Genomic DNA, 53,839 nt, shown 5'->3' on the forward strand with positions numbered 1-53,839 from the left:
TTTAACTATACAGATAAAGCTATACGTATAAACTTGTTATGTCTTCAAATTGGTTATTTATATACCATGTTTATTAAATGTTATAAATTAAATTCATTTTCCCTTTCTAATTCCTGAAAATGTCCATGTCCTACCGCCGGGACTACGCTCATATGAAAAAACCCCCAAAATGGTACCACATGAGGGACATTCCAAACTCTTTTTTTTTAACAACAATTTGTTACATATTTTTTTTTTATAGATTTCAGTATAAAGACAATATACGTATAGTGTCTTGAAATATGAAAATTATTTGTATTCGGCACAAAACGGGAATATGCTCGGTACAACCTCGCATTTCAACCGTTTCTAAGCCTCATACAAATAAATTTCATATTTCAAGACACTATACGTATATTGTCTAAATACAAATTTTAACTTCGTTACTTTTGCGAGATGCAACACATTCACATGCTACTTTTTACGGCAGTCTATGGTCTCATTGCAGATTTTATTTTTACTTTGTACATTTGCATGTTTCAAATCTCCATTTTTTTGCGGATACTCCTCTTTTGTACAGACTAAATGTTAGTCAAAATAGATTTGTTCACAAAATCCTATAAAATCATGTCTTTTCCAAATAATTTGTTTCGACAAGGACGTCAGTATTCTTAAATTCAATTTTACGTGACTATTTACTCTTCATGATCCGCGCAAATATGACGTTAACCCTTGTATTAGTGTATTTGTTTTATCTACTACACATGCTTTACGGTCCGTTTAACTTTAAGCCGGAAGTCTTGGAGGCACCGTATAGTCTGAATTATATAAGAGGGACGAAAGATACCAAAGGGACAGTCAAACTCGTAAATCCAAAACAAACTGACAACGCCATGGCTAAAAATGAAAAAGACAAACAGAAAAACAATAGTACACATGACACAACATATTAAACTAAAGAATAAATAACACGAACCCCACCAAAAACTAGGGGTGATCTCAGGTTAGAGAATAGAAACGAGTAAACTGCTTCGCTGAGCGCAGCATACGCCCACAGAGGTCAACTCCTGAACAGTTGGTGCAAAAATAGACACGATATTCAAGCTTGATACAGGTCTGAATTTGGATTGTAATTAAAAATTTGACATATTATAGGTATCTGAATAAATGTAGTAAAACAACTTGAAATTTATATCATATGAATTGAATTTATATTCAATTAAAGATTTCTGAGTAAATATGTTGTCAGACTATAAATAACTACAAAAGAGGGACGAAAGACACCAAAGGGACAGTCAAACTCGTTAATCTAAAACAAACTGACAACGCCATGGCTAAAAATGAAAAAGACAAACAGAAAAACAATAGTACACATGAAAAAACATAGAAAACTAAAGAATAAACAACACGAACCCCACCAAAAACTAGGGGTGATCTCAGGTGCTCCGGAAGTGTAAGCAGATCCTGCTCCACATGTGGCACCCGTCGTGTTGCTTATGTGATTACAAATCCGGTAAATAGTCTAATTCGGTAGGTCAAATTCATGAAAGGGAAGGGGATTGTAGTTACGACGTAAGGAACATATCCGATATCATTTGTGAAACCGTTATTCCATAACAGTCAACCGTTAAGTTGATAGAAAGGAATTCGAAAAGCAAAACAAAAACCAAATTTCCCCTCCGAAAAAAATATCTAAATGATCAAATAAAAAGGGCAATTGAATTTAAAGAAAACGTAAACTTTTTTGCATTTGCAAATCATTATTTATTCATTCCTTTTGTTCTCATTTTGAGAAAATACAATTACATTTTTTATATATGAATATGTGTGTAATACATTATCATATCTTTCATTTACAATCCATTTAAAAGGTTATTGTTCCCAATGTACCGTCTAGTTACTAAACATTTAATAAAACACGCGCGATTTGTCTATTTATTTAAAATTTTACCCTTAAATAAACAAACAGGATCTTTCTTATATTGTACCGAAAGTTTTTAAAAGAAGTATATTATGTGTAGTTACATATGTAAACAGGCTTGTTATTCTATTTATGAACATTTCATTCTAGTTGCATTTCCATATTATATGCTAGCGATACATGTAACAAGTTTTAGCATTTTGAGGAGCTTACTTCTTAACCTTTGAGTGTACATGATTGAGGAACAAAATCGCCGACAGAAGCAACACTATGTCTAGATTAATTAAACATTCTTCAACAATAGATAGATGGCAACGTTATATTTCAAACTAATAAATATCTAAATTCGTAAAAGTTAGGAACCATTCAAAGAGAAAAATAAATATGTCATATTAACCAAAACTTGGCTTTGGCTAGGTCTGTAGTATCCTCTCTTTTTATTCACGTTTATTCACACTATACAGAGGTTTTATAACGATAGACCTGCACCATGCAGTTTATTATTCGACACAATTGTAAATGTGAAAATTATATATAAAAAAGCCATTAACTAATCCAGTGTGTTGGAGGTAATTCTATCTTATGCTTCTGGTCAGGTTTGGTAAACAAAAGAAATGGGGGGAATTATATTGAAAAGCATGAATCAAATGTAACATGTTGTTTAAATAATTGTGATCTTTGATTCATATGAAACACAATATAAGGTGAAATAAAGGGTTAGAGGTAAGAAATACAAGCGTCAACTAATAATAAGAGCTATGATATAATGTTTTGTAAACTGTAGTCTAACGTGAAATAGTCCTTTCTAGTCTAGATTAAATAATTAAAGCTTGAGTGTTTACGACAACGTTTTCTTCATTTTGATATCTACAAAACGTATTACACAGAATATTTATCGTATATATAAGGATTGAATGGCATATAACATAATACAACTGACTATCAACAATACATTCCATGTCATATAAAAAAGAAGATGTGGTATGATTGCCAAAGAGACAACTCTCCACAAGAGACCATATGACCAGGAAATTAACAACTGTGTGTCACCGTAGGGATTTCAACAATGAGCAAAGCCCATACCGCTATAAAAGGCTCCGAAATGACAATAACTAGTAACTAGTAAGTAGACTATTTTACTGTTTTGTACGAGAAAATTAAAACGTGTCTACTCAATAGTCATTTATATTTCTTGAATTGTAATTGTGCAGTAAATCAAGAAGACTATAAAATTATAAAAACCTCCGAAGGGGGGGGGGGGGTTGGGGGGGGTTGGGGGGTTGGCTGCTGGTCTACAAAACGTCTCATAAGTGAAACTAATATCTGCAAGATTAAAAGGTCAAAAACAGGGCACGAAATCCTGAAAAGTTTGTTTTCCAAAAACAGATACTATGATATTTTCCAGGGTTAACCAAATGAAAAGAAATGATTGTATATGTTAGTAACTAAACTTTAATTAGAATAAATATCCAAATATCGACGATTTTTTGATAATTATTAAACACATTATTTCCTATTATTGTGTTTTTATAATAGTAAAAACTTTTATACAGGTGTAACATATTTCAAAAATGAATACGAAAACAAAATATGAAACCTTTTCAACAAAACCCGATTTTGAAATATTATATCCTAGCCTAACAATAGTGTCGTGACTAAAATATCGACCACGTACACATTGTGTGCCTTTTGTGATTTTTGTTAAAGGTCCTCGCATGAATAAACATAAATGCCTCAGTTATATTGCACCTTAAGTATTTAAAAGAAGTAATGGGTTACGTAGACATTTCAGAAAACTTTACATGATTTCAATCGAAATATTTGCTGTACACTTAAAATATTATTTTTCATTTCTGCGAGTTATAACGAATTCATAACAGCTGTCGATGGTCTTATTTTATAAAAGATTTACCCTGCTCTGCGGAATGTTTGAAATCTCGCGCGGTACATACTAAATGATAAATAGATTGACAGACCTTTTCCCCTCAAAATAAGGTATTGCTATCTATATTGTAATGCCAACTATCCATGGTCCTTGCAAAGTAGGCATATAATAGGGATATAATTGAAAACATCCACTTCTTTTGAACTTTGGAATCATTCCACATATCCTTATTTTCATATATATATTCTTTTGTTTTAGATTTATTTGTAACTGTTTCTGTTTTTTTTTATCTCATCATTCCGTTTCAATTTCGTACTTTAGTTGGCGTACTAAATTATAATCCTAGTACCTTTGATAACTATTATTTGGCCTTTTTAACATTTTCACTGATTAGTCTTTTGTAGACGAAACGCGCGTCTGAAGACTTTAGACTATACCATACAGCCTAAAAAACTTCAAGACATTTCTCTGCATTTACATTAATTTGTTAAAACCATTGAAGGTCTGTGAATGCGTTACATTCCTATGTATACGTATTCAAGACTTGAGGGGAAAAGAGGGTGTCGTTGTGGAACTGATTTTTCGACATAGATAGACATACACTGAGAATGCAACAATAAATCATGTTTTTTTTTTCTACATAGAACCTTAAAAACTAAGAAATTATAAAATGTTTTCTATAAAAAGAGAACAATCGACGATCAGCAAAAGAATTCTGACTGACCGAATGATGTTATGAAACTTAAAGGAGTGTTTAATAGGAAAGTTTTCATAAACCTGACCTTTTACTTTTAGAAACAAAAAATACATATCTCATTTAAATATAGATGACATTCAATTGTTAAATATTAAGAAGTTACTTGTTAAATACAAACTATTGTCTGAAGACAGAAACAAAATGTGCTTACCTCAAACTGACTTAAATATCTGTCAAATATCAATATGCGAGTTATTCACTATCAAACCGTTCACTTATATCCCATCTTAAAATTTAAACTTCAGACTACATAACGTGTAGTTACTGAGTAAAGATAAAACACACGCTATTTGTCTTTTTATTTAAAAGATATCCGCTTGAACAAACATACAATGTCCTTGGTTATATTTTACCTAAGGTATTTAAAAAAGAAAATTTAATATGGTTACAGGTGTAAACAGTCTTTGTACGTATTTATCCGAATTGTGCGCACTGTCAAAATATAAAATAATTAAACTACTGAATTCATATGAAAATCAAACACGGAATTTTTTTGTTATCAATTTACAAAATTAAAACCTTTAGACATGAAACGACTGTAAATCAACTGCTATATTCCTTATTTATGAAAGACTTTTCCTTGTTTAGAAAATGGTTTATTAAACCTGGTTTATTACCTTGCTTAACCTTTAATTTGTATGACAGTTGCATATAATTCAACTATATTGACAACAATCTGTGAGCAAAACATACAAACATAATATGGAAAATGTAAAAAAAATAGTTATAGCAGTCGACATTTTGTAACAGTGAAACATATCAAAAACTGGCCGCCCGTCGGACCACAGAAAACAACCGCTTTGTAGGAGTGGCTGGTTCGTCAGAATTTAAGTCACTTCGAGTTACTTCCCTTATTATATATGTATTTGTGGACATTTGAAAATATATATTACCTTAATCGAAATGTATGTGAAATTTTGTTTTTTTATATTATATGTATCATAAAATACAGGTACAATTTTTATTTCATCTTATTTCATTTTTTTTTTTTTGCAGGAATAATTGATAAACATATCATACAGTAATGGTATTTTTTATTTATCAAGTTGTTCACCTTAAAACGTTTTCAATATGTCTCAAGAGTTATGACTACTTATGTGTAGCATGTGTGTTAATGTTAATGTCCGTCACAACATGATACGCTTGATTATTTAAACAGACTCGACAAGTAAACCGTTATCAGTCAGATGCATTTGTCCTGATTGCCAGGATTACCTTCTTTGTTAATATAACACTTATATGCTCTAATCAGTGATTGTAGGTGACAACGCTGGTTTTATGATGATGCATTCATTTGATTGCTATTAGATAAATACACAAATTCCATTTATTATCTAGGTTTTTCGGCGTAGCCGGTTTTAAAAGAATACAGGACAATTTATTTAAATACAAATCATCAGGTACTTATTTATTCGGTAAGCTGTTTAAAAAGGTTACATCACAAAAATAATGAATTCCTATGAAAATTAAAAACAGAAAGTCTCAAATCAAATGGCTATATTAAAGACTGAAACACATCAAACGAACGGATAATAATCACGCTTCATTCTGTATGTTGTGTCCGAAGTCAGAAGGCAGTAATTAGACATTACCGTTTGTTGCTGTTATACATATTTGGTATTCATTCTGTATGTTGTGTCCGAAGTCAGAAGGCAGTAATTAGAAATTACCGTTTGTTGCTGTTATACATATTTGGTATTCATTCTGTATGTTGTGTCCGAAGTCAGAAGGCAGTAATTAGAAATTACCGTTTGTTGCTGTTATACATATTTGGTATTCATTCTGTATGTTGTGTCCGAAGTCAGAAGGCAGTAATTAGAAATTACCGTTTGTTGCTGTTATACATATTTGGTATTCATTCTGTATGTTGTGTCCGAAGTCAAAAGGCAGTAATTAGAAATAACCGTTTGTTGCTGTTATACATATTTGGTATTCATTCTGTATGTTGTGTCCGAAGTCAGAAGGCAGTAATTAGAAATTACCGTTTGTTGCTGTTATACATATTTGGTATTCATTCTGTATGTTGTGTCCGAAGTCAGAAGGCAGTAATTATAAATTACCGTTTGTTGCTGTTATACATATTTGGTATTCATTCTGTATGTTGTGTCCGAAGTCAAAAGGCAGTAATTAGAAATTACCGTTTGTTGCTGTTATACATATTTGGTATTCATTCTGTATGTTGTGTCCGAAGTCAGAAGGCAGTAATTAGAAATTACCGTTTGTTGCTGTTATACATATTTGGTATTCATTCTGTATGTTGTGTCCGAAGTCAGAAGGCAGTAATTAGAAATTACCGTTTGTTGCTGTTATACATATTTGGTATTCATTCTGTATGTTGTGTACGAAGTCAGAAGGCAGTAATTAGGAATTACCGTTTGTTGCTGTTATACATATTTGGTATTCATTCTGTATGTTGTGTCCGAAGTCAGAAGGCAGTAATTAGAAATTACCGTTTGTTGCTGTTATACATATTTGGTATTCATTCTGTATGTTGTGTCCGAAGTCAAAAGGCAGTAATTAGAAATTACCGTTTGTTGCTGTTATACATATTTGGTATTCATTCTGTATGTTGTGTCCGAAGTCAGAAGGCAGTAATTAGAAATTACCGTTTGTTGCTGTTATACATATTTGGTATTCATTATGTATGTTGTGTCCGAAGTCAGAAGGCAGTAATTATAAATTACCGTTTGTTGCTGTTATACATATTTGGTATTCATTCTGTATGTTGTGTCCGAAGTCAAAAGGCAGTAATTAGAAATTACCGTTTGTTGCTGTTATACATATTTGGTATTCATTCTGTATGTTGTGTCCGAAGTCAGAAGGCAGTAATTAGAAATTACCGTTTGTTGCTGTTATACATATTTGGTATTCATTCTGTATGTTGTGTACGAAGTCAGAAGGCAGTAATTAGGAATTACCGTTTGTTGCTCTTATACATATTTGGTATTCATTCTGTATGTTGTGTCCGAAGTCAGAAGGCAGTAATTAGAAATTACCGTTTGTTGCTGTTATACATATTTGGTATTCATTCTGTATGTTGTGTACGAAGTCAGAAGGCAGTAATTAGGAATTACCGTTTGTTGCTGTTATACATATTTGGTATTCATTCTGTATGTTGTGTACGAAGTCAGAAGGCAGTAATTAGAAATTACCGTTTGTTGCTGTTATACATATTTGGTATTCATTCTGTATGTTGTGTCCGAAGTCAGAAGGCAGTATTTAGAAATTACCGTTTGTTGCTGTTATACATATTTGGTATTCATTCTGTATGGTGTGTCCGAAGTCAGAAGGCAGTAATTAGAAATTACCGTTTGTTGCTGTTATACATATTTGGTATTCATTCTGTATGTTGTGTCCGAAGTCAGAAGGCAGTAATTAGAAATTACCGTTTGTTGCTGTTATACATATTTGGTATTCATTCTGTATGGTGTGTCCGAAGTCAGAAGGCAGTATTTAGAAATTACCGTTTGTTGCTGTTATACATATTTGGTATTCATTCTGTATGTTGTGTCCGAAGTCAGAAGGCAGTAATTAGAAATTATCGTTTGTTGCTGTTATACATATTTGGTATTCTTTCATTGTTTGTTCATACACTAAGCCGTAACTTTTATCGTTTGCATTGTTTTACATGATTCTTTTCTGAGCCTTGTATAGCTGACTATACGGGATGGGTATGTTCTCATTCTTCAAGGCCGTACGGTTACCTTTAGTTGTTACTTCATGTGTCAATTAGTCTCTTGTGAAGAAATGTCTTGTAGCCTTTATATACCACATCTTCTTTTTTGTATATGCAGTATTTCAGGAATCTAATGCTTTAATCATCTAATAGCAGTTCACGTTTGTATACATCGTTTTTCTTTATATTTGTGGCAAAACCAAAATCTTTTTTTTTTTTTAAACGTAATAAATATCTTTATTTCAAATTTGCTGTTACAATTTACCAAGTTTACAGCTTGTAACTTAGTATTCCTCTTGTTAGTTTACCTAATAGTTTAGGGAAACACTATTTGGTAAGATATAACTTATTCATAATATTAGTATCTATAGTTATAATTGATTTCACAAATATATTAAATAAATATTGTGAATACACATACAGATCTTTGTTAAAATATTTCTTGTCTTTTTTTTTTATATCTTAAATTTTCCGGAATTATTTCCGTTATCGATTTTATCGAATGATCCGTGTTCCATTGAAAGAAATTGGGCTTAGAAAAAGTTCGGCAAGCATGTGCGTTATCGCATTACCGAGTGTGTCTAATATTCTTGTATACATAATTTCGAACATCCGGGTATTGGACTACAGAGTTACTTCCCTTTACATTGTTGTTACTATGAGCGGTGAAGCGATCCGCCATCGTTATTGCAAGTTTCGATACATACACAACGTTTATTGCACCTTTCTGTAAAAATAAAGAACTGACAACATGCCCAAAACATGCTGTGCAGTTGGTTGTCAAAACCACAATATGATGTTAAAGTCTTTATCGTTCCATAAATTTCCTAAAGACCAAGAACGCTTTAATCTGTGGTTGACTGCATTGAAAAGAGACCGACCAGACGGCACACCTTGGATTCCTACTAAGAACTCAGTAGTGTGTAATGCACATTTTATTTCTGGTATGTTTATTTGTTTATTTTATTTATGAATTCTGAATTTTGTCTTTTTTTTTTTCGTACCAAGGATGTATATATCAGTTGTACATGTATGATGTATGTCCTTGATTATTTATATTTATTTGCTTCTGTTCATTGATGTTCAAAGTCTCATTCACAGATATTATATTCTGTTAGACATTTGAGACAGAGTTGTTGTATTCCATATATATTTAAAATATAAGTAAACTAAACTGAAGGTAATTGTCATGATTCTCCTGACCTACATGTATATTTTTAAATTAAGTTTTTTCATTTACAAACACCTTTTTTTCTAAGCAGCCTTTTTTCTATGTTTTTAGAATACATTACTTGACAAATATTTTGTTTTTTTGCACTTGTAGGAAAACCATCAAGTGATCAAACTCACCCAGATTATGTTCCAACATTGTTTAACTACAACACTAATGTAAGCTCAAAGAAACAGCAACAGCAGAAACTTCAGAGGCATGCTAATGCATTGAAAAGGAAGCATGAAACAACGCCTATAGTAAATCAGGTGTCAGAGTGCAAGAAACTAATGCTATCTCCAAAACAGCTATTTCCAGGAAATGAGGAAAACATACAGCCGATGTATATAGCAGAACCAATTTCTTCTTATATAAATAGGCACGGCTTTAACAAACCAACAGAACAACCTGAGCGTGAAATGTTCTTCAAAGAAATTAGCAATTTACGTGATGAAAAGGATAATATTTTGATTGAGAACCAAAGTTTACATGATCAACTAGTGAAATCGCAGTTAAACTCAGCTTGTGTTGAAAACAATGACCAGAAATGTAAATATTTTACTGGACTCTCTTGGACTGTGTTTATGAGTGTAAATACCTACTTGTCTCAATTCTTGACAAGGACTCCTCTTACTGACACTTTTTCACTAAGAGATCAAATGTTTACAACTTTAATAAAGCTACGGTTAGACATACCATTTGAATTCATAGCTCATCACAGAGGTATTGCATTATCAACAATAAACGATATTTTCTGGCGCTGGATTAATCTAATGTATGCAAAGATGGACTTCCTTATTCACTGGCCAGATCGAGAAACAATTCAACAGACTACTCCGGGTATTTTTAAGGCTAAATTCCCAAGACTCACATCAATTGTGGATTGTTTTGAAATTTTTATTGAACGCCCCAAAAACCTACAGGCAAGAGCTAAAGTGTATTCAAATTACAAAAAACATAGCACTGTCAAGTTTTTCATTGCATGCAACCCATTAGGAGTTGTTACTTTCCTATCAAATGCATGGGGTGGTAGAGTGTCGGATAATAAACTTGTGCGCTCTTGTGGTTTTATTGATCGTAAATACCATCACCCAGGTGATCAAATTCTGGCAGATAGGGGCTTCCTTCTTCAAGATGACTTTGCAACAGAGTGCTCAGCTGAACTACTTATACCAGCCTTTACGAAAGGAAAAAAACAATTACCTGCCAAAGATGTTGAAACTTCACGAAAGCTAGCAAGTGTGAGGATTCACATTGAAAGAGTTATTGGAGTAATGAAGAATCGTTATACCATTTTGAAAGGGACTTTGAATATTGTTTTAGTGAAATCTTTGAATGATGAAGTTGAAGAATCTTGTTTTACGTCAATTGACAAAATTGTCAAAGTGTGTGCATCCCTAACTAATCTTGGTGATGGAATTGTATATTCAGAAAACTGAAATATTTTACTCTGAACTGAAGATGTTTTAATGTAATACATTGTTTAGTACAATTAAAACACAATTATGTATTTATCTTATCTCATCAATACGTTGATTTTGCATATAATTATCTAGATCTACATAAATTAAAAACTAATTCAACACAGTAATTTATTGAAAACTGGCTACTTATAATTATTGTCCAGTGGCAAATATTTTATGCATGCTAAGGAGAATAAAAGAAAAGTCTAAAATATCACAGTCTGTATAATGTATACAATGTAAAGTTATATAACAACAAACAATTGAGATATTAAAACAAGGAAATAGTTCAGAACTATATGCATCATCTATTTGGAATATAACACAAATTTTACACATATATATATAAATTCATGTACAAAGGCAGGTTCCTACTGTTTTTTACAATATGAGCAGTACCAGGTAAACTTTGGTACTCTTTTCATCTTAATGCAATCCAGATGAAACCACTTATATTTACAGTTCTGGTTGTCACAACCTATCATGTTGCCATCTTCAGGCGTCTGACATATACAAAATAATTCATCATTTGATATAGGCTTTTCCGTTGGTGATGAAATCTTTCTTGTAAGAAGTTCAGGCACAACTGCATTAATAAAAAAATTATGTGATTTCTCTAGCATTGTTTTGATGAATTCATCATCTTTGGTAACATTGCTGACAACAGTGAATTTTTCACCCCATACCACAAAAAAGGATGTGTTCATGTTGTGCACATACATTTGCAGTTGAACCTGGCTATAATACTGATGAGTTTTTTTCAGTTCATGGTCCGTTGTAAGACAGGTATTGGGGTCTGCAAGAAACTCAGGAAGTAGACTTGATCTATATTTGTATGGACATTTCACTTCCAATACACTACTTCCATGGCAGTCACATGTTGCTATTCCATCTGCACTGACACCAATATATGGATAATTCAAATCAATCAAAAAACCTGCTTTCTTTACACAAAAGTTTTGATGGTCAGTACACATTACCTGTTGAAATTCTTTAATGGCACTTATCTCGTGTTCACGTCCCCAGATAACTGCTGGTACATTTAGTGGTTTTGGTGCTGGGTCACAGATTTTCTTCAACAGAGATGTTGAGGGATTTTCAAGGGTTGTATGTAATACATTGTGCACTGTTGATGATGTAATTCGGCCTACACGTTGGTCATACCATGTCATAGAGCTGCTCTGGGCTGTTGTGCAGTCATATATATACCTTGACACTTCATATGATATTGTCATAGAGTCAGCAATACCTTTGCATTTATCATATAATTCATCTATGCTAAGCTTAATATTATCAGGATGATACCAGTCTTTGAGTGCTGCTGGAATTTTGGGGGTATTAACTGTTGGTGTTGTCCAATGAAAGTCAGTTGAATACCCATTAAATGTGCATAGAACAATTGGTTTTGTTGTACATCCTTTTAGTGAATCTAATAGTTGCTGCTTTTGATTATCATTTGCTGGGGTAAATTTCTGGGTACGATTTCTTTTACGAGACTTGGCTTTCAAAACAGTACTTGCTTTGTAAAACTTTATTTTAGAAATTGGGTCTGGTAAAACTTTCTTTACAAAATCAGCATTCCATTTACATGGTTCTTCAGTGCATGCTTTCCTTGTGTAACCAAGTCTGCCTGCTGCTTCAATTTTAAACAGGAGTGCTGCAACATGGGAACATACCTCTGATAACCTGATAAAAAAACATTAAAATAAATATTTATAGAAATTATTCAATATTCTTGTAAAACTATATTGTTTTTAAAATTTTTAATTATTTTGAAGTTCATTTTTTCATAATTGCACATTTATACATAAAAGGTAGAAAGATTAACGAAACAGAGCCTACAAATGCAGACAATAAATTGTTATTTAAATAATATTGTTAATGTTAAGATAAAAGATTGATGTCTTGATTCTTGAAATACTTCTCGCTGGACTGACACATGTATGTGTATATTAACCCATCATCATCAGTTATTAGGTATTTGATTTTCAAATAAATGTGCAATGAGCTATAAGGAAAGAATAAAGCCAGTTAATATAGCATAAGTAAATGCTTACCCAGCCATGCAGTCACAGTGGGCTGCAACAACAGTTCCACTAGAATTTACTGCAACCCATGGGCGATGTGGATCTTCATTAACTCTCTGAGATGGTTTAACGTCAGCTTTCAGGATAAATGGGGCCCCTTTTTCTGTTAGGTAGTGAAATACAGTTTGAACCCATCCAGAAATAAAGAAATTGTGTGCTTCTAGGCTTTTGAAAGCTTTCATGCTTTCCCTTGTGTAAACACCTGTAATTACAAAAACTTTATAAGTATTGTGTTCATTTATGTGTGTGTACACTTGGATCAATAACTAGTATAAAACACTCACTAAAAGTCTGGAGATTAAAATTGAACTAAACAGTTATTTGAGATATGTATGACCTGCAAGTACTTTAAAAAATTTGACTCTTTCAGATTTTTTTTTGAAAGCCACTTGTGACTTACAGTTTCCTTTTCCAGAATTATACCTATAGTTTCAGTCGTCCATTTATACATCTCGAGTTATACATATGCAGGGGAAAATAAGTTTGTCTTATTTTATTGCCTTCATACTTTTTTTAGGGAAATTTAATATAATAAGATAAATCTTTTTAATTATCTGATCAATACTTTTTTATTACTAAACCTAAATTAAGAATTTTGCCAATTACTGAATTAGATTCAATAAACAACTAAGACAGGTGACTGATTTACACAGGATGTCTAGATCTGTATTGACATATCTATTTCACATGGCAAGGTAAATTCAAGACACACACAGATTAAACAAGACAGAACAACAGGGGATATGTCTGTAATGTTAAAAATAACTTCATCAATTACCTGTTAGGAAATTTTAACAGAAAACAGATGCCCCCCCCCTCCCCTATTATTATTTGAACTTGGTCTAATAAAGAGTTATTATTATCATACAAGTACACTTAGTAAAGAGTCATTATAAATTATTTATGATAATGAGAACTAACTAATTGAAACGTACACATTAATTTGAAGGTCCGTAAATTTTGGAAGACTATTGATTTTTTTTCTATTTAAAAAATTACTTTCAAAAAATATTTGGTAATTAACAGTTTAGTTTTATTAAAGAATAAATAATCTTAAAAGTATGATTTAGATTTAAGGTTGTTATGTTTTCTCTCTTCATGAGACAAACTATACAAATCCCTGCTACACCCAAATCATTTTTTTTCAAATCACGCTTGACAAGTGTCTTACGAAATTAAAAAAAACTGTATATTACAAAACAAGACAAAGACAAATTTTGAATTAAGAAAAAGGATTTGTTTAGGTACATGCATTTTGTTTAATCTAATCAAAATTCACGGCAAAAAAAGATATAAAAAAATAATTTGACAATATATTTTCATTTATTTTTAAATTTCAATTCGGTATTTCTTGATTTAAATGGGAAAAAAATAAAATAAGTTAATGTTTTGGTATATAAACTAAAATATAAACATTTATAATGTTCAGTAACTATATATGTATAAATTAAGCTAACGGGGGGAAAAAGCGGAAGAAAAGCAAAATCTTCAAATTGAATGCAAATACCTGGGCTGTCAATAAGGTATGAATACACATCACCCCATTGCACATCTGGCCATTTACAGGGATTATTCTGCCAAACGCCAGCGGGTAACTTGTAAGGACACTCTTTACAACTAATTAAATCCAATTTGCACTGATAACGACTTAATGCTTCACCATTTAAACTCTCTTGATAATTGTACGACATTGTAACACATGATTAATAATTAGACTAATCTCACACTTGCTAATTAACCTTGTTTATATAGATATCTTACCTATGATGTCCCATTACTTATAATGGTATCTATGGTAAAGCTTCACCCCTCAAAGATGGCGGATTCGATAACTAACCGGTAGTGACATCACGACGAAATTAAGTTATTACATAATTTCGAACATCCGGGTATTGGACTACAGAGTTACTTCCCTTTACATTGTTGTTACTATGAGCGGTGAAGCGATCCGCCATTGTTATTGCAAGTTTCGATACATACACAACGTTTATTGCACCTTTCTGTAAAAATAAAGAACTGACAACATGCCCAAAACATGCTGTGCAGTTGGTTGTCAAAACCACAATATGATGTTAAAGTCTTTATCGTTCCATAAATTTCCTAAAGACCAAGAACGCTTTAATCTGTGGTTGACTGCATTGAAAAGAGACCGACCAGACGGCACACCTTGGATTCCTACTAAGAACTCAGTAGTGTGTAATGCACATTTTATTTCTGGTATGTTTATTTGTTTATTTTATTTATGAATTCTGAATTTTGTCTTCTTTTTTTTCGTACCAAGGATGTATATATCAGTTCTACATGTATGATGTATGTCCTTGATTATTTATATTTATTTGCTTCTGTTCATTGATGTTCAAAGTCTCATTCACAGATATTATATTCTGTCAGACATTTGAGACAGAGTTGTTGTATTCCATATATATTTAAAATATAAGTAAACTAAACTGAAGGTAATTGTCATGATTCTCCTGACCTACATGTATATTTTTAAATTAAGTTTTTTCATTTACAAACACCTTTTTTTCTAAGCAGCCTTTTTTCTATGTTTTTAGAATACATTACTTGACAAATATTTTGTTTTTTTGCACTTGTAGGAAAACCATCAAGTGATCAAACTCACCCAGATTATGTTCCAACATTGTTTAACTACAACACTAATGTAAGCTCAAAGAAACAGCAACAGCAGAAACTTCAGAGGCATGCTAATGCATTGAAAAGGAAGCATGAAACAACGCCTATAGTAAATCAGGTGTCAGAGTGCAAGAAACTAATGCTATCTCCAAAACAGCTATTTCCAGGAAATGAGGAAAACATACAGCCGATGTATATAGCAGAACCAATTTCTTCTTATATAAATAGGCACGGCTTTAACAAACCAACAGAACAACCTGAGCGTGAAATGTTCTTCAAAGAAATTAGCAATTTACGTGATGAAAAGGATAATATTTTGATTGAGAACCAAAGTTTACATGATCAACTAGTGAAATCGCAGTTAAACTCAGCTTGTGTTGAAAACAATGACCAGAAATGTAAATATTTTACTGGACTCTCTTGGACTGTGTTAATGAGTGTAAATACCTACTTGTCTCAATTCTTGACAAGGACTCCTCTTACTGACACTTTTTCACTAAGAGATCAAATGTTTACAACTTTAATAAAGCTACGGTTAGACATACCATTTGAATTCATAGCTCATCACAGAGGTATTGCATTATCAACAATAAACAATATTTTCTGGCGCTGGATTAATCTAATGTATGCAAAGATGGACTTCCTTATTCACTGGCCAGATCGAGAAACAATTCAACAGACTACTCCGGGTATTTTTAAGGCTAAATTCCCAAGACTCACATCAATTGTGGATTGTTTTGAAATTTTTATTGAACGCCCCAAAAACCTACAGGCAAGAGCTAAAGTGTATTCAAATTACAAAAAACATAGCACTGTCAAGTTTTTCATTGCATGCAACCCATTAGGAGTTGTTACTTTCCTATCAAATGCATGGGGTGGTAGAGTGTCGGATAATGAACTTGTGCGCTCTTGTGGTTTTATTGATCGTAAATACCATCACCCAGGTGATCAAATTCTGGCAGATAGGGGCTTCCTTCTTCAAGATGACTTTGCAACAGAGTGCTCAGCTGAACTACTTATACCAGCCTTTACGAAAGGAAAAAAACAATTACCTGCCAAAGATGTTGAAACTTCACGAAAGCTAGCAAGTGTGAGGATTCACATTGAAAGAGTTATTGGAGTAATGAAGAATCGTTATACCATTTTGAAAGGGACTTTGAATATTGTTTTAGTGAAATCTTTGAATGATGAAGTTGAAGAATCTTGTTTTACGTCAATTGACAAAATTGTCAGAGTGTGTGCATCCCTAACTAATCTTGGTGATGGAATTGTATATTCAGAAAACTGAAATATTTTACTCTGAACTGAAGATGTTTTAATGTAATACATTTTTTAGTACAATTAAAACACAATTATGTATTTATCTTATCTCATCAATACGTTGATTTTGCATATAATTATCTAGATCTACATAAATTAAAAACTAATTCAACAAAGTAATTTATTGAAAACTGGCTACTTATAATTATTGTCCAGTGGCAAATATTTTATGCATGCTAAGGAGAATAAAAGAAAAGTCTAAAATATCACAGTCTGTATAATGTATACAATGTAAAGTTATATAACAACAAACAATTGAGATATTAAAACAAGGAAATAGTTCAGAACTATATGCATCATCTATTTGGAATATAACACAAATTTTACACATATATATATAAATTCATGTACAAAGGCAGGTTCCTACTGTTTTTTACAATATGAGCAGTACCAGGTAAACTTTGGTACTCTTTTCATCTTAATGCAATCCAGATGAAACCACTTATATTTACAGTTCTGGTTGTCACAACCTATCATGTTGCCATCTTCAGGCGTCTGACATATACAAAATAATTCATCATTTGATATAGGCTTTTCCGTTGGTGATGAAATCTTTCTTGTAAGAAGTTCAGGCACAACTGCATTAATAAAAAAATTATGTGATTTCTCTAGCATTGTTTTGATGAATTCATCATCTTTGGTAACATTGCTGACAACAGTGAATTTTTCACCCCATACCACAAAAAAGGATGTGTTCATGTTGTGCACATACATTTGCAGTTGAACCTGGCTATAATACTGATGAGTGTTTTTCAGTTCATGGTCCGTTGTAAGACAGGTATTGGGGTCTGCAATAAACTCAGGAAGTAGACTTGATCTATATTTGTATGGACATTTCACTTCCAATACACTACTTCCATGGCAGTCACATGTTGCTATTCCATCTGCACTGACACCAATATATGGATAATTCAAATCAATCAAAAAACCTGCTTTCTTTACACAAAAGTTTTGATGGTCAGTACACATTACCTGTTGAAATTCTTTAATGGCACTTATCTCGTGTTCACGTCCCCAGATAACTGCTGGTACATTTAGTGGTTTTGGTGCTGGGTCACAGATTTTCTTCAACAGAGATGTTGAGGGATTTTCAAGGGTTGTATGTAATACATTGTGCACTGTTGATGATGTAATTCGGCCTACACGTTGGTCATACCATGTCATAGAGCTGCTCTGGGCTGTTGTGCAGTCATATATATACCTTGACACTTCATATGATATTGTCATAGAGTCAGCAATACCTTTGCATTTATCATATAATTCATCTATGCTAAGCTTAATATTATCAGGATGATACCAGTCTTTGAGTGCTGCTGGAATTTTGGGGGTATTAACTGTTGGTGTTGTCCAATGAAAGTCAGTTGAATACCCATTAAATGTGCATAGAACAATTGGTTTTGTTGTACATCCTTTTAGTGAATCTAATAGTTGCTGCTTTTGATTATCATTTGCTGGGGTAAATTTCCGGGTACGATTTCTTTTACGAGACTTGGCTTTCAAAACAGTACTTGCTTTGTAAAACTTTATTTTAGAAATTGGGTCTGGTAAAACTTTCTTTACAAAATCAGCATTCCATTTACATGGTTCTTCAGTGCATGCTTTCCTTGTGTAACCAAGTCTGCCTGCTGCTTCAATTTTAAATAGGAGTGCTGCAACATGGGAACATACCTCTGATAACCTGATAAAAAAACAACATTAAAATAAATATTTATAGAAATTATTCAATATTCTTGTAAAACTATATTGTTTTTAAAATTTTTAATTATTTTGAAGTTCATTTTTTCATAATTGCACATTTATACATAAAAGGTAGAAAGATTAACGAAACAGAGCCTACAAATGCAGACAATACATTGTTATTTAAATAATATTGTTAATGTTAAAATAAAAGATTGATGTCTTGATTCTTGAAATACTTCTCGCTGGACTGACACATGTATGTGTATATTAACCCATCATCATCAGTTATTAGGTATTTGATTTTCAAATAAATGTGCAATGAGCTATAAGGAAAGAATAAAGCCAGTTAATATAGCATAAGTAAATGCTTACCCAGCCATGCAGTCACAGTGGGCTGCAACAACAGTTTCACTAGAATTTACTGCAACCCATGGGCGATGTGGATCTTCATTAACTCTCTGAGATGGTTTAACGTCAGCTTTCAGGATAAATGGGGTCCCTTTTTCTGTTAGGTAGTGAAATACAGTTTGAACCTATCCAGAAATAAAGAAATTGTGTGCTTTTAGGCTTTTGAAAGCTCTCATGCTTTCCCTTGTGTAAACACCTGTAATTACAAAAACTTTATAAGTAGTGTGTTCATTTATGTGTGTGTACACCTGGATCAATAACTAGTATAAAACACTCACTAAAAGTCTGGAGATTAAAATTGAACTAAACAGTTATTTGAGATATGTATGACCTGCAAGTACTTTAAAAAATTTGACTCTTTCAGATTTTTTTTTGAAAGCCACTTGTGACTTACAGTTTCCTTTTCCAGAATTATACCTATAGTTTCAGTCGTCCATTTATACATCTCGAGTTATACATATGCAGGGGAAAATAAGTTTGTCTTATTTTATTGCCTTCATACTTTTTTTAGGGAAATTTAATATAATAAGATAAATCTTTTTAATTATCTGATCAATACTTTTTTATTACTAAACCTAAATTAAGAATTTTGCCAATTACTGAATTAGATTCAATAAACAACTAAGACAGGTGACTGATTTACACAGGATGTCTAGATCTGTATTGACATATCTATTTCACATGGCAAGGTAAATTCAAGACACACACAGATTAAACAAGACAGAACAACAGGGGATATGCCTGTAATGTTAAAAATAACTTCATCAATTACCTGTTAGGAAATTTTAACAGAAAACAGATGCCCCCTCCCCTATTATTATTTGAACTTGGTCTAATAAAGAGTTATTATTATCATACAAGTACACTTAGTAAAGAGTCATTATAAATTATTTATGATAATGAGAACTAACTAATTGAAACGTACACATTAATTTGAAGGTCCGTAAATTTTGGAAGACTATTGATTTTTTTTCTATTTAAAAAATTACTTTCAAAAAATATTTGGTAATTAACAGTTTAGTTTTATTAAAGAATAAATAATCTTAAAAGTATGATTTAGATTTAAGGTTGTTATGTTTTCTCTCTTCATGAGACAAACTATACAAATCCCTGCTACACCCAAATCATTTTTTTTCAAATCACGCTTGACAAGTGTCTTACGAAATTAAAAAAAACTGTCTATTACAAAACAAGACAAAGACAAATTTTGAATTAAGAAAAAGGATTTGTTTAGGTACATGCATTTTGTTTAATCTAATCAAAATTCACGGCAAAAAAAGATATAAAAAAATAATTTGACAATATATTTTCATTTATTTTTAAATTTCAATTCGGTATTTCTTGATTTAAATGGGAAAAAAATAAAATAAGTTAATGTTTTGGTATATAAACTAAAATATAAACATTTATAATGTTCAGTAACTATATATGTATAAATTAAGCTAACGGGGGGAAAAAGCGGAAGAAAAGCAAAATCTTCAAATTGAATGCAAATACCTGGGCTGTCAATAAGGTATGAATACACATCACCCCATTGCACATCTGGCCATTTACAGGGATTATTCTGCCAAACGCCAGCGGGTAACTTGTAAGGACACTCTTTACAACTAATTAAATCCAATTTGCACTGATAACGACTTAATGCTTCACCATTTAAACTCTCTTGATAATTGTACGACATTGTAACACCTGATTAATAATTGACTAATCTCACACTTGCTAATTAACCTTGTTTATATAGATATCTTACCTATGATGCCCCATTACTTATAATGGTATCTATGGTAAAGCTTCACTCCTCAAAGATGGCGGATTCGGTAACTAACCGGTAGTGACATCACGACGAAATTAAGTATAAACAGGATTTAACTTATAAAGTTTGGTAAGTATACCATTTTTGTTTAAATTTCTACTAATCTATTGTATGTCGTCGTGTATATGTATTACACAAGTTATAAATCATTCATTTTAGCGTGCACAATTCACAATTTGTCTACACTATGAATAAATTATTAAATAATCGTGATTACACATGTTTTTTCTTTTATGTTTATGAATAAAACAATAATATGTACCATTGCGTTGCTTATGCATGGTTGAACATTATTACAAACATATTTGTAACACATGCCGACATGCATGATTTAACCTGTGAATAAACATGACCATATATGGCATGTAAACAATTAACAATTGTGTTTACGTTTTGTACTTTTATAATGAAACATTCAGACATTTAAAACTGATTTAATTCTGATTTTTTTGATAATCTTCAATAAATTTATTTGTTTTAAGAATTGTCTTACTATTATTTTTGTTATTAAAATTGTTCATTTCAATAATATCTGAAATTTCTTTTTGGAAAATTTTCAAAATGTTTATTTTTTTGGTTTTCTTTTCTGAGACATAATATGCTTTATATAATGAAAAGGATATTATTGTTAAGATGTAGTTAATCTCAAAGTATGCTGTGTCTTCAATTTTGTACCCTATTACTAGATTTTCAAGACTTAAAATGTTTTTGTCTATACCTAGGGAGTTCATTAATTTCATTGCTATTTTTAGGAAGTCTGTATTAAATAAGCAGTTGACAAAAAAGTGTTCATAGTTGTCTTTTTCTTTACAATGCTTACATAAGTTGTCTTCAGTAATTTTCCACTTTTTTAATAGTTCATTACATGGCAGAATATAGTGAATAAGTTTCCATCTAAATATTTTCAATCTGTTGTCAGTGAGATATTGAAAAATAAAAACAAAGTTATTTTTGAACTTGTTATTTAAATTTTTGTCAAGTAATTTTTCCCATAAAAGAAAACCGTTTGGTTTTTCATGATTTTCTTTTAGTTTGAATATTTTATAGAGTTCTCTAGTGCTTGTTAATGGAGTTATTGTTGTATACCTAATATTTAAGTCGTTAACAACTTTAACTTTAGTTTTGATGGATTCTTCAGTACAAAGAATTAATTTCCACTTCTTTGGTATAGCTTGTTTTAACATATATATTTGGTTTATCCAATTTTGTTTATATTTAAGCTTAGATAAGATTGTAGTTTCAGAGATTTTACCTTGTTCATCAATGATATCATTTATATTAATTATATCGCTTTTTATCCAATCGTCAAAGTTTAGACATTTTCTGTTAAACCTAATATTATCATTACCCCACAAAACTTGTTTTCTGATTTCAAAAAATCTTTTGGGATCTTTTGTGTTCCCTCCTTTTTCACTAATCCAATCTTTAATTAGTTGCTTGTAGAAGTCTGGTATATTTTGTAACTTATTTTTATCAATGTCTTTAATACTCTTTAAATTCATTTTGAATACAAGAAGATTTTTTCCTAATTTGTTGAAATAAAATTTTGGAATGATTGTCCAATTATCATTTTTATCTTCGTTTAATTTTAGAATCCAATTGATATGCAATGATTTTATGTAAACATCAATGTCTGTCATTTTAAGCCCACCTTCCAAAAAATCTTTTGTAAGTGTGGATCTTTTTATTTTGTCTTTTTTGCCTTTCCATATAAAATTATGTATCAAAGTTTTAAAATTTTGCAACATTTCTTTAGGAATTAAAGTGTTTGATGCAATATATGTTAGGTTTGGCAAAACAAGTGATTTGATGATTACTATCTTTCCTATAATAGTAAGATTTCTTTTACTCCAATCCGCTATTATTTTTTTACATTTTAAAAGCTGTTGATCAAAGTTTATTTTTTTACATTCTTAGATATAGGAAGATGTGGTGTGAGTGCCAATGAGACAACTCTCCATCCAAATAACAATTTAAAAATTAAACCATTATAGGTTAAAGTACGGCCTTCAACACGGAGCCTTTGTTTATTATGCCCAAAATAAATTCCAAGACTTTTAATAGGTGTAGTACACCAATTTATATCTTCACATTTATCACGACAGTGTTTCAATTGGCCTAGCCATATCCCTTCAGTTTTTGTTTTATTTAATTTTAAACCTGAGAAAGTACCAAATATTTCTATTAAGTTAATTGCAAGAGTAACATCTTTTTTTGATTGAAGAAATAAAGTGGTATCATCTGCTAGTTGACAAATTTTCAGAGTATTACTTTTACCATCTAGTTTTATTTCTAGCCCTTTTAAGTTTTTATTTTCCCTTATCTTAATTGCCATTACTTCTACTGCTAGAACAAAAAGTAACGATGATAGCGAACATCCTTGTCGGATTCCACGAGAAGCACTGAATCGAGTAGAAACCCACCCGTTATTAATAATGCATCCTTTAATATCTGAGTACATTGTCTGAACCCACCTAATAAAATTATTTTTAAAGCCAAATTTCTTTAAAGTCTCAAACATGAAGTTCCATTCTAATGAATCAAATGCTTTTGTAAAGTCAAGGAATAAGATTGCTCCATCTATTTTAAAAGTTTCAGAGTAATCTATAACATCTTGTATTTGTCGAATATTAAAACCAATATACCTATTTTTAACATATCCTTTTTGGTCAGTGTGTATAATTTTGGGTAGCAGGGGTTTTAATCTTTGTGCTAATGCATAAGCGAGTAATTTTGCATCATAATTTAAAAGAGTTATAGGTCTATAATTATCTAATGAAAGAGGGTTATATTTTTTTTATAAATTAAGGATATTAAACCTACTTTCTGAGTGTTTGATAACTTTCCCTTTTCATAACAATAATTAAAAGTGGCGACTATAAAAGTATTTAATTCTTCCCAAAATGCTCTGTAGAATTCAACATTTAATCCATCAAGCCCAGGAGCTTTATTAAGTTTCATTTTAAAAATTGCATCAGTACATTCATCAACAGTTATTTCCCCTTCACAAGTATTACTTTCAGAGTCATTTAATTTTTTATATTCTTTTAGAGATTCTAAATATTTTTTTGTTTCTTCAAGCTCAGGATTTTTTGTAGAGTACAAATTTTTATAATAATTTGCTTCTAATTCTAATATTTTGTCTTGATCTCTTGTAACTTGACCCTTGTCATCATATAATTGGGTTATTGTTTTTCTACTCTGTCTAGATTTTTCCATCCCTAGAAAATATGCTGAATTTTTTTCTCCCTCTTCAACCCATTTTACCCTTGCCCTTATTCGATTACCTTTTATTTTCTCATTATAGAGTTTTCCTATTTCATTTTCTATATTTTCTACTTTCTGTACTAAATTGCTTTTGTTTTTATCATTGCATGATGATTTGTCTATAATTATATTTAATTCCGTTAACATTTTTTCCAACTTGCTGATTTGGTCTTTTTTATTCTTAGCTTTTATTTTACAATAGTTGATTGTCTGGTCTCTAACTTCAATTTTGAAATTGTCCCATAGAATGTCAAGTTCAGTTTTAGTTTTTGCCTTGTTTTTATAATTTTTTATTATCTTATTAGTTATTTTAATGTAGTCTGCATTTTGAAGTACACTACTGTTAAGTTTCCAGTATCCCCTTCCTTTTTGTCCTCTACTTAAATTTATTTTTAAAGAAACACAGTTGTGATCTGTGTATTGTAGTACTATTGGTCTTATATCACACGAAACACAGTTTTTGAATACCTCAGGAGCAATTAAAAAATAGTCTATTCTTGTCGACTCAGATCATCTTTTCTACTCCATGTATATTGAACTTTGTTTGGGTTTCTATTTCTCCACACATCACTTAGTTTAAGGGACTTTCTAAGTTTATTTAAGTTGTGAGCAGTTTTTTTATTTTTTTGGTGCTTAGATTTGCTTTTTGAATCAATATGGGATAATATTTCATTATAATCTCCTCCTAGGATAAGTTGACCCAAACTTTTTTCTTCTATTACAGCATGAACAGTTTTAAAAAAAATATTTCTGCTTTTTGGATTATTTGGCGCATAAATGTTAGCTATTGTTATAATAGTGTCATCTATTTCAATATTAATAAGCAATAGCCTTCCCTCATTATCTTTATAGTCATCTATAATTTTAAAGTTTAGTTTTTTTTTCAGCCATATGGCAATTCCCCTTGAATTGCTTGAACCATTACTTAGTAAGAGTTTACCTTCAAATTAAGTATTTAAATGGTTTGTCAAGTTATCTGTAAAATGTGTTTCTTGCATAAGAAGAATGTCACATTTTTGGGTTTTTGACCATTCAATCAATCTTTTTCTTTTATCAGGTTGCTGTAATCCTTTACAATTTACTGTACAGATATGAAGATGTTTGTTTAATACCATAGTTGGTGAGTATTTTTAATATTTATTTGTAACATCCATTATGCTTCAGTAAACTTAGGTAAATCCCCTTTGTATTGTTAATAATTAGGTTACATTTTAGTTGACCTTCACTGAGACTATAAATAGACATTTTTCCAGGTGTTTTATTTTTAACACTATTCCTGTTTTTAAAGGGACTTTTATTTATTAATGGACTTGTTCTTTGTATTATAAATAGGATCAAGATACTTATAATTATTTTACATTTGTAACTGAAGGTGTTAATTGTGTTATCATTACAAGTTTTACACCTATCAACTTTGTAAATAATTTTTATTGAAGACATACAACTACAAGTTGCATTCAAAAATGAGAAAAATGTGTTGTTTTCTTTTACCTCAAAGGTCATTATTTGGGTCATCCTTGTGACTTCAAAAACAGTCAATGACATGTACATCATAACTTGAGTACACTCAGTGTCTGCTGGAATCAAATAAATATAAACACATATGCACTTCAACTCGAAATACATATTCAATACATATTTAAAAAGAAACATTTGTATATACTCATGCTTGCATATACACATACATGTATAACAAATAAAAACAATTTTGTTATATAAAGTAGTAAGATTGAGAATCAGTTTTGTTAAATTTTTTGTATTTATAGTACTGGTATGTTGGTTTAAATCTTTCATTATAACCACATTTGCATTTACAAAATTTAACTTTTGGGTTTTGAATATTTCTAGGTTTGAATAATTGACAAATAAAATATATTGTAAAATTGTTTTCTTGAAGATTTTAATTTTTTGCTTTATTGCCAAAATGTGTTTGATTAAACAATTCTTATCTTTATTTTTAGGATAAGAAGATGGTGACCGATTTTGACTGGTCTTCACTGAACATTTGAAACAAAAACAAAAAGTTGAAACTTCATAAGAAATGGATAAAATATGAACAGCTCAATATGTACAGACAGAACAAATATAATTATGTACAACTGCATTTTTTTTATTTTTTTTTTATAATATATAATAAAATGGATTTAATACGATATAACAGTTTTCACTAGTATTTACTGCTGATTACACTTAGATTACATTTTTTTTTCGAGGTTCTTGATCGTTTTGTACTGTTATTTGTTGCACCATCATGCAGTTTTTCTGTAGGAGTAACTGGTGACTTTTCAAGTCCACTGGTAGTTGTTGGTTTCACTGGGGTACCATGATTTTGGCGTTGAGACGAAGATAGAGTTGTGAATTTGGTGATTTGTTGTTGATCGGAGTTTTTGTTTGGAATCCCATTAGCTTTGTTCGCTGTGTTTGCAGGTTTGATATTTTCTCTGCGAGCAGGTATGACTTTTGGTATAGCTGCTTTGGGAATATCATTGTGCAGTTCACTATTGTTAGTGACAATTCCTGTTAGAATTGATTGAGATTGCTGCAGCTCTGCTTCAATAGATGTTGTTGCTATTGCTTCAACTATGTCGACTGGTGATTGTGTAGCCTCCGAATCTTCATTTTCCTCTATCTGAGGTTGTGCATAAGCTTCACAATGATCATTTTGATGTTCGTCATGTGCGCTAGAGTTTTGTTGTTCATGATCATGATTCGAAGATAAATCACTCGTACATTCATTCTGTCTGTGGCCTGATTCTCCACAGCTTCTACATTTCCAATCATTTTGGCAGTCTCTGGTTTTGTGACCAGTTTCCATGCATTTATTACACTTGATATTGTCATTCTGTTGACCTTTATAAAGTACTGTGGCTCTGTATTTCCCTATGTGTATAGATTTGGGAATTGCCTTATCCAATGGGCCTTCACAGATGACAATTCGATCTCCTGTCAGACAGTCGGTGATTTGATATTCAAATCTAAATCTTTCCCTGAAGTGTTTAATAATTGTGCAGTTGTACCCCTCTAGCGCTCTCAAAATTTGTCCATCATCCGCTGAGAGTGGTACATCTTTCACACGTATTTTAACATCTGTTGAATTTTCTTCAAACCGAACACGGGGATTTCTAGAATATATGAATATAGATTTCCCCCGAAGCTCAAGCCCGTCAGAAAGTAAACATTCTGTTTCTTTTTCTGTATCCAGGTATATACGCCATAGACCTCTAATCCTTTGAAGACCCTTGATTGATCTTCTAGGTATTACTGCACCTATGGCTTTGTACATTTCATCAATTGTCAGATACAAACTTTTTAAATGTGGTTTTGGTATGTCTCCAAATACATCAGATTCTTCAATGAATACTGGCTTAACTGAGGGTATAGAATCATCAGATTGGTCAAATTTAGGTCCGTTTTTGAAAGCTTCGGCATACGACGCCATATTGGTGTTTTCTTGAATGTCAGATTTGGTCATAATTTACTCACCAATAGTGATATTTCAAGATAAATTCTCGAAAAGTTGGTGATAAATCACTAAGGGAGTGTTTTTGTTCCTATTTGAATACTTATTGTAACCAGTAAGAATGTCTAAATAAACTAAATACACAATTTCTCTTGAGCTATCTGCAGACCCGTTACCTTGGTTAGGGGCCGTAACTCAGCAAAACCAAAATCTGTAAAAAAAAAAAGAAGTTTGACTTAAATAGGAAAATGTATGTGTATTAGACAAGTCATTATTGTTCGATAGTTAAGTGTAAGGAGTCAAATAATCATCCACGGTATTGGACAGACCATCACAAACATGTTATTTTTTTAAAACATCTAAAGATATGTTTAAACTTTAAATCATACACGTGAAGCATGTGAAAATATATAGAGGGACACAATATACCAGAGGGACAGTCAAACTCTTAGATTGAAAATATACTGACAACGCCATGGCTAGAACTAAAAAGACGTTGAGACAAATAATAGTACAGAAGACGCAACATAGATAAATAAAGACTAAACAACATGAACCCCACCGAAAACTGAGGGTGATCTCAGGTTCTCCGGAAAGGTGATAAGATCCTGCTTGTAAGAGTATATGTCAATATTACAAGTGTCACAATTCTGTTAACTTTATGTTTTTATTCGCCAGACTTAAACGAACATAAATTATTTATACAATAAAACTCAACACATGTATCAGAAATGAGCTCTCCTTGTGAGGGTAGCATTCTATTTTATTAACGAATGTATAATAAATTTATCAAATCAAACAGTTCGTTTCAAAAGCCATTTCAGCACACTACTGCTTATTCTCATTATTTCAGCACACTACTGCTTATTCTCATTATTGAGACCTTAAAACACAGTCATACTGGCACAGTCACAGTCAGCCATTTCAGCACACTACTGCTTATTCTCATTATTGAGACCTTAAAACACAGTCATACTGGCACAGTCACAGTCAGCCATTTCAGCACACTACTGCTTATTCTCATTATTGAGACCTTAAAACACAGTCATACTGGCACAGTCACAGTCAGATATTTCAGCACACTACTGCTTATTCTCATTATTGAGACCTTAAAACACAGTCATACTGGCACAGTCACAGTCAGACATTTCAGCACACTACTGCTTATTCTCATTATTGAGACACTAAAAAACACAGTCATACTGGCACAGTCACAGTCAGACATTTCAGCACACTACTGCTTATTCTCATTATTGAGACCTTAAAACACAGTCATACTGGCACAGTCACAGTCAGATATTTCAGCACACTACTGCTTATTCTCATTATTGAGACCTTAAAACACAGTCATACTGGCACAGTCACAGTCAGACATTTCAGCACACTACTGCTTATTCTCATTATTGAGACACTAAAAACAGTCATACTGGCACAGTCACAGTCAGACATTTCAGCACACTACTGCTTATTCTCATTATTGAGACCTTAAAACACAGTCATACTGGCACAGTCACAGTCAGACATTTCAGCACACTACGGCTTATTCTCATTATTGAGACCTTAAAACACAGTCATACTGGCACAGTCACAGTCAGACATTTCAGCACACTACGGCTTATTCTCATTATTGAGACCTTAAAACACAGTCATACTGGCACAGTCACAGTCAGCCATCCATAATAAATGCAAAATATATACACCTATACACCAATCTACAAAACAAGAAATACAAGTTAAATAAATCATAGTAACTAACGTACTACTTTCCAAATGAAAATATATAGTCTTGTTGATAGTGGTTTGGGGGGGGGGGTGGTAAAACATGCATTGAAGTAGTACTGCGTATGCTAACCAGCGTAAAGCTGAACTTCGAATAATGACATTACAAATTCAATTTAATTTCTATCAAACAACAAGCACGAGAAACACGGGCCAAACTCAAACGATACCTAGAATATCTGTTTTGAAGTCGCAATGCAACAAAATATTGTCCAATGGAATAAATTGTAAACATTACAGGTATTCTAAAAACACGTGTTGATGTGAACAATAAACAAACACACGTGTTTTATCAAAACAAATACATGTGCTCCCGTACTATTATTAAATATATTTATGTTCTAATTCGCCAGACTTAAACGAACATAAATTATTTCTACAATAAAACTCAACACATGTATCAGAAATTAGCTCTCCGTGTGAGGGTAGTATACTATCGAAAGTGTCAAAGAAAGAAAAAAGGGGGGGGTCATATGCCAAGGTTTTTAGAAACTGTTAATTTTTCTGATATGTTTTCCTGAACATACCCATCTTTTGCAGTTTCAGAAGCCCATCCTCTATGTTTCTTGAATAACCTGTCATTTACACCAGCCGAGGCTGCAGTCGTCGCACCACCTGCTCTCAAACTGTGTAGACCAAAATTAGATTTTTCTAGACCTAATGATCCAAGAGCGTCTAACAACAACTCTCTCGCCCTTGTATAAGATAGAGGAGCATTTCCCCTTAAAACATAAGTGTTTGTTTTCTTACGAAAAAATACTGCTCTAAAAATGAATTCATTAGAATCGATTGCTATGTTAGCTTGTAATAAATATGTGTGTAACATAGATACCGGACATATTATAGAACTAGTCTTCGCTATCAGTACTCTACTTCCTTCTCTTTGTTGGTCAGTCTTACTTTTTCGATACATAAAGACACATAAGTAGAATAAAACTGTATATCTGATCTTTTCAAATTAACAAGTTCGGAAAATCTTAAAAAACCTGCATAACTTGTAAGACAAATACAAGTGATTCTTCTTTGATTTAAATTGCTGAATTTGTTACCGTATTTTTGTACAATCTGGAACAGAATTTCAGGTGTAAAAAGTAAAATCACAAAAATACTGAACTCAGAGGATAATCAATACGGAAAGTCCATAATCACATGGCAAAATCAAATAACAAAACGCATCAAAAACGAATAGACAAGAACTGTTATATTCCTGACTTGGTACAGACATTTTCAAATGTAGACAATGGTGGATTAAACCTGGTTCTATAGCGCTAACCCTCTCTTTTTAATAACAGTCTCATAAAATTCCGTTATATTTACCTAATGCGTTAAATAAACAGTCACAATAGGCTCCTCCTTTTTTACAATTGAGTGCCCGATTGACCTAAAAACTCCCTCTTTAATAGATGTACACAAAAGGAATTACAAGGATCGGCAAAACCGGCTAGTTTATGTGACCAACTAATTGCATAGAAAGCTCCTTCAACAATAGATGCGGATTTGTGTTTTTTTACATAAATGAGTCAGGTATAACGAAAAAACGTAGTCTGATGCTGGTAAAGAGTTAAGATTAAACGAATTACACCATCTACAGAAATTATTAAAGGCGTACCTGTACTTTTTTCGCGTATTTTCAGCTCTGGATTGTAAAAAAATCTCAGGAAGACACTTTGCCAAATTTTGTAAGTGCTGGTGTTGTGTAAGAGTGTCCGATGACCACCTACCAACGCTCAAAATATCTGAACAATGTAAAAATTCAAACAAATAGTAAATAAAAAAAGTACATGGCAAATGCATTTCATATATACTCATTTCTGACCTTGCCCTGTACTTTAGCCTTGTCAAATTTCTAAACAAAAAGACCTCGCTATCATTCTATAGCCTTGTCAACGTGTTTCATGTGTATATCACAGAAAAAAACAAAAACAGTTATTTACATATAGTACTTAGCCTAACTGCTAAAATATCAGAATAAAATTTCTTTGAGACAAAAATTGAATTCTTGTTGTTCCCTTGAAGGAATATGCATTGCTCACTTGAAAATTCAATGACTTCCAATACATAATGACGAAATTCCATGTTTTTTTTCTAAATAATAAAGTCCAAAACAATGAGGACGGCCATTTTGGTACTATCAGGGTACATTCTGCTTTACAGAGTATTAAATGGTTTATACTTTTAGAAACTAAATCAATTAGAGGTACTATCCAATTATTTTCATTTTTCCAATTTTGTGTAAAAGCATAAATAGCTTCGTTCCAAGGATTCCAAAATTTTGATTTAAATCGCCTTAATATTGTATTAGCAAAATTGGCAAATCTATCAACGGTATAAGGACCCAATAGATTATCCATGAATTCGAAAAACTCTGGAGAGGTTTTCCAGTCATCTATATCGATAATTTTAGACAAAAAAATCAGCTCTACAATTTTCTGATCTAGGTACTCATATTGGTTGTACAATGACTCGTTCATTCGAATAAAGTTTAAAAATGTCATATGCGAAACACTGTAAATGCATTTTAGTGATACCTCTATTGATTATTTTTACACAGTTTGACTATCTGTGTGCCATTTAACAGTACTATTTTTTTTAAACAGATTTAAATGAATACAAAGCTAATTGAATAGCCCTTAGTTCTCGCCAAGTTGAACTCATTTTTTTCTCATATTCGCTCCATGTGGAATGAAAAACTGTTTCATTCACTTCTACAGTAAAAGCACCTGCGGCTACATTACTAGCATCTGAATACACCTCTATGTTTGGTAAGGTGTCATTCACAAATTTCTTCTGATTAAGATTTGTCAAACTGTCTAAACAAAATCTCAACTCTGCTAATACACATTCAGTATAAGCAAAATCTAAAATAATATCCCATGACTTTCTGTTCTCAATTGCAAAATATAAATGCCTCGTCATCAGGCTCGTGACATTTCCCATAACTGGGGAAATAGAAATAATTCTACCTGTGAACTGTGCTAACTGTCGAGCACTTATAATCGATTTTGTTTTCAAAATATCGTCCAGCGATTCTTTTGCATCATTTAATCTACGTTCGGACACTGATAAACTAAAGTTATCCGAATCCCAAATTAATCCGAGCCATTTCAAGCGTTGAACTGGATCAAAGATATATTTTTGTTCATTTATCAAAAATCCAGCTAATGCTAATGAGGACTTTATGAATTCAGATATATTTTGACATTCTGAATAACCTTCTGACATACCTAAACCATCATCTAGATAAAGCACTATATCTACACCATTTTCACGCCAGTATTAAACCATTGGTCGTAAACATATTGTTAAAATGTAAGGCGCTGAACTTAAACCAAAAGCAAAAACTGAAAAACAATAAAACTTTCCGTTCCAAGAGAAACCTAAATATGTATGTTGCTCTTTGCAGATATCCAAATGAAAATATCCAGATCTTAAATCAAATTTTATCAGGTATATATCTTTCCAATCTTCGAATTTTATTTTATTTTTCAAGACGGATACATTTCATTCAGATAGATCTAATATGGTCTTTTTTCCCTGACTTTTGAATGGCAACACTCAATGGATTTACTACAAAAGGCTGGAATGGTACTTCGTGTACGCATCCGTTTTTCGAAAGTTCGAGAACAGCTTCGTTTACAAAATCAGTATTATCAACTGAAGATTTATTAATGCGGAATTTCATAGGGGGTGGTAAACTCACAAACGGAATCATATACCCTGATTTTATGGTATCAATAATAAATTTTCTTGCTCCAATACGCTCCCAAAATGCTACATTTTTCGATAAACTACTTTTGACGCCTTTGGCCAATTATGAAAAATCAACTTTATCAAAATACTTAACATGTTCTAAAAGTATATTCATCTGTCCATGCAACAAATATTCATCTACTAAATTAAGATACTTATCTTTTATCCATTGTGGCTGGTGCTATTTTGTCACTCTCGTACTCACGAACTGTGATCCAACCAGCAGGAGATTTATCGGCTATTCTGATGAGCTTATTTCGTTTGTTCATGTTGTTTAACTTTAAGATAAGACCGGAAATTAAATTGATAAAGACGAAATCTTCCTGCAAAAGACGTGTTTGCAGCTTATGTAGGTCAGAAAGGACTTCGGAATTGAAAGTAAATTGGATTTGGTTACCTTCACTCTTTAGTTTCACCGAAGCTTCCTTCTTCAATTTGGTTGCTAGAGAGTCGTTCCCCGACACTAACTCGTTCTTTAGTGCTTATATGTGGCTGTGGTGCTCTTTGTTGGGTTGCTGTCGACGGTACTGGTACTGGCAAACTAGAAAGTGCAGCTTCTCTGTTAAGAACGGAAGGAGTTGAGGACTCGTGAAGTAACAATTCGTCTTCGTCTTCGGAACGGTGGTCTGTCATTGTGTTAATACAGGCAATGCAGTAGTACGGCGTATGGTAATTAGCGTAAGGCAGAACTTCGAATAATGACATTATAAATTCAATTTAATTTATATCAAACAACAAGCACGAGAAACACGGGCCAAAATCATACGATACCTAAAATACCTGTTTTTATGTCAGAATACGACAAAATATTGTCCAATGGAATATATTGTAAACCTTACAGGTATTCTTAACACACGTGTTGATGTAAACAATAAACAAACACTCGTGTTTTACCAAAACAAATACATGTGCTCCCATACTATTATTAAATATATTTATTAAAAGAACGCTAAAATATCCCATTTTCCGTTTAAACTTTATATTTGACACATACTATCACTTATTACATTGATTATTGTATATTAATTCGGTTAATCTAAAAACGATTGGGCATTAAATATTTCTGTTTCATCTTTTTAATGTGACTATTACACTTTGAAAATTGTCTAGATCACTATCAATGTATTCTTAGTTGTGTTCTCTTTGAACACATGTTGAATTGTAATACAATCTTTATTTCAATGAATTTAAATGTTGTTGCTAAACATGAATTTGCTCCGAACGGGCCGGGACAGACAAATAGGAAAGTTGAATGAACAGACTGCCATTAAACTGAAAGTTGTCTTAAGTTTCATAGGATACTTTTACATTGGTTGTAATGAATTACATTGATCATTGATATCCCGGTTAAAAAATTAAACAAATCACATTTGAAATAAACGTGATTTTCCCCCTCTCTGACATCATACAACAATATTCGTTGTCAAGACGTTGTCGATGTCTTCGCATCAAAACAAAATGTGCGTAAAAGAATATAGTTCCGTACTTGGTCTACTTTAATACCCTGAAAACGTTTTTTGCAAATATAAAAAAAATAAAAATTTATCAAAGAATTCAAATATTGAAAAATATTCAACTCGTGACGGAACAACACTGACTAGTAACTCATGCGCTACGCGGATTCGTAAATTAATGTGTAGCTTGTTCACTCGTTGAATATTTTTCTATATTTGAATTCTTCGATTAGTTATTTTTTTACTGATTATTCTAAGGTTGCAAATGTTGGTCCAATCACACAGTCAATGACAGTTACTATGGTAACTGCAGCCAATTAAAGACACATCATATTTTCAACCTTGAAAGTTATTATCAGTATCTGTTTTAGTTTTCATTTATTGAAGTATATGAAATTTACCGTTGTTCAACATCATCGTATAAAATTATGAAAAAAAGATGGTTTGAAAAATATTCATCATTTTTTGGAAATTCTGAATAAAGGAGAGAGGTATTTTAAATAAAACGATCATTTAAAATATATCTATAGTTGTGATGTATATAATACAACTAAAACTGACATTATAGTTTTTATCTTATTTACCTTTGGGAGAGTCGAGGCCGCACCAAAGCTATTTTCAACACTCTCAATGAGTCCATCTCGTTTCCCATTGGTTCATCATCATTTATCTGACACGTGTTATTCCATGCTATAGAATAATTAGACTTACATACTTGAATTATTGCGCAAAGTTGTGCACACAATGACCACATCGGCATATAAACCTCAGACAACACGTGACATTTATATATCTTATCTTTTTGTTTTTTGATAACAACTATTTCACATAATATCCACACTACCAGGGAAACTATTAAAAATGACAAACGGAACATGATGTTTGAATTGAAAAACAATAAAAGTAGCATTATCTCTGTCTTTGAGCGGACCGTTTAAATACTGTAAAATAGCACTTACCAACTCTGCTGGCGTATTTTGTTATGAGTCTGATTGATGATATTAGTTATCATTGATTCTTTTCTAATCATGTTTTAATCAAATGTTCATCTTCAAATATTAAAAATTATATATTTTTTAAGGATGATTTTTATTTTGCAATTACGAAGAGTACTTTGATACAATTGTATGTTTTGAAATTCATACTTCAAAAAATGTTCTGTTGGGAAATCCACCGTGGCCTTAATTAGGTTACAGTTCCAACCTTAGTTAAAATTGAAACAGACGGACTTTATGACAAACGGTATTTCAATAACAAGCTCGAGGTGTCATAGACTTCCGTGCTTATACACATTATGAAAGCATTGCGTTTTGGGACAATTGGTGAAATTTCATTACCGTTCAAACAATTATAGAGCAAACCAATTATCCAATTGCATAACGTTGTCAACCTGTTTCTTTTATATTTCAATCTTGACTTGCGTTTGCAATATTTTTTGTTAAATTTGTTAAAATGAAGCAAAGGAGTTTACCATGAAATAAAGGAATTACCAAGTAAAAAATTATGATACTGTTACCATATTTTGTCAAAAAGAATTTTACTTTCAAAATCTAATAAATATATCAAAATTCACGCAAAGTCGAAAACTTTTGACATATTTTTCCATTTTTATTTTGAACGTATTTTTAATAAACGTATTCAATTCATATAGAACAAATGTAAAACGATTATCGTTTATCAAATCTACCAACAGGATTTGTAAAAGAGGGACGAAAGATACTAAAGGGACAGTCAAACTCATAAATCTAAAACAAACTGACAAGGCCAAGGCTAAAAATGATAAAAAGCAAACAGAAAAACAATAGTACACATGAAAAAACATATTAAAACAAAGAATAAACAACATGAACCCCACCAAAACCTAAGGCTGATCTCATGTGCTCAGGAATGGTTAGCAGATCCTGTTTCATATACATGTTGTATGGCACCCGTCGTCTTGCTTATGTGATAACAAATCCGGTAAATAGTCTAATTCGGTAGGTCACATTCATGAAAGGGGAGGGGATTGTAGTTACGACGTTAGGAACATATCCGATATCATTTGTGAAACGGTTATTCCATAACGGTCAACTTATGTGAATCGAGAACATACGTTAGCCTATAAATACAAAAATGAAATTCACCAAGAACGTAATCGACGTTTGACTTGTATTGGGGTGTTTCTCCGTCCTGAATGTTTCTCCGTTTATTTGTATTTTAGTCCTGACATGTAATGTTGTCATTTTAGTGATACATTTACATTTACAAAATCATATTCGACCATATTCTTTTCTTAAAATGTCTTTAACCTAGTAAGGAAAATATCAATAGTTATTTTATAGTTCTTTCTTTGTGTGTTGCATTGCCTTTTGGTTTTTTGTTGCACTTTAGGATTTTCTTACCCTAGGCATATATTATCTAACTGTATTTTGCACAACTTTTTGAAATTTTGAATCCTCAATTCTCTTCAGCTTTGTACTTGCTTAGAGTTATAAATATTTTGAAATGAGCGTCACTGATGAGTCTTATGTAGACGAAACGCACTTCTGGCGTACTAAATTATAATCCTGGCAACTGTTTAGTGTTTAGTTGTTTTTCCCTCGATTTTCTCTCGAGTTGTCTCTTTATATGAAGTTTTTACTGGAAACATAATATTTGATGGTCTCAATAAAGACAGTTGTTATATATTTCCTTCCAAATGTTTACAGAACTTTGATCAATTCTCCTGGTCGCAATTTAATAGAATATAACTAATTGTCATTGGTATGGGCATAAAAATAAATTGCGACTTGTCTCATTGGCAATCATACCACATGTTCTTATATCTATAAAAACAAAAATAAAAATTAACTGTTTTCAATATTTTGAACTGTTAAAAAAACTAAGGATTTATCTACTCTAGAAAAACATTTCTTTATTTGTATTTTGCAAGTCTTTCGACAATTTAAGTATCTTAACCGTTCCATACGGGGTATATATCTCCTAATTAATACGATAATCCCGTGCATTTCCTATCATGATTTTCTTAATTTGCTGCTCACAAGGATTAAATCAAGTGTTCCAGATGGTGAGGTTGAAATCATCTCTTGTTTAATTTTAGGGACGCCATCACGAGTTGGTTGACCGTTATGGAATAACTGTTTCAAAAATGATATCGGAAATGTTCCTTACGTCGTAACTACAATCTCCTTCCCTTTCATGAATGTGACCTATAGAATAAGACTATTTTACCTTTTTGTAATACCATAAGCAACACGACGGGTGCCACATGTGGGGCAGGATCTGCTTACCATTCCAGGGTACCTGAGATCACCAGATTTGGTGGGTTTCGTGTTGTTCAATCTTTAACATTCTATGTTGTGTTATGTGTACTATTGTTTGTCTGTTTGTCTTTTTCATATTTAGCTATGGCGTTGTCAGTTTATTTTCGATTGAAGAGTTTGACTGTCCCTTTGGTATCTTTCTTCCCTGTTTTCCAACTGTGTATTGTATTTTCCCTCTTCGCCCTATTCTAGCGTCAAAGATTTCTTTGTAGACAAAAGACGAATCTTTGTAAAAAAAAGCGATTAGTGCAATTTTAAGCAAAACGTTAGAAGTGATGTCATACATGTGTACGCAAACAGAGATAAAATAAAAAGTAGGGAAAGTTAAAAACGAAAGTATTGATATGTTTATCATGTAAGAGATGTTTCGAATGAAACTATTATGTAGTTAAAAGTCAAAACTTCGATAGAACATGTCAAAAAAGCCAATGATAAAATATCAATACTACATAAAAACTTATTTTAGAATTCATCCTTGTTAGCTTCGGACATTAATTTTCAATACTAAAAAATAAGATGAGGACTGTTGATATATTTTGACGTTGATCAACATCTAAAAAAATATAGTTGAAGCAGTATCTGCTTACCCTCCTGGAACACCCAAGATCACCCCATTTCCTGGTGAGGTTCGTGCTGCTTTTAGTGTGTATCCCGGATTTTGTTTTTCGCTATAGATTAATGAATTTCCTACAGCGGTAAATTACTGTTGCCTTTATAAGTCTTTATTTTTTATGTTGAGTCCTGAGTTCTCATGTTATAATTAACACTTGATGAGACTGTTATTAAAGTGAGAGGGTTAGCGCTATAGAACCAGGTTTAATCTACCATTTTCTACATTTGAAAATGCCTGTACTAAGTCAGGAATATGACAGTTTTTGTCCATTCGTTTTTGATGCGTTTTGTTTTTTGATTTTGCCATGTGATTATGGACTTTCCAAATTGATTTTCCTCTGAGTTCAATATTTTTGTGATTTTACTTTTTCATTAAAGCGGGAGGTTTATAATGCCACAAAACCAGGTTCAACCCACCGTTTTTTCATAAAATAAACTGTACGAAATCAGGAAAATTGCCATTGTTACATTTCGGTAAGGTGGAAGTCAGTAGGTTCATCGTTTACACTCGTTAATTTTACTATTTGTCCTTCCAGTAATGTGTTACAGTGTTACACAGTGTAACTATGACCTGTCCATCATCACCTGGACCAATGAACTGACCATATAGCTCCATGTTAGATGTGTCTATGGTTTCGCCGACGTGAACAAACATTTGTCTTAGTCGAGCAGCTACAGCTGTTAAATAAAGAATGTTAAATGTTACTTTATTGAATATTAAATTATAATGTTCACATACATCTCGCATGCCAAACATAAATACAGTGAAACCTGTTTAAACCGAACCTCTCCATGACTTAAGCTTTTGTTTGGTTGTTGCCAATGTCTGGTTTAATCAGGTTCGCAACGCATACACTTTGGTATGGTGGTGCTTAAGAACATTTTTGGTTTATACAGGTTATCGGTTTTTGCAGGATACGGTTTAGTCAGGTCTCACTATACATGTGTATTATGTCTGCAAATACAGTTGACAGCAAAACATTACACAATCCTTGATGAATTGAGAATGGAATTGGGGAATGTGTCAAAATGACAGCAACCTGACCATAGAACAGACAACAGCCGACAGCCTACAATGGGACTTCAATACAGCGAGAAACTCCCATACCCAGAGGTGTCTTGCAGTCGGCACCTATACAAATATGTATACTAGTTCAGTAATAGAGGACGTCATGCTGAACTTCGAATTATACTCATAAAAATCATACAAGACTAACAGAGGCCAGAGGCTCCTCACTTGGGACATGCGCGTAATGTGGGGGTGTTAAACATGTTTTTGATATATCCCCTCCTCCTGTACCTCCATCCAATACAGTAAACATAAATGCACATTGATACGCATAGTGAAACGCAGTTAAAGAGAAGTCCAAGTCCGAAGTCAGAAAAGAAAATAAACAAAATTAAAAACCAATTGTTCAGAGAACAATTGAAGGTCTTTCCATATCAAAGAAATTTTGATAAGAAGATAGTTGTTCATACTGATACGATAAATAATGGTTTAATCATATTTTTAAGTGATATAAAGGAGATAATATGCTACTTCCGGTGAAAGGAATGTCACCTCCGGTCTAATATGATAGCTTCTTTCACACTGATTCCAAAAATATATAGTTTCTATATACTTTTGTATTTAGAATGGGAGATACATGGTCACTTCCGGTTTGTTGGAAGTCATTTTTAGTCTTCAGTAATCAGTTTATGTATCTATATGACAAAATATATGGATTCTGAGTACTTTTATTCGAAAAAATTGCAAAAAAGGTTACTTCCGGTTTTCTCAAGGTCACTTCCGGTAGTCATTTTTCAAGGTCATTTGTCATCCAAACTTTTGCGCAAGGTCAATTGCCATTAAAATGGATTTAGTTGAAGTTATAATCAAATAACCTCATATCAAGACATTTCAGGGGCACTAACTCCTATTAAATGCTATTTAATTGTATCAGACCAAATGTAAAATATCTTCATAACTATATAGCAATCATTTTGCACTTGTTCTTTAATATATAGATATAGGAAGATGTGGTGTGAGTGCCAATGAGACAACTCTCCATCCAAATAACAATTTAAAAATTAAACCATTATAGGTTAAAGTACGGCCTTCAACACGGAGCCTTGGCTCACACCGAACAACAAGCTATAAAGGGCCCCAAAATTACTAGTGTAAAACCATTCAAACGGGAAAACCAACGGTCTAATCTATATAAACAAAACGAGAAACGAGAAACACGTATATATTACATAAACAAACGACAACTACTGTACATCAGATTCCTGACTTAGGACAGGTGCAAACATTTGCAGCGGGATTAAACGTTTTAATGGGCCCAAACCTTTTCAAGGGTTGGAGAAAATGCAAAAAATTGGAAAATTCCGAATTTAGAACTTGACCTTGACCTTTGACCTTGACCCCATTTTCTAATAAAGGGCCTAGGGATCTCAAATAAATACATTCCAGGGTTATACGGTTGACGGTTTATTAGTTAATAACACATATTGAGAAAATTATTTTGTAAAGGTAGATAACTCCTATAAAATTTCATCGAACCGCTTCGATCCAAATAAGCCAAATTTTCCTTAGGATGTAACGAACAATTTGTAAAAAGAATTTTGTCGCTATCTTTTTTTGTTACGAAGGAGATGCACTCTGATGATAAACAGTGAATAGGGAGATAACTCTTACAAAGAAAAGTGTTCGGCTTAGTAGGGTGAAATGTAAAAGCGCATAAACTGTACGATACAATATGAGAAATATCTAAGCGACATATTGCGAAACAAACATTTGTCGCAATATCAAAATTAGGCGGAAGAAAAAAAAAAAAAAAAAAAAATAATAATAATCAGAAGAAATACAATAGGTCTTTCCACAGAAAGGTGGAAAGACCTAATAAACAAAATGATAAAAATACACAATCCCTTTCGTTAGGGATTTAGTACTATGCAAAAACAACTGGTTTTAGAATAAATGTGTGTTTAGTTCTGATATACCTTATAAGTGAATCAATATTGAAGCCAACAGATGCAATCTTGAGAGAGGAAATAATTCAGTTTCGAGAAATAAAACAACTGACTTAAGTTGTTTGGCATATCTGTCATTAAAAAAACGCTAGCTATCTTTTTTCTAATAAAGCGCATCCGTATCGTATCCTCTAAATCAATGTTTGTCAACAAAACAGCAGAAACACTTTTAAAAGTAAACAAGACGGAATGGAGTCGATTTGGATTATTGTTCTACTAATAAATTAAAGAATAAATAAAACGGGTCGACAATACCCCAAACGATCTAAAATAACAGGTCAACAGACATCCTTTCTCAGCACAGAGATATTGAAACATGTGCTCTAGTTGACCGAATCAACTCTTTTGTGTGAATGTTTAATGTATTGGCCTAACTATAGAACGACATGTTGACATTTAGAAGGGGCATAACCGTTACTGTCAACAACAAAAGTTATTAACAATTATTCTCTTTAATCTAGGTTTGAGGTGGGCTTTTGAACAGACCAACTTATAAAAAAGATGATTACCAATGAGAAAACTATCCACAAAACACCAAAATGACACAGACATTAATAACTACGGGTCACCGTAGTCAACCTTTGGGATTTCTTAAACAAGAAGACCCCTGTGAGTGAATCAATGTTTAAGCCGAAATATGCAATGTTTAATGACCTGTCAGCCATATCGTAACTATATCCCTTAAAATTAGTTCGTTAACAGATTTTGTTAGATTTTGTGCTTTTAAGGAATATTACTATAAAAAATGGATGTGAAATACCTGAACGTATAAGACATGTAAGATGTATGAATTTTGAATTATTATTACGAGTGATGTTCTTGTACTGACGTATTGACTAGTTTGTGATTTCAAAAACCCTGGTGTATTATTTTTCAGTAACACATACATTTCTCTCGCTAAAAATCTACGTTGTTTCATACCCGAGCAAATCTGACAATTTGAGATATAAAGACACAATAAGATGATATAAAGAAAACTTCACCATCTAAAAATTAAGACTTAACGATGGGATATGACAAAGTTATCTTTTTTATTATAAATGTCGGTATTCAGCCTCCCGTTAATGATATACATATCAAGATCGAGGAAATGACAGTGTTCATTGACATTTGTGAGTTTTAGCTTTATTTAGAATAAAATCAACAGGATAAATTTCTATAGTTTATACATTGAAGTCGTCATAATCGAGACCCAATATATCATCCAAATATATAAAAATATTGTCCAATTTTAGTATCAGATAATTTTTCAATGGGTTTTTGCTAATGTTAGTCATAAGATGTAACTCATAACCAATACAGAAAAAGGTCAACAATCAGTTGGGCACAGTAAGTCTTCATCGCAATTCCAATTACCTGACAATATACGGAATCGCAAAACAAGCAACAAATGTCATATGATAATAATTGAAGGACATTAATAGTATTAAAACATATCCACATGGATCTGTTGTGACAGTTTGTTGTTACTAAAAATGACCTAAAAGGGTTTGAAAATATGTCTCCGCATTCTGACTTTTTAAATTCTTATTTAATTAGGTGAATGTAAATAAGGCAGAGTGATATATACGGTGTAAAAATCAAAACTTTGAATAGATTTAAAATTGCCTTATATATGATCAATATATCTAATACTTCCAACAAATTTTTGACACTCCAACAAAAAAATAATTCTGCTATTTTCAAAAGCCTTACTTAAACAATTTATCGTTAAGTTTTTATTGTATAAAGTTAACTAGTAAATAGAATTGACAATTTAGTACTGAAACAATGGCTTGAATTCATATTTGAAAGGTGTTTTGTGTCGCTTCGGAAGCCTGCACATAGTTGGAACTTGTTTTTCGTTGAGTTTCAACCTATCAAAAAATGATTAAGGGTATTTATTTATTCAATAAATCAAAAAACTTATTTTTCGTTATAACATTAAACTATTGTTGAAATTATTGATGGCATATGTGACAACGTGAACTGCTGACGCTTCACAATTCTGTAAGCGCAGTATTAAGAGTTTCTGTTCTGTACCTTCAGCATGTTTAGTATGTAGTTTTCCTTAATAATAAAAAAATCTGTTAAAAATGTTGGTTTAAAACATACTCTCATTAAGTGACCCAAGATGGATTCGGCTATCATCTTAAGTAGGTACCCAACACTTTCACTAAAATAAATTTGGCTCGTTTAATTTTCATAAAATTTTGACAAAGTATTTACTTTGACCATTTTACAAAAATATAAAAATTTCTAAAATTTTGAACCAACCGTTTTGTCAGAAAAATTACACTGGTTATATAGTAGTTTGACAAACACCAATTTTGATCATTGAGAAGCTTATTATTCCCTTTACAACACAACGTAATTAAAACGTTCTGCTGATTTTACAGAGTTATCTCCCTATAGTGTTAGGTACCACCTTAAGTTTCATGTGGGTGATACGCTTTAAAGTACTCAGTGAGTACATCCTCATATTGTTGTTCTATTTGTTTTTCTTTGATCGTTGTTGTTTCAGAAAAATCATAAAACGTGAATAAGACTTAAGATATTTTTTTCAGTTGCAATGACAATTATCAAAATATGTACACCTCTCTTATAACAACTAGTCATTATTGTCCTTACCAGAGGATAAATTCCGATTTGTACTAACGACTTTCTGTATTGTGTACACTTGTCCGACCCACCAAAAAGGTTCACGTTCCTCCTTTGTATGAAACATGATAAAAAAATCTTTAAATCCGTCAACTCCTGCTCCTGCATTGCATATGTATTCACCTGAACAGTGGTAGGGAGTGCTCTGGCCAGTTTCTTTGTCTTGAGACATAAGATAGCCTTCTCCTTTATTAATATATTCAAAACATAGACATGTAATTACACTGCGTTTATTAATACCGCTGAAAATCAATTGTATAACTATTTTTTGAAAGTGCTTAATCGTACGTATTAAAGTTCACATACTTTGTTGTTTGAACAAGGTATTGCAAGCTTGTGATATTATCATATCAGTATCATTTTAATATCGTAAAAATGGTGTATGATTTGATGTTTGTACGGAAAGATATACAAACCTTATCAATAATTAACAAAGGTTTATACTATGATACGCCTTCCGTGCGTTTCGTCTATACAAGTTAAAGATTCATCAGTGACGCTTAGATCAAAATAACTTGAAAACAAAACAAGTATATTAATACAGATGAGGAGCATTGAGGACAAAGAAATCCAAAAAGTTGTTCCATGGCTAAGGTAATCGATGCCTGGGATAAGAACATCCTTAGAATTTCGTACTTAGCAACAGTAAATTTATACAAATAATTATTTAATTGATATGCATATCAACATCGAAGTGCTTACTTCTTGGCTGATGATGCCCTCGGTGATGAAACGCGCACAAGCAGTAGTAAATTTATGCAGGCATTTGTGAAAGTACTAATGTTAATTTCTCTTCATTGAAAAAAACCCAGACCTAAATGTACAATTGACTACAAGTAATGAAAAATTAAGAGAACACATTATTCATGTTATATCAGTATTTAAGAAACACGGCGCTTTTGTTACAATTATTCCCCTTAAAGGTAAAGGAAAAACCATTAGGACGAGCAATGAAATGGCTCATTCGTTAACCCTCTTCATGCCTTACCACAAATAAACAACGATTTCCATGTTCCTGTGTTGCGACATACAGCAAAAGGTGTTCCACTCAATGTTAACCCGTTTTCACAATTATACATCATGCCGCGTCCCAAATCTCTAGAAATTCCAAATGGTTCGTTCATTTTAGCATTTGCAGCAAATGGTCTTCCGATACAATCTAAAAATATATTACATTATTTATTGAAGCAATGGTTCCTTTATTTCAGGTACTTCACTCAGGCTTAGATTTGAATTCGTATAATAATTACGGAACCAATATTATTTGTATTTATAATCTGTTTCAAAACTATACAGGTTGTACTAAACACATTGACTAAAAATATTTTGGCTCTTTTAAATTTTACTCTGAGCTCGGTATTTTTGTATTTTTGTAATTTATTTTCTTTATCATTGGTAACATAAGCATTATAAGTAAACAATGTGACATTTCGTACAAATTATTTTTGTCCTAAACAAGACCATTCTCAAGTCAGGAGCCTGTAATTCAGTGGTTGTCGTTTGTTTATGTGTTACATATTTGTTTTTCGTTCTTTTTTCCATAAATGAGGCCGTTAGTTTTCTCGTTTCAATTGCTTTACATTGTCTTATCGGGGCCTTTTATGGCTGACTATGCGGTATGGGCTTTGCTCATTGTTGAAGGCCGTACGGTGACCTATAGTTGTTAATGTTTGTGTCATTTTGGTCTTTTGTGGCAAACATACCATATCTTCTTTTTTATACATTGTTTGGTAACCATGTGATGTCTGTTTATTTTTTACTCTTTCACATGATATTCCGTCTTCCTCTGAAACACATTTTTATGGAAACCATGTGATTTTAACCATGTAAGTCTATTATTAGCAACTTAGATGCTTTTTCACATATCATTCTGTCTCCTTCTGAAACACATTGGTATTTGTTTACCAGATGGTGGACACAACATGATGACTGTCTATTATAAGCTATTTCACATGATATTCCTTCTCAGTCTAAAACTCAATTGTATAGTGACCACGTGAGGTCTGTCTAAAATTAACTACTTGCATGCTATTTCATATGTCATTCCGTTTTCCTCTGAAAACATTTGTGTGGTAACCACGTGATGGTAACCCCCTGATTTTTGTCTATTATTAGCTACTTACATGCTATTTTACATGATGTTCCTTCTCCATCTGAAACACATTTGTATGGTTACCTCGTCATGGTAACCACGTGATATCTGTCTATTATTAGAAACGTACATGCTATTCCGCATGATATTCCCTCGACTCCCTCTAAAACACAATCATATGGTAACCACGTGATGGTAATCTCGTGATTTATGTCTATTATTAGCTACTTACATGCTATTTCAAGTGATATTCCGGCTCCTATTGAAACACATTTGTATAGTAACAACGTGATGGTAACCACGTGATGTTTGTCTATTATTAGCTACTTACATGCTATTTTACATGATAGTCCTTCTCCCTCTGAAACACATTTGTATTTGTATAACATAAGCAACACGACGGGTGCCACATGTGGAGCAGGATCTGCTTACCCGTCAGGAGCACCTCAGATCACCCCTAGTTTTTGGTTGGGCTCGTGTTGTTTATTCTTTAGTTTTCTATGTTGTGTCATGTGTACTATTGTGTGTCCGTTTTTCTTTTTTTATGTTTAGCCATGACATTGTCAGTTTATTTTATATTTATGAGTTTGACTGTCCCTTTGGTATCTTTCGTTCCTCTTTTGTATGGTAACCTTGTGATAGTAATCACGTGATTTTTGTCTATTATTAGCTACTTACATGCTTATTTGCATGTCGTTCCGTCTCCCTCTAAAACACATTTGTATCCCTCTTCACATCTTTGTTTAGCACATTTGCCAACCAGTTTCTGAAACACATAATTCATTCAGAAATATTTCAAAATAGAAAGACTACGAATAACAAAAGCCTTCTCAGAAAACTGTTTGAAATGGTAGAATTTATACAGGAAACTGTGTAACATTTTGTTTTAATTCGTCACGACTCGGGTAATCTCGTACAGAAGTAGAGGTGCAGATTCACTATGATGACACTCATACAGTGAAACCTGGCTAATCCGAATCCTGCATAAATCGATAACCTGTATCGACCAAACATGTTCTTAAGCCACATCAAATCACATTATACGCGCTGCGAACCTGATAAAAGCGAACATCGGCCAAAACCGGAAAAAAATCTGAGGTCTTGAAGAAGTTCGGTTTAAACGGGTTAAACCGTTCACTGTTCTTTTGTGGTGTCGATATTGGGATGTCAGACACCCTATGATAACAAATACACTTTAGTGGTGTCGACATGGTCATGTCAGACGCATAAGTTAATGAATTACGTATAGTTTAAATGTGCATAATAGAAACAAAGAGATATGTATACGAAATCAAATGTCTACGAAAGTTTTTCTCAATCCACGAAAATTGGTTCCCATGAAAATAAATAAACCCACATGTATGCGATACACTGATGAGTACGTTTATAAAATATGAATATAAACTGATTGTGCCATTATCTTTGACCATGACGATATGTTCGACGAAAAGCATCCATGTTCTTGTACACGTTCAACTTCCGAATTTACATTTCCATGTATATCGCACATTTTCCAATTGCGTCTGTAGCTTACGCTAGAACAAGTCGACGTTTTCATACATTTTTTCAGACACGTTAAAAAGCTTACTTTCAGTAATCTACGAAGTGCAGCATTGCAATAACATTGTCCATAAATTATCTCCTCTGGGTTTGAGATTTACGGATTTTGACATTCGACATCATCAGTGTCACACATATCTTCCAAAGATCAAGTATAGATTGACATCACATTTTGTAAAAGAAAAGATAACGTCACTACCTTCATTTTTTTTTTACTTTATTTTTTAAAGTTCTAATCCGAACAAAACACACCTATTTTTCTATAGGTTTTTGCATGCTGCAGTCAACCATACGAAATGAATAAAAAGTAAAATCACAAAAATACTGAACTCAGAGTAAATCAATTTGGAAAGTCCATAATCACATGGCAAAATCAAAATACAAAACGCATCAAAAACGAATGGACAAGAACTGTCATATTCCTGACTTGGTACAGGCATTTTCAAATGTAGAAAATGTGGATTAAACCTGGTTATATAGCGCTAACCCTCTCACTTTAGCAAACAGTCTCATCAAATTCCGCTACATTTACATGATGCGTTAAATAAACAGTCACAATTAATAAAATAGTCAAAATATGGGTACATCAGTCATCAACGTATAACAATTTTAAAAGGAACAATGTAACAGGACACAAAAACATCTACTATCTACGAACACATGGATTGATTTGATTGTCTGACGTCAGAAAGATAATATACGTCACATAAATTTGTCGTTCAATGTGCATATAAACAATTTTAAAATTTACATAGGCAATGTACGCATACAGGGTTAAAAAATCAAAAGTATGTAAGAATAAATTACATAAATAGACTGAGATTCAAACTAGTCCAAAAGTTATACATAGAATTTATGAGAATCCAAAACTTTTAAAAGGAACAATTTAACAGGACACAAAAACATCTACTATCTACGAACACATGGATTGATTTGAGTGTCTGACGTCAGAAAAATTATATACGTCACATCAATTTGTCGTTCAATGTGCATACAAACAAATTTAAAATTTTCATAGGCAATGTACGCAAACAGGGTTAAAAAATCAAAAGTATGTAAGAATAAATTACAGAAATAGACCAAGATTCAAACTAGTCCAAAAGTTATACATAGAATTTATGAGAATCCAAAACTTTTAAAAGGAACAATTTAACAGGACACAAAAACATCTACTATCTACGAACACATGGATTGATTTGAGTGTCTGACGTCAGAAAAAATATATACGTCACATAAATTTGTCGTTCGATGTGCATACAAACAATTTTAAAATTTACATAGGCAATGTACGCATACAGGGTTAAAAAATCAAAAGAATGCAAGAATAAATTTTTCCTCTGAGTTCAGTATTTTTGTGATTTTACTTTTAACAGAAATAGACCGAGATTCAAACAAGTCCAAAAGTTATACATTGAATTTATGAGAATCTAAAACTTTTAAAAGGAACAATTTAACAGAACACAAAAACATCTATATACGAACACATGGATTGATTTGAGTGTTTGACGTCAGAAAAATTATATACGTCACATACATTTGTTGTTCAATGTGCATACAAACAATTTTAAAATTTACATAGGCAATGTAACCGCGATGTTTTTAAATTAGATGTTCAGAACAATTGCTATCAACCGAAAACTAGCAAACCATGATAAAAGAGAAATAACTGATTAAAATTTAATAATAGATAAAGCTAAATTTCAATATTTTTTAAGTTCCCTGGTGTGGGTTTTGTCGATATCTCTATTTGTTTAAAATTCTTCATTTACATTGCGGACAGTATTTTGTCCTTTTACGTGTTAAATATTTTTAAAACTGTATTACTTTTCTCTTTTAATCGAAACGAATCAATATAATTTCATGACTTGCAAAGGGAAAGTTTGGCTAAGTTGTCACAATAAATTTCTATTAATGAATTCGATAAATGAATAAAACAGTGAAACCTTGTTAAACCTAATCCTGCATAAACCGAAAATCTGTATAAACAAAACATATTCTTAAGCACAGTCATATCAAATTGTATGTGTTGTGAACCTGATACAACCGAATATCGGCCAGTACCGAACAACTCTTTATTTACTTTCATTGGAACCAATTTTCGTGGATTGAGGAAAACTTCCGTTACTCATGTAACTATGCCTTTACCTTTGACAATGACGATATGTTTGACGGAAAGCATCCATGTTCCTGTACACGTTCAAGTTCAGAATTTACATTTCGATTTATATCGCACATTTTCCAATTGCGTCTGTAGCTTACGCTAGAACAAGTCGATGTTTTCATTCATTCTTTCAGACACGTTAGAAAACTAACTTTCAGTAATCTACATCTGATACAAACGAATATCGGCCAGTACCGAAAAAAATCTGATGTCCGGAAGAGGTTCGGTTTAAACAGGTTTAAAAGAGGGACGAAAGATACCAAAGGGACAGTCATATTTAACTGTATATGAAAATTGTTTTTCTTGCAAATTGAAGATATTTTGTTTCTATTAAAAATTACAGAATGAAAAGATAAGACAGTCCAAACTATCTTAAAACACTATTTCAATTACAAAATGCGCTATGAGCTTTGTTCATTTTTGAAGGCCGTATAGTAAACCTATAACCTATAGTTGTTATTTCTGTGTCATGTTGGTCTCTTATTAAGAGTAGTTTCAGAGGCAGTTATTCCGCACTTTTTTTCTTAAAATACCCCAAGAGTTCCAAGTGGCGAATTTAAAATCATCCCTTCGCATTCGCAAATGTTTTTATTCTATATGGCCTTTTTCTGTTTATTGATTCATAATGATGTGGTTAATTTTTAGAAGAAATAAACAATAAGTACATAAACAAGCAGAACAAGAAAAACTTCTAATGTACATGCTGCAGAGGATATACCTAACCGACCTAAAGACTTTTCATACTTTCATCTACAGAATTATTGTATATCCTTATCTGTGTGACGTTTACATTCTGACGTCATACGCGCAATTCTACAACATTTGTATGGTAATCTAACGATTCAGCCCCAGTATTTAAAATCTTTCAATCCTTTATGGGTTGATTAAAATTACATATTGATAAAATACGAAAAAAGAAAGCAATGAATATGGTTGTTGAATTTGATATATGAGACAATATCTGAAAAAGTCTACTTTCCATATCCCCCACTTCACCAGCAATTATTTTTTTATTCAACCATCTTTTTTGAAAATTTTAAGTTTCAGCATAAACTAAATTATATAATGCACCAACTCCTGCCAATTAAACACTAATTCTTTTATTTCTTCTAATAAAATATTGTAATTTAAATGTTCAACCCCTCCTGAAATCATGTTGTCCCCTGTGTTTTTTTTTTAACTAAATCATTCAAATAATATCCAAATTATTTCAACAGGCGTCCGATTCTCACATATATGATATATTATATAATAAACTTGCCCCTAATTTGTCTTGTTATATTATAACTAGAGCATGTAATAAAATTTTGCAAATTTTAAGACTAAAACAAATTGTCCCCATGGGTGATTTCCCTCCTGTTACCACTAGGTTTTTTTTTACCTGTGGAAACGTTTACAAGACCAAGAGTTATTTTCCCATTATGTATTTTGAAGAGCATTATTTCCTGAATGCATTAGTACAAAGAAATAGATGGAAAGGCGGCCAGGTTTGAAAACTGAAGCCCATCCAAGGTACGAATTCATAGAAAATACTTTATGGTGTTCTATCCTGTTATAGCCTTTTCTTACACTTTCTGAGAATAATTGTATGTGTGCACCACAACATTAGGTGTGTTTTTATATCACCTTTTTAATGTTATATGTCACAGGAAATACACTTACATTTAATGTGATAAAAAGGACAAAAACTATCGCGTAATTCCTTTCTGTTACGTTCTGTCATGTTACCTGATAAAAAGTAACAGCATAACCATCATCAGTAACAGGAAGGATGCTAAAGACAATTTCACTAAAGAATCGAAAAGTGTATCTACTATATGCCAACCATTTCATTAAATTTATGTTATCACCACCTTATCCAATAAATTTCAAAATAATACATAGTATATTGAATAAAAAAAATAGAGTTTTTCCCTTTGATAACAGCAGAGAACATTGTGCAATTCTAGTATAGTAGATAGTAACAGCAAGAAATTTACTTTATAACTTTTCATTACCTACGCAGATTTTTCATCTTGCAAATACAGTTTCAAAGGATAAATGATATTGTTTGCTGTTATCTTCCAATTATGACCAATCTAAAATGATGTATTTTTCTTAAACTTTAGAAAAAAAAGCAGAACAATCATTTCTGTTACCAACTCTGTCCTGTTACCGTTGTCCTGTTACTCAAGATTATTTCATGTTACCGACATATCTGACTATATTTAAGTATATTTCTAAACCTTTTGTATTGCAAATGCTAAAATCAATAATTGGCATTTGATAAACGATTGCAGGATATACTAGTAAACCACAAATAGTGTCTTAAACTTATTTCTTATTCCCATTAGAAACTTTTTAAAATTGGTTCACTTTGGTAACAGGAAAGAACTGGATTTTTTTTTTGTACCATTTTTAAAATAGCCATTGCTTCCTTATTAAACAATTGTTTGAATTACAGACAACAGTTCCTAGATCCACAATGTGTGTTCTTCGATTCCTGCTATTAAAATACCGTGTCTAAAGATTTTTTTTTTTTTATTCTTATTGCCAAAAAATCGACTTTTTCAGATATTGTCTCATATGTATTTTTGTGCTTCTTTGTAAAATATCTGTTAGTTTTTATGCGGATTAAGATTAAAACACAATGCTGACTGATGTACCCCTAGTTTTGACATGTGAACACATAATGCCTGTTTGTTTGCGCATCGTTTTCAATGTAAGGAAATGTGATGCGACTGTCGTACAAATGAGAGACTTAGCGATATAAAACCAGGTTTATTCAACCATTTTTAAGATAGGAAAAAAAGTCAGGAACGTGACAGTTGCTATCCATTCGTTTGATGGGTGTGATCTTTTGATTTTGCACCAAGTCAGGAAGATGGCAGTTGCTATTCATTCGTTTGATGTGTTTGATCTGTTGTTTTTGCACCAAGTCAGAAATATGACAGTTGCTATCCATTCGTTTGATGTGTTTGATCTTTTGATTTTGCACCAAATCAGGAATATGACAGTTACTATCCATTCGTTTGATGTGTTTGATCTTTTTATTTTGTACCAAGTCAGGAATATGACAGTTGCTATCCATTCGTTTGATGTGTTTGATTTGTTGATTTTGCACCAAATCAGGAATATGACAGTTGCTATCCATTCGTTTGATGTTTGTGATCTTTTGATGTTGCACCAAATTAGGAATAATTAGTTATCAAAGGTACCAGGATTATAATTTAGTACGCCAGACGCGCGTCATGTTCCTGATGTCTTAACTACAATCCCGTATCTTTCCCCTAAATTGAGATAAATCGAGTTAGGTTTATTCCCGGGTTTGTACCAACATGAACAATACGACAGGCGTCACTTATGGAATGGGATCTCCTCACCCTCTCGGAGCACCTGATATCATTCATGTTTTTGTGACGTTTGTGCTGCTCATATTTGTTGAAATTTTGCGACTTTTATTTGTCTGTTTATCTTTTTCTTATTTGACCATGGAGTTGTCAATTCCATTTCTGACTATAAGTTTGGCTGTCCCTCGTCTATATCTAGTCCCTCTTTTATAACAAATATTGAACAGAAAATAATATCATACCAACATTATATAAACCCATATATCAGGAATGGATTTCGTTGAACAATTGTATGATGTCATACTTAATGATAAAACTTGCGATACGTGTAGAAAGTATATATTCCCCCTTTTTAATTCGCATTCAACTTTTAAAGCAGGATTTGCTTACACATTCAGAGCACAATAGAATACCCTTTTTTTAGTTAGGGGAGAGTCTTTAATTGGCTTTGTTGTATTCCTTTTGTATATTTTTTTTTACACCTGTTTGCTTATTTCTTTTCAAGGTATATAGTTGTCAGTTAATTATTGACAAATGAGTATGACTATCAGTTGAACGAAAAGAAATCATCCATATAATAGAAAG

General features: G+C 32.1%; 3 protein-coding genes and 1 long non-coding RNA gene across 4 annotated transcripts; 3 read left to right on the top strand and 1 right to left on the bottom strand.

Annotated features, from left to right (window-relative positions):
* Positions 1–8,914: 8,914 nt before the first annotated feature.
* Positions 8,915–10,867, top strand: LOC134718313 (uncharacterized). Its single transcript, XM_063580808.1, has 2 exons — positions 8,915–9,162; positions 9,543–10,867. Exons 1-2 carry the CDS (start codon positions 8,970–8,972, stop codon positions 10,865–10,867), a joined length of 1,518 nt encoding a protein of 505 aa, XP_063436878.1. The 5' UTR covers positions 8,915–8,969.
* A 289-nt stretch (positions 10,868–11,156) lies between these two features.
* Positions 11,157–14,669, bottom strand: LOC134718314 (uncharacterized). The gene is made up of 3 exons (XM_063580809.1): positions 14,486–14,669; positions 12,949–13,180; positions 11,157–12,577 (listed from the first exon to the last, which is right to left on the bottom strand). Exons 1-3 carry the CDS (start codon positions 14,667–14,669, stop codon positions 11,263–11,265), a joined length of 1,731 nt encoding a protein of 576 aa, XP_063436879.1. The 3' UTR covers positions 11,157–11,262.
* A 202-nt stretch (positions 14,670–14,871) lies between these two features.
* LOC134718315 (uncharacterized) lies at positions 14,872–16,900 on the top strand. The gene is made up of 2 exons (XM_063580810.1): positions 14,872–15,195; positions 15,576–16,900. Exons 1-2 carry the CDS (start codon positions 15,003–15,005, stop codon positions 16,898–16,900), a joined length of 1,518 nt encoding a protein of 505 aa, XP_063436880.1. The 5' UTR covers positions 14,872–15,002.
* Positions 16,901–20,873: 3,973 nt separating this feature from the next.
* LOC134719168 (uncharacterized) lies at positions 20,874–26,117 on the top strand. The gene is made up of 3 exons (XR_010107528.1): positions 20,874–20,902; positions 25,158–25,220; positions 26,062–26,117. It is a non-coding gene; the product is annotated as an uncharacterized LOC134719168 (long non-coding RNA).
* Positions 26,118–53,839: the final 27,722 nt, after the last annotated feature.

This window comes from Mytilus trossulus, chromosome 5 (assembly GCF_036588685.1).
Source record: "Mytilus trossulus isolate FHL-02 chromosome 5, PNRI_Mtr1.1.1.hap1, whole genome shotgun sequence".
Lineage (NCBI taxonomy): Eukaryota > Metazoa > Mollusca > Bivalvia > Mytilida > Mytilidae > Mytilus > Mytilus trossulus.

Bases quoted from the DNA above. Each gene is read 5' to 3' on its own strand.
- LOC134718315 (XM_063580810.1), top strand. From the start codon at position 15,003: ATGCCCAAAACATGCTGTGCAGTTGGTTGTCAAAACCACAATATGATG. The intron at 15,196-15,575 runs GTATGTTTATTT...TTGCACTTGTAG, and splicing joins TAATGCACATTTTATTTCTG to GAAAACCATCAAGTGATCAA.
- LOC134718313 (XM_063580808.1), top strand. From the start codon at position 8,970: ATGCCCAAAACATGCTGTGCAGTTGGTTGTCAAAACCACAATATGATG. The intron at 9,163-9,542 runs GTATGTTTATTT...TTGCACTTGTAG, and splicing joins TAATGCACATTTTATTTCTG to GAAAACCATCAAGTGATCAA.
- LOC134718314 (XM_063580809.1), bottom strand. From the start codon at position 14,669: ATGTCGTACAATTATCAAGAGAGTTTAAATGGTGAAGCATTAAGTCGT. The intron at 13,181-14,485 runs GTATTTGCATTC...TTGTAATTACAG, and splicing joins ATACCTTATTGACAGCCCAG to GTGTTTACACAAGGGAAAGC. The intron at 12,578-12,948 runs GTAAGCATTTAC...TTTTTTTATCAG, and splicing joins CACTGTGACTGCATGGCTGG to GTTATCAGAGGTATGTTCCC.